The 72,089-nt window shown below is 36.7% G+C and overlaps 1 long non-coding RNA gene across 1 annotated transcript; it reads right to left on the bottom strand.

The window, feature by feature from the left end:
• Positions 1-34,353: 34,353 nt before the first annotated feature.
• Positions 34,354-41,459, bottom strand: LOC129047544 (uncharacterized). Its single transcript, XR_008509299.2, has 3 exons — positions 41,303-41,459; positions 35,014-35,076; positions 34,354-34,710 (listed from the first exon to the last, which is right to left on the bottom strand). It is a non-coding gene; the product is annotated as an uncharacterized LOC129047544 (long non-coding RNA).
• Positions 41,460-72,089: the final 30,630 nt, after the last annotated feature.

A 72,089-nucleotide genomic window follows, 5' to 3' on the forward strand; every position in this document is an offset into this window, starting at 1 on the left:
GTTATTTGAAAGATTTGACAACTGGTAGTATGCAACCCTCCCTCTCCCTGGACACCTTTCTTGGGTTCAAGATGAAGTTACTACTCTTCCTCTCAGCCATTTCCTAACTTTGGGGGTTGATAGAGGATGAGTCTCAGCATACTCAGACCCTATCTTTAACAGTTGGAGAGAGAAGTTAGAGCCCTTGAATCTTAGACACACATACACACACACACACTAAACAAAATCAGACACATATTTCATTTTTAAAAATTTTCTGAAAGCACAGAAACTATTAAAAAATAAAACCCATGATCTGTAATTCCAGCACTTTGGGAGGCTGAGGCGGACAGATCACTTGAGGTCAGGAGTTTGAGACCTGCCTGGCCAACATAGCAAAACCCCATCTCTACAAAAAACACAAAAATTAGCCAGGTGTGGTCATACTTGCCTGTAATCCCAGCTACTTGGGAGGCTGAGGCAGGAGATCGCTTGAACCCAGGAGGCAGAGGCTGCAGTGAGCTGAGATCGTGCCACTGCACTCCAGTCTGGGTGACAGAGTGAGACTATCTTAAAAAAAATTAAAAATAAAAATAGATAAACAAATAAAACCCATGCCCCTAACTAATGTAAATCACAAATAATATTTTGTTAAATTTGCTGTAAAATTTGACTTATTAGGGAACAGAACATGCAAGATAAACTCGAAGCCTCCTTTGTTGTTCCCTCCAATCTCATGGCTCCTCCTCCCTCCCATAATATAACAACTATAATAAATTTGATAACTTTTCTTCCAGGCCTGGCTTTATACATATGCTTCATGTATATGTGCCCATAAATAGTATTATTTATTAAATGTTTATAAATAGCATAGGATTGTATTTAACATTATTCAATTTGATTTTTTTTCTTTTTACTCACGCATATTAAAGAACAACTCATGCTAATACACTTACACTTAACTGATTCATTTTAGTTCATCATAATCTATTACTTACTTTCTTAGATTGTACTATTCATGTCATTGTTCCCCTGCCACTAGATATTTAGATTGCGCCCAACATTTTTTGCTATTATCCATAACATTGCAACAAAGGAACAAATGCTGTATTGGGTATGGATTTCTCTAGGATATAAAACTAGAAATAGACTTGTCAGGTTCTTTGTTATTTTAACTTTTCACAGATACCCCTGCACTTTCCCTGCCTCTTACCATTCACCAGCGCTTCTCTACTGCCACCCAAGTAACAATTCTTTTTTTTTTTTTTTTTTTTTTTTTTTTTTTTTTGAGACGGAGGCTCGCTATCGCCCAGGCTGGAGTGCAGTGGCGCGATCTCAGCTCACTGCAGGCTCCGCCCCCTGGGGTTCACGCCATTCTCCTGCCTCAGCCTCCCGAGTAGCTGGGACTACAGGCGCCCGCCACCTCGCCAGGCTAATTTTTTGTATTTTTAGTAGAGACGGGGTTTCACCGTGTTAGCCAGGATGGTCTCGATCTCCTGACCTCGTGATCCGCCCGCCTCGGCCTCCCAAAGTGCTGGGATTACAGGCGTGAGCCACCGCGCCCGGCCCCAAGTAACAATTCTAAAATGCAAATTGGTCCTATCCTGAAATATTAAAATCTATTAGTGACTTCTTAGAATCAGTAAGATTTGGTATAAGCTTTTAAGCCTGACATTCATGACCCTTCATGACACAGACTACCTGCTCCTCCAGGTGTACCTCATTCACACTGTATCCCCCAGCAGTATTGATTCAGTGCCATTTTAGGATGTCACAATGGAGTGTAGTGCCCTTGTCCCTTGCACAAACGCCTCCGCCTGCCTGGAATTTTCTGTCTTTTCCTTGCTAGTATCATTATACCACTCAAAACTTATCATAGGTCCACCTTCTTCAATAATAATAATAGGCAACATTTACTGAGTATTTGTCATGTGCTTGAAATCACTCTTTGCCAATTTTTCTTCCTGACAAATACTTTTGCCTCCTCTTATTTGAAGATATTTACAAGTCTTCCCAAGTAGAGTTAAATACTTCCTCCCCACAACCTCCATTATTTTGTCTCTCTATATATTTATTATTGAATCTATACAAGGAACAATGATAGTAATCATGATGTTTTTCTTTTATTAATTGCCTGCTTTTAATTGTACCACTCACTTCACTTGTATTTTCAGGGACTCACTGCAATATTCATATTTGTAACCCTAGTACTCAGTGTAGGGTGAGGATGTTAAATAAATGTTAAGTGTACTGTAATAAAGTGTCTTTTCCTTTCCTGGAAGATCTCACATAGGGAAGAATTTGTAATAAGTTCTAACCACTGAGCACTTCTATTACCACTAACATTGGTGGCATAGGCACTTTGCCAAATGTGAGTTAAAAGTAACCTTTTGATGTTGAAACTACCCCTTAATAACCAAATAATGAAGCCACAAAAGGTTCACACGTTTCATGCTTCTAGTTTCACTTACAGATCACATCCTTCCTTTCCCAGAGTTGAATACTTCCTCAAACTCATTTTGACTTGGATAGGTTCCAGTTTCCAAAATTCATTGGTAACAAAAAGAGGGGATTAAAAATGTTCTGCTAGATTCCTTTAACTAAAACATTAAATGAAGTTAAAAGAAAATAAATTACTATCTATCTCTGGAGTCTAGCCTGATGCCTCACACAAAGAAATACCGACAAGCTTGTTTAGGAGAGACTCATTTCATCTTGGTAAAACAGAACTGTATACTCAACTGTGGGCAAGAGAAGGAAAGAAGAGAGTCAGAAATAAGCAGAACATTTAGAGCAGGCATACTTAGAAAGGTCTAGTGGGTCAGAGTATGCCTGATGAAATATCAGGACTCTAAATACTCCGAACATTCCCTAGCATCACACCCAGAATCCCTGGCAGGAAGCTAACAATTCAGGAATAGGCAAAAGAGACCTAGCAACAAACAGTAGGAACAATCCCTAGAGAAAATTATATAATCTTTGACCTTTTGGTTCCTTCCTATGTATGACTTCCTTTTAGGGAAGCTATCATACTTTGTGATCTACAGCCAATTGGAATCCATAAGTAGATACATCTGTTTTGTGTACATTGTGGAAATGCCTTGTGAATTAATTATTATTGTTTTATGAATAAAGATCCCTAATGGTATCTTTCCAAAAGCTCATACTCAAAGAGCACTTGTCAAACAGAAATATTTCATTATTAAATATTTTTTCTAAAACATCACATTATAATCCATAAATAGGTATAATTATTATTTGTCAACTAAGAATTTAAAAAAGAAAATAAAATTTTCTCAAATTGGGAAAGAATTAATGCCCAGCATGTCAATGACTCAAGCACATTGACAGTGGACTAAATGTCACATTAAAAATCTACTGAGCTCTTGTCCTATAAGTTAGCAATTTTGGTTCTTCTGCACACGAAAACAGATAAAATAACTACCATTTTTTGAATACCTACTTGATATCAGGCACTTAACCGAGACATAGTCCTACTATATACCAGACACTTAAACAAGTCATCTCTAATTCTTACAAGACAGCTATAAAATATGCATCACCTGCTCACCCCATCGTCTATTTTAGAGATGAGAAAACGGAGAGTAAACAGTTTGTGAAAGTTGCTAAGCTGGTGGTTATGATGCAGTGCCAGAACCAGAATTTAGGTCTAGGGAAATCTCAAAATCATATTACTTTTTACAAAAATCTCCAACATCAAAGCTGGACTCTATGCCAACTGTGAATGAATGACACTTTGAAAGAGTCAGCAGGAACTGTTCGCATGACACAGAGTGACAGTTTCCTCTTCAGCCCAGACCCCTGGTGGTGATTTCTCTTTCTCTTGAGAGATAGGACAGTCTACTCTGTGATCAAGATACACACGATGTTATAAGCTGCTTTTAGAGAGTGATGTAAATGCATGAGTATTTATTAGTAACTGATAGTTAAAAAAAAAAAAAAGAAAAAGAAAAAAATAGGCAATAGGAAGCACAAATCTGCAACTAGTTAAAGTGGGATTCCAGCCAGATTGTAAAACGATAAGGCTGGAGATATGACTTTCAGTTGCAGAAAGTAAGGCAAACTCTATTATGTGCTCAGTGTCTTCCATTATAAAAATAAAATATTCAGAGAGGGAGAGAGAGAGAGAGCAAGAAAATAGGATAAAGTGTGCTAAGTAAAAGCATAATGGTCAAATGTTGGGCTTCAACTGTTTTTGTTCTGATACTAGCTATGCGAAAACAATACTGGAGCAATTTACTTAAATTATGGTGGTGGAAAACGTACCTCATCTCTCTGGCATCCAGTTCTCTCATATGTAAATTAGAAAAAAAGTAACTATTCTTAACTCGTAGATCTAAGTGAGAATTAAATGAGGTAATACAGGAAAAAGGCTTAGAACAGCCTCTGGCAATACACTAAGCACTCAGTAAATGTTAGTTAGAATCTTAGTCTAGACTAGCATGTTGAAATTAATGTTGTTTTGTGGGTCAGAAGATGAGAGTTCAAACGTGAGCATAGAGCCATTACCCAGAGACATCTACATTTTTTTCATTTGTAAAATAAAAATATAGGTGCAAAAAATCCTTTAAGCTTTAATCAGTTATAATTCTCTGCTTTTACTGTATTTAGACACTTTAATTCCTTTCTAGAAATATATATGGTCATTTCTAGGTATCAATGGGGGACTGGTTTCAGGACCTCCCATGGATGCCCAAATTCGTGGATGCTCAAGTCCCTTATTCTTAATTGCCTAGTATTTGCATATGAGCTCTCCACACTCTCTGTAGACTTTAAATCATCTCCTGATTACTTAAAATACCTAATGCGATGTAAATGCTATGTGAATAGCTGTTACACTGTACTGTTAAGGGAATGCTGACCAAAAGAAAAAAAAAATTCTGTACATATTTGGTACAGACACAAACATTCACTTTTTTCCAAGTATTTTCCATCCATGGCTAGTTGAATCATCCACAGATGCCAAACCCATGAATACAGAGGGCCAACTGCATTGCAAACTGAAAACCAGAACAAACCAAAACATGAAAGCATCCAAAAATATATTAAGCTGGTAGATAGAAAGATAGCTTAATGGGAACATGCTCATAGTATAAAGATTTTTTTTTTTAAGTGCAACTCAAGGTTTTCTCAGGATTAAAAGAAATAAAAACCTGAAACCAGCCCAAAGTTTGCATTTCTCATTCTGAGAAAAGAATTTCCCGATATTGAACTGTATGACATTTAATGACACATGGTGAAAATTTTATAGTAGGCCATACACCTATGAGTGACTCATAGTGTATTTTCTAGAAGAAAAAACAGTGCCCTATAAACCAAGGTAGGCCTTCTGAGAAAATGAGGGGACTAAGAGTTGGTACTGCTTCTGGAGATTTGGAAAGCCGGTTTGATGACTGTTTTCCAAGTTGTAGTCACCATTTTTGGCCTCTGTATAGTCACTGTGGTTTAATATCACATTAATTAGGAAACAATTATGTCATACATAAAGTGGAGCTCAGGAAGTTTTATGGTAACCGCGTAAGTATACCCACTTACAATAAAAACTACTTATGCTCGAATGTAGTGACTCGCGCCTGTAATCCCAGCTCCAGGGAGGCTGAGGTGGGAGGATTCCTGAGGCCAAGAGTTCAAAGACCAGCCTAAGCAATGTTGCGAGACCCTGTCTCTACAAAAATTAAAAAAGAAAAAAAAAAATTTGGGCGTAGTGGTGCATGCTTGTAGTCCCAGCCACTTGGGAGACTGAAACAGGAAGATTGCTTGAGCCCAGGGGTTCAAGGCTGCAATGATTCATTGTCACACTACTGCACTCCAGCAGCTTGGGTGACAGAGTGAAACCCTGTCTCTAAAAAACAACCTAAAAAAACTACTACTTAGCATATATTTACTTCTCTGCTTTCTTGCTTTTAGAACTAGAATTTTAGAGATACAGTTGAAATCACAGTGGCATTTATCTTATTTTCATCGTCTTTCCATTCAGTCTGGGACAATTATTATGCTAAACTCAGTGTCTCTCCTACAATACAGCAGCAGATATAACTCCTTGGTCAGTCAGAATAGAAAGAGTATGGTTTCATTTTAAATATTTGCATACATTGGTTTTTCATCAACAAAAGTTTAAATTTCAATGTTACATTTCTGAGATCTATTTATGTTGATACAAATGTTAGGTTTAACCTTATAAAATTGCCAACAATCCACTAGTTCCGACTTGTACAAACTTTCATGCGCGTCCATGTGAAGAGACCACCAAACAGGCTTTGTGTGAGCAACATGGCTGTTTATTTCACCTGGGTGCAGGCAGGCTGAGTCCGAAAAGAGAGTCAGTGAAGGGAGATAGGGGTGGAGCCGTTTTATAGGAATTGGGAAGGTAATGGAAAATTACAGTCAAAGGGGGTTGTTCTCTGGTGGGCAGGGCTGGATCTCACAAAGTACATTCTCAAGGGTGGGGAGAGTTACAAACAAACTTCTTAAGGGTGGGGGAGACTACAAAGTACCTTCTTAAGGGTGGGGGAGATTACAAAGTACATTGATCAGTTAGGGTGGGGCAGGAACAAATCACAATGGTGGAATGTCATCAGTTAAGGCTGTTTTTACCTCTTTTGTGGATCTTCAGTTACTTTAGGCCACCTGGATGTATATGTGAAAGTCACAGGGGATGCGATGGCCTGGCCTAGGCTCAGAGGCCTGACATTCCTGCCTTCTTATATTAATAAGACAAATAAAACAAAATAGTGTTGAAGTGCTGGGGCGGCGAAAATTTTGGGAGGTAGTATGGAGAGAGAATGGGCGATGTTTCTCAGGGCTGCTTCAAGTGGGATTAGGTGCGGCATGGAAACCTAGAGTGGGAGAGATTAAGCTGAAGGGAGGTCTTGTGGTAAGGGGTGATATTGTGGGGATGTCAGAAGAAACATTTGTCGTATAGAATGATTGGTGATGGCCTGGATACGGTTTTGGATGAATTGAGAAACTAAACGGAAGATACAAGGTCCGAATAAAAGGAGGAGAAAAATGGATATTAAAGGACTAAGAATTGGGAGGACCCAGGACATCCAATTAAAGAGTACCCAAGGGGGTTCAGCGTAATTACTTGCTTGGTTGGCAAGTTTTTGGGCTCTATCCTTGAGTTTTTTTATGTTGTCATACACCAGGCCAGATTGATTTAGGTAAAAACAACAATCCTCATTTAAGAATATGCAGAATCTTCCTTTTTCAGCAGTGAGTGAGTCAAGGCCTCGGCGGTTTTGGAGGACAACTGCAGCTAAAGAGTCAACTTGGGCCTGGAGGACAGATAAAGTTTGTGATATGTCTGTGATGCTAGCAGAGAAGTCATTAGACAGGCTACAGAAGGTCGTGACAGAGGTTGAAATGCATGCTATTCCAGTACTGAGAGCAATAGTGGAGGCAGAAAGTCCTAAACTGACCATCAAGGGAATTAGTGGAATAACTCTTTTTTTGTCGTGTCGGTGTCATGAGGGGAATAGGAAGCTCTTTGGTCCCATTTGCAAATTGAATTTTGGGGGTAAGGAAGACTAGTGTGCATGTGCCTGTCCAATTAGCAGGTAGACACATGTAGGTAGAGGATCCACAGAGGAAGGAGAGACCTTGTGCGAGGCAAAACTGGAGATGTAAAGTAAAAAGATCAGAAGGAGTGCTGAAAGGGGTGTCTTGTATCCAGACTCCTAGGGATCCAGCTAGGGTGGCAGCTGTCAGAGGTTGTAATGGGGACTGATGGGGTAACTGCGTAGAGGGTGAGGTTCGATTTTCATGGCGTATGAGAAAACGTTGAGTGTCTACGAGTAAACTTTCACTGTTATTTTCGGGGCTGGGTATAGGTAAACAAGAAAAGGGCCTGGGAGGAGAGTCTGATGAGCAAGGGGAAGGTAGCCAAGGATGGAGTGAAATACAGGGCAAGTGTCTTCCAAAGCAATAATTACTGCTAATGTTTTTAAGTTTGTCAGTATTGATAGAGGGCTTGTCTGTAATATGGAGCTGGAAGGCTCCAATTGTTTCAGTGATGTGTATAGTTGGACTTCGGAGATGAAGAGTAAAGGAACATCGGGAACGTGAAAGATTACCTAGGGGAATTCCAGTGGGTCTTTGCCGAGAGATACATAAAGGAGCTGCCACAGGAATAGTAGTTTGTGTTGTGAGAGGTCCAAATATGGGGGGAGTAGAGTTAATATAAAGAGAAAGGTTTTTTAAATAAGTGCGAAGGAGGGCAGCAGCTTGCTGATGTGAAATGTCTGGGGAAGTCTTGCTGGACCTGTCTAGAAAGTAAATGAGTTCTTCAGGAGGGTAAAGGTGAGGGCTGTTAAAGGAAGTCCGGAGGTGTAGGGAGACAGGAGATGTTGCCCAGTCTGTCTGTAAGGCGGGGACAGCTATGTAGGCACTGGAAGAAAGGGAAATGTGAAGCCAGCAGTTGTTCGCTAAGGAGGGATTAGAAGCAGCTAGGAGAGAATGGGTAAGGTTGATAGTGTGGTGGAGATAGCTGGGGAGAGGTAGAGGGTGGCATAAGAATGGGAATGAGAAGAAGAGTGAGTATAAAAGCAAAGAATAGAACTTCATCAGGGTGGAAGTACTGGAGGGTGCCCTGCCAGCAAAGATCATCTATCCACTCTAAGAGGGAGTTAAGAGTGGCAGTTTGGGGATAGCACCAAGAGATATCAGCTGTGATGGCTTGAAGAAACAGTGTAAACCGGCAGTGTAAACAAGAGCAGGGCATGTATGAGTAGCTGAGAACGGAGAATAGGAGTATGACTAGACAGAAGATAGTAGGGATGACAAGTTATTTGGGGGCACAGTCTAAGTTGGTCTCGTGTCTGGAATGAGACTGGGGCCTAATAAAAAGGAGCGTCTATACAGGAGCTTAAATGGGCTGTACCCTGCAGCATTCTGAGGACAGGCCTGAATTCTGAGAAGGGAAAGTGGTCAGACATGAGGGCTAGGCTAAAACAGTAAGGTCAAGTTGTTTGGACAGAAAGGCTACAGGATGTGGTCCTGGCTCTTGTGTAAGAATTCTGACCGCACTAACCATGCCTAGGAAGGAAAGGAGTTGTTGTTTTGTAGAAGGTGCTTGGGTTTGAGAGACCAGTCGGACACGATTGGCAGGGAGAGCATGTGTGTTTTTATGAGAATTACGCCAAGATAGGTAACAGATGAGGAAGAAATTTGGGCTTGATTGAAGTAATGGGGGCTGTCTGTGAAGCTTTGCGGCAGTACAGCCTAGGTAATTTGCTGAGCTTGATGGGTGTCAGGGTCAGTCCAAGTGAAAGCGGAGAGGCTGGGATTAAGGGTGCAAAGGAATAGTAAAGAAAGCATGTTTGAGATCTAGAACAGAATAATGGGTTGTAGAGGCAGGTATTGAGGATAGGAGAGTATATGGGTTTGGCACCACGGGATGGATAGGCAAAACAATTTGGTTGATAAGGTGCAGATCCTGAACTAACTTGTAAGGCTTGTCTGGTTTTAGGACAGGTAAAATGAGGGAATTGTAAGGAGAGTTTATAGGCTTTAAAAGGCCATGCTGTAGCAGGCGAATGATAGCAGGCTTTAATCTTTTTAAAGCGTGCTGCAGGATGGGATATTGGCATTGAGTGGGGTAAGGGTGATTAGGTTTTAATGAGATGGTAAGGGGTGCATGATCGGTCGCCAAGGAGGGAGTAGAGGTATCTTATACTTGTGGGTTAAGGTGGAGGAGGGTTAAGGTGGAGGTATCTTATACTTGTGGGTTAAGAGGAGGACGCAAAGGAGGCTTTGGATTGAGAAGAAAGGCAGCAATGAGATATAGCTGTAGTCCAGGAATAGTCAGGGAAGCAGATAATTTAGTTAAAGTGTCTCAGCCTAATAAGGGAACTGGGCAGGTGGGGATAACTAAAAAGGAGTGCTTAAAAGAGTATTGTCTAAGTCGGCACCAGAGTTGGGGAGTTTTAAGAGGTTTAGAAGCCTGGCCGTCAATACCTACAACAGTTATGGAGGCAAGGGAAACAGGCCCCTGAAAAGAAGGTAATGTGGAGTGGGTAGCCTCCATATTGATTAAGAAGGGGACGGGCTTACCTTCCACTGTGAGAGTTACCCGAAGCTCGGCGTCTGTGAATGGTCTACGGGGCTTCCGAGGCGATCGGGCAGCATCAGTCTTCAGCCGCTAAGCCAAAAAGGAGTCAGTCAGAGAGCCTTGGGCCAGAGTTCCAGGGGCTCTGGAAGTGGCTGCCAGGTGAGTTGAACAGTCTAATTTCCAGTGGGGTCCCGCACAGATGGGACACAGCTTAGGAGGAATCCTGGGCTGCAGGCATTCCTTGGCCTGGTGGTCAGATTTCTGGCACTTGTAGCAAGCTCCTGAGGGAGGAGGTTCTGGAGGAACGCCTGGCCACTGCGGTTCAGGCGTTTGGAAGTTCTTGTGTGCTGGAGATGTGGCTGGGGTTTGTCTCACAGTGGAGGCAAGGAATTGCAACTTTTTTCTATTATTGTACACCTTGATGGCGAGGTTAATTAAATCCTGTTGTGGGGTTTGAGGGCCGGAATTTAATTTTTGGAGTTTTATTTAATGTCGGGAGCAGATTGGGTAATAAAATGTATATTGAGAATAAGACGGCCTTTTGACGTTTTAGGGTCTAGGGCTGTAAAGTGTCTCAGGGTTGCTGCCGAATGAGCCGTGAACTGGGCTGGGTTTTTATATTTATATTAAGAGTAAATTGCTGGGCAGGTGGGGGAGGGCTAGTCACAGAACGAAACTGTAAGCCGGACCAGGTATGAGGAGGGAAGGTGATAAAAAGATTATAGGGTGGAGGAGCGGAGGCTGAGGAAGAATTGGGACCTAGCTCGGTCTGGCGAGGAGGGGAGAGGTCAGATGGGTCTGTAGAAAAGGAAGATTAGAAAGACTCAGCGACGCTTGGGGTTGGGACTGAGGGCACAGGCGGGAGGGAAAGAAGGAAGATTTGGGATGAGTTGCACTGGGCACAGAGACTAGGAAGGGACTGATGTGTAAAAGAATGCCTGGACGTCAGGCACCTCAGACCATTTGCCTATTTTACGACAAGAATTATTTAGATCTTGTAGGATGGAAAAATTGAAAGTGCCGTTTTCCGGCTATTTGGAACTACTGCTGAGTTTGTATTGGGGTCAAGCGGCATTGAAGAAGAAAATAAGATGCTTAGATTTTAGGTCAGTTGAGAGTTGAAGAGGTTTTAAGTTCCTAAGAATACCACAGGGGATGCGATGGCCTGGCCTGGGCTCAGAGGCCTGACACAAACAGCAGTACATCTTTTTTTTCTGTTTAATTGCTGTATTATGCTCTGCAACTTTTAAAATATACCTCCTTGTTGAGTCTAATATATATATATATATTTAATTTCAGCTTTTATTTCAGATACAAGGTTATGTATATGTGTAGGATTTGTAACATTCATATATTCCACCCACATAGCATAATATCCAGTAGGTAGTTTTTCAATCCATAACCCCCACCTGCCCCTTCTTGTAGTCCACAGTGTCTATTGTTCCCATGTTTATGACCATGTATGCTCAGTGTTTAGTTCTCACTTATAAGTGACAACATACAGTTTTTGGTTTTCTGTTTCTGCATTCTCTTAGGATTATGGCTTCCAGCTCCACCTATGTTGCTGCAAAGAACACAATTTCATTCTTTTTATGGTTGTGCAGTGTCCCGTGGTGTTTAAGCACAACATTTTCTTTAATCCACCACTGATTGGCACATAGGTTGAATCCAAGTCTTTGCTATTGTGAATAGCATTGTAATTACCATACAAGTGCATGTGTCATTTTGGAATAATGATCTATTTTCCTTTGGGTATATACTGGGTACGCTGGGTAGAATGGTAGCTCCTTTTTAATTGCTTTAAGAAATCTCCAAATTGCTTTCCAGAGCGGCTGAACTCTGGAAGTGTATATACATTCTCTCTCCTCCTCAGCCTCTCCAGCATCTGTTGTTTTTTGACTTTTTAATGATTGCCATCCTGACTGGTATGAGATGATGTCTCATTGTGGTTTTGATTTGTGTTTCTCTGATTAGTGATGATGAGCGTTGTTCAAATGTTTGTTGGCCACTTTTATGTCTTCTTTTGAGAAGCGTCTGTTTATGTTCTTTACTCATTTTTAAATGAGGTTATTTGATTTTTGTTTGGTGAATTAAGTTCTTTTTAGATGCTATATATTACATCTTTGTTTTATGCATAGTTTGTGAATATTTTCTCCCATTCTGTAGGTTGTCTGTTTACTCTGTCTATAATTTATTTTGCTGTGCAGTAGCTCTAGTTTAATTTGGTCCCATTCGTCAACTTTTGTTATTGCCATTGCTTTTAGGGACTTAGCTAAACATTCTTCACCAAGGCCAATGTTGAGAAGGGGATTTCCTAGATTTTCTTTTAGTATTTTCATAGTTTGAGGTGTTAAGCCTCAAAGATATTAAATCTTTCATCCACTTTGAGTTAATTTTTGTATATGGTAAAAGGTAAGGATCCAGTTTCATTATTCTGCCTGTGGCAGGCCAGTTATCCCAGCACTGTTTATTGAATAGAGAGTGTTTTTCCTCATTACTTGTTTCTGTTGGCCTTGTCAAAGATCACAAGGTTGTAAGCGTGTGCCTTCATTCGTGAGTTTTCTATTCTGTTCTATTCTTCTATATTTGTAATATTTTATGATTATAAACTGTGCTGCAATCCATTTGCACAAGTCTATATTAAGAACAATTAAAAGTCTGGGATTTTGCCCTGTTTGTAAGCTAAATTAGCCTGCCACAGTTTTATAAATTCTGAGAAAAGATACAAGGCTCCTGGGTCAGAGGCAAAGGATTTTATTACTCATAGTACAACAAGCAGCATGAGAATTAGCACATTTTCACCCATTTCTCTTTTGTGCCCAGTTTCCATGGGAGCAACCTGTAGAGACCCAGGTGGATTCTATATACACAGTGGATTTGCATTAGAACTGAAGAACTCTGAGTTTATAGAGCCTAAATTTTTTGTAAAGCACTGTAAACAAATATACCTGAAGTTTGTTCCAAAGGGAGACATTACTTTAATTGTACTAAATAGCAAGTAAACCTGCCCTCTACAGACATGATCTCTTTATTCCAAGTCTGTTTACCTTACAAACATCCTTGAAAAGATAATTTGGAACAGAACAACAATTTGTATCTTTGCTTGCAAATATGTAGAAACTTGAGAGACCCATGAATAATTGCCTCCCAGTAATTAACTGGTCCATATAAAAGAATTTGATGGGGACAGGTATCTAAACATAGAATGACTAAGTATATCAGACATGTGCATCAACATTGTTTTTCAAATATTGGGAAATTACTCTCCAAAGTTGTTATATCAATTTATACTCCCATTATTGTCATAAAAACTTTGCCTCTGTTTGTCTCAGTACTTGTTTTAATCTTTTCCTAACTGATCGTGAATATCTCATTGTTGTAATATTCATTTATCCAGTTGCTAGAAATATCAAACTTATTTTCACATTTCTTAGTCTTTAATATGGTTAGGCTTTGTGTCTCCACCCAAATCTCACCTTGAATTGTAATCCCATAATCCCCATGTGTTGAGGGAGAGACCTGGTAGGAGGTGATTGGATCATGGGGCTTTTTCCCCCATGCTCTTCTTATGATAGTGAGTGAGTTCTCATGAGATCTGATGGTTTTATAAGTGTCTGACAGTTCCTCCTCCTCCATATTCACTCTCTCTTGCCGGCCGCCATGTAAGACATGCCTCTTCCCCTTCCGCCATGATTGTAAGTTTCCTGAGACCGCCCCAGCCATGCAGAACTGTGAGTCAATTAAATCTCTTTTCTTTATAAATTACCCAGTCTAGGGCAGTTCTTTATAGCAGTGTGAGAATTAGCTAATACAGTCATTCAGGTTTCCTCACCTGTAAAGTTCCTTTTTTCATACTATATCATCCTTTTCCTATACTGACATGTCGCCCTGCTGCTTAAAACACTGGCAAGAGCATGCAGACAAACAGGTGCAGAGGCTGCAGGGAGTGCTTTTGGGCTCCAGCCCCACAGCAGCATCAAGGGGTGAGTGTCTGCGACTCCCAAAGCCCAAATGGGCATGTGTTACAGTGTGCTCTTTCAGCTTTGCTGTCTGCAGATGGCTTGTGTTAATCAGCTCAATAGACCCTCTGCCTTAAGACAAGGGCAGAGGGGCAGTGTGACAGCTTTCTGTATCCTGAACTCTTGCCCAGTGTACCAGAAAAATCGGATCACACGTGGGCTCAAAGGATGAGTGCAAGGTTTGATTGAGTGGTGAAGGTGGCTCTCAGCAAGATGGACAGGGAGCCAGAAGGAGGAAATGGAGTGGGAAGCTGGTCTTCCCCTGGAATTGGGCCACCTAGTGGCCAGACTCTTCTCTGACTGCCCCTGGCAGAATTCCCCTCAGTGTCCAGATGTCCCGCCTCTTTCTTTCTCTGCCGCAACATTCCGCCATTGCTGATCTGCAGGTCTGCTGGTGTCTGCTTCTCTGTTCTTCTGCTTCTCTGCCTGCTATGGTCTCAAGTTTATCTGGGGGCAAGATGAAGGGCGTGGCAGGTCAGAGTGGTCTTGGAAAATGCAACGTTTGGGTGCAAAAACAGGAGTGCCTGTTCTCACTTAGGTCTGTGGACACAGGCCCGAGGGTGGATCTCTCACCAGGGACCCCTTCCTTCTCTACCCAGCATTTCCCTGCCCACCTCCCATATCATCTGTGATTTAAATTTCAAAGAACTTGAAGCCCAAAAGTTATTCTTACCCAATTCTAATTCCACTCGTTGTGAACTAGAGACATTCTTGGCACTCAGTAGAATTTGAAGCAGCTAAAGCTACAGGAAGGTAAGTAGTTTTTTCAAGGCCTCCAAAGTAGAAATAATTCAGTACCACGTTTCTAATGTACTTGGTTTTTTAAATTACATTTTTAATTTTAAGATAAAAAATAGATTCGCATGCAATTGCAAGAAATCAGGGAAACTGGATCTTTTGCTCAGTTTTCCCCAACATAGCATCTTGCAAATTGCAACACAATATCACACAAAAATATTTACATAGCTAGACTCAAGACACAGAACATTCTACAAATATTTCTCATGTCTTTTTATAGCCACACTCACTTCCCACTCACAGCCCTCCTTATTCCCTGGCAATTACTACTGTCCTTCATTTCTATGATTTTGTCATTTCAAGAATGTTATAGAAATGGAATCATACTGTATGTTACCTGCTACGTTTCAGAATTGGCTTTTTTTTTTTTTTACTCAGCATAATTAGAGATTTATTCACATTGTTGTGTGTATCAACAGTTCCTTTCTATTGCTGTGTAATATTGAATACTATGGATGTACCACAGTTTGTTTAATCATTCATCATACATTAAAGGATATCAAAGTCCTTTTGGGTTATTATGAATAAAGGTAATAAGGATTTTACATAAGTACATAAATACATAAGCATTTATGTATAGGTTTTTGTGTGAACATAAAAGTATGTCTCTAAGATGATCATTCAGAAACACAGTTTCTAGGTCATATAAGATTAGAATGTTTTCAATTTTTTTTAAAGTAAAATAGTAAAGTGTTTTCCAGTTGGCTGAGCCATTTTACATTCCTACAATGTATGAGTAATCTAGTTTCTTGCATCCTTGCCAGCATCTGATGTTGTCACTATTTGTATTTTTACCATTTTGACAGGTGTAGAGAGAGATAATTGTGATGTTAATTTCCACTCCCCTAATGACTAATTATGTTGAACATCTTTTCATATGCTTATTTGCCATCTGTATCTTCACTGCAGTGAAATGTTTCCTGACGTAATCTTTTTCATTTTCTAATAATGCTGTTTTTTTACTGTTTAATTTTGAGAATATATATGTAATACATATTAAGACCTAGATTTTGTCAAATACTATATGTGGTTTTCAAACATTTTTTCTCCCATTCTATTATAGCTTCTCTCTTCATCCTCTTAATGTAGTCTTTTGCAAAAGAGAAGCATTAAATTTTGATGAAGTCTAATTTATTCATTTTTCAAATAAATATTGTTTGGAGTTTTTATCTAGGGTCCCCTTGCCTAGCACTAGATCCTGAAGACTGAAGATTTTCTCCTATGTTTTCTTCTTAGAAGTCTTATAGTAATGTTTTATATTTAAATATGTGGTCTATTTTGAGTTAAATTTTTTATAAGTTGTGAGAATCTGGTTGCAGTTTGATTTTTGCCTATGGATATCCAATTTCTCCTGTACCATTTGTTGAAATGGCAATCTTTTTTTCCACTAAATTGCTTTAGTACTTTTGTCAAAACTGTTGGGCATATTTGTCTTGCTCTATCTCTGGGTTCTCTGTTCTCATTTCTTAATCTATATGTCTCCCCTCTGCCAATACCATGCATCCTTGACTATTGTAATTATATAAGAAGTTGAGATAAGACTGATTTCTTCTACATTATTAGTCATTTTTAAAGACTGTTTTAGCTATTCTGGTTCCTTTCCCTTTTCATATAAATTATTGAATACTCTTATCTTATCTATAAAAACTCTCACTGAGATTTTGATAAAAATTGCCTGACACATGAATATCAATTTGGGGAAGACTGGCATCTTGCTATGTTGAGTCTTCCAATCCAGGAGATAGTATATTTCTCCATGTGTTTAGATCTTTTACTTCTTTTGTCAATATTTTGTAATTTTCAGCATACAAGTTCTTTATGTGTTTCGTTAGATTTATACCAAAGTATTTCATCTTTTTTTTTTAAGTATTTTTAATTTGTGTCTACATGTTCAGAGGTAGTATATAGAAATACAATTGATTTTCATATTTTTATCTTATATCATGAGATCTTGCTGAACTCATTTAGTCATTTATAAGTTCTGCTCATTATATTTGTCTGAGTTTTTTAAATAGTTTTTAAAAATTTTTCTACGTTGATAATCTTGTCTTCTGCAAGAAATAACAGTTCTGTTTTTCCACTTGTTCTGTTTTTATTTTATCTCCACTTGCCTTTTGCACTGGGTAGAATGTCCGGCACTATTTTGAATCAGAGTGGTGACAGTGGGCATCCTTACTTTGTTCCTGATCTTAAGGCTTTTGTCATTATAATGTTAGCTATAGTGGTTTTTTGTATAAGCTCTTTAACAGTTGATGAAGTTTTCCTCTATTTTATTTTTCCTAAAGTTTTTATTGTGAGTGGGTATTGAATATGATTAAATGTTTTTATGCATTAATATAATCATGTGTTCTTTCTTTTTTAGCTTTAATAAGGTGGATTACATTGATAAATTTTCAAATATCAAACCAACATTACATTCCTGAAATAAAACCCACTTGGTTGTGGTGTATAATAATTTTTACATATTGCTAAATTCTATTTGCTAATACTTTGCTAAGGATTTTTTACATCTAAATTCATGAGGAATATTGATTTGTCAGTAGTTTTTTTTTGTTTCATCTTTGTCTGGTTTTGATATCAGAGCAATACTAGCTACAGAAAATTAATTGAGAAGTGCTCACTACCATTTTCAGGAAAATCATGTAGAATTGGTGTTAATCTTTTCTGAGTATTTGGTAGAATTTTCTAGTAAACCATTTATGTCCAGAGATATTAAAGGAGGGAGTTTAATTATGAATTTAAATTATTTAGTAGTTATAGAACTATTCTGATGATCTGTTTTATCATTATTGAGTTGTGGTAGCTCTCATTTTTCAAGAAATTAGTCTTTTTCATCTAAGTTTTTAAATTTATAAATGTAAAATCACTAATATTTCCTTATTTTCTTTTTAGATTTGCAGAGAATGTACTGCTATCACCTGATTTTCTTTTTGGTGTTGGTAATTTGCATCTCCTTTCTGTTTTATTTGTTAGTCTTGATAGAGGTTTGTTAATCTATCTTATTTTTTCAAAGAATTAGCTTTAATTCATTATGTTTTTCTATCTTTTTATTGTTTCAGTTTCATTAATTTCTGCCCTTATATTCATTATTTTTATTATTCTGCTTGATTTGGACTTATTTTGATTTGCTCGTTTTCTAAGTTCTTAAAGTGGAGGCTTAGAGTTTTTATTTGAGACTTTTCTTTTTTCATAACTTACGCATTTAGAGCTATAAACATCTCTGTTATCACTGCTTTATCTGTCCTACAAATTTTGATATATTGTATTGCCATTTTCATTTCAGGTCAATGTATTTTCTTATTTCCTTTGAAAATTTATCTTTGACCCATGGATTATTTAGAAGTCTGTTCTTTAGTTTTTAAGTGTTTGGCAATTTTGCTGTTATCTTTTGGTTATTGATTTCTGATTTCCATTGTAGTAGAGAATATACTCTATATGATTTCCATTTTATAAAAATTTGTTGAGGGTTGTTTTATGACCAAGGGTATGGCCTATTTTGTTATATAATTTGTGGAGCCTCAAAAAAATACTATTCACCTCTTGCTAGGTGGACAGCTATATAAATATTCATTAAATCCTATTGATTGCTGGTGGCATTGAGTTTTTCTATATCCCTGCTGATTTTCTGTCTAGTTGTTCCATCAGTAGAAAGAGAATATTGAAGTCTATATCTAAAACTCTAAATTTGTCTGTTTCTCTTTTGAGTTCTATCAGTTTTGTTTCATGTATTTTGCAGCTCTGTTGTTTGGTACATGCATATTTCAGATTGCTATGTCTTCTTGACTTATATATTTTTTTCTCAATCTATAGTGTTCTTCTCTGTCTGCGATCATTGTTTTTGCTCTACAGTATGCTTTTTATAATATTAATATAGCCCCTTCTGTTTCCTTAGATTAATATTTGCATGATATATTATTTTTCACTATTTTACTTTTAATTTGTCTATGTTGTTATATGTGAAGTGAGTGTCTTGTAGACAGCATATAGTTTGGTCATAATTTTTAATCCCCTCAGCCAAACACTCCCTTTTCATTGGTATGTTTAAGCAGTTTACATTTAATGTACTTATTGGTATGTTAGGACTTAAGTCTGCATTTTATATTTCTGTTTTCTGGTTTTCTTTTTTGTTTCTTTTCTCCTGCTCTTCTTTTTCTTACTTGAACACTTTATAGATCTCATTTTGATTTATTTATAGTATTTTTCAGTATAATTCTTTATATGGCCTTTATAGTGGTTGTTCTGAGTATTAAGTTTATATGACATAACTTATCATAGTCTACTGGTATCATCATTTTAGGGGTTTTAGTGAAATATAGAAAGCCTATCTCCTTTTATGTCCCTTTACCTTTTCACATTTATATTACAGTCATCTTAAATATTTACCTACACAAATTGAGAATCAATTTAGACAGTGCTATACCTTCTACTTCAACTATCAAACATAATTTAGAAGACTCAAGAAAAGAAGGAAAACCTGTTGAACTCGCCCATGTGTTTCCTTACTGTGTTCTTCCTTCCTGCTGTTTCAAGATTTCTTCTTTTATTATTCCCTTTCTGTTTAGAAAATTTCCTTTAGTCATGCTTACAGCGTAGGTCTCCAGGTGACAAATTCTTTTAGTTTTCATGGAATCTCTTGGTTTATGTTTCCTACCAAATTTAAAATGTTCTCAGCCATTATTTACTTAAGAGCTTTTTCAGCTTCTACTCTTTTTCTTCTACAACTCTGCTGATGCAAATGTCACATCTTCTGCTTTCTTTCCACAGGTCTCCTGAGGTTCTTTTTTTTTTTTTTCTATATTTTAATCTACTTTCTCTCCCATCAGACTGGTTAGTTTCCATTGTTCAGTTTTCCAGTTTGCTTACTGATTTCTAATTTCCATTGTAGTAGACAATGTATGCTATATATAATATAATATTCATTTTAAAAATTGTCAAGGTTTGCTTATGGCCAAGGCTATAGTCTTATCTTGTTGTATATTTTGGGGTTCCTTGAAAAAAATTGTATTCCACTCTTGCTGTGTAGTCTGCTATATAAATGTTAATTAAATCCTATTGATTTATGCCACCTGTATTCTGCTGTTGTGGTCATCCACTGAACTTTGTATGTGTTATTGTATTTTTGAGTACTAAATTTTTAATCTGGTTCTTATTTGCATCTTCTTTCTTTGCTAAGACTTTCTAATTCTTTTCTGAGGTTTTCTATTTTATAAAATTTGTTTCTAGTGTGTTTGTAGTTACTTGTTGAAACAATTTTATTATGGCTGCTTTAAAATATTTGTCAAATATTTCTAATATATCTGACATCTCTGTGTTGGAATCTATTTACTGCCTTTTTAATTTATATCTTTATGGTTCTTGGTAAAATGACTGATTTTCAATGGAAAGCTTCGCATATTTTAATTGTGCTATAAGATTATGGATCTCTTATTTAAATCTTCTGTCTTAACTGGCTTTTTTCTGATCTCACTCTGGCATTAGAAGAAGGAGACAATTCCTCATTACTGTCAGGTAAAGGCAGAAAACCAAATTTCCCACTTGGCCTCTGTTGATACCTAGGAGGGAGGCTTCTTGTAACTGTTGAGCTGTGGTGAGAGTTTTGGCTCTGAAAAGAGTCTCCACTGACACTGTAATGAGGACGGTCCCATTACTGCTGAAAGATTATAAACATCTTGACTCTTCACAAAGCCTTTTCTGACACCATCTCAGTAAGGAAATAAGGGGTACCTTATTGCTGCCAGACAGAGGTAAAAGTCAAGCTTTCCACATGGTCTACAGGTAAAGGGTGGCCTTGTTATTGTCTTGCTTGAATAAAAGTCCAATTTCTCTACTTGACTTTCTTGACATCACCCCAGCTGGGGTATTGAGGCATTTTGTTACATCTTTTTGAGGCTCACCCCTCAGCCTTTGCTAAGTCTAGGCTCACCACTCAGCCTTTGCTTTCATGACTTGGAATAAGGCTAGGTCATCTGCAGTATTGTGCTTGAGTAGGGTTGTTATTGTCTAAAAGTTTTCTATCTCACTAACTGGCCCCTTTCCTCATCCTTGGCTAGAGAGATCAGGCTTTTATTGAAGCTCTTGTAAAAAAAAATCTGTGCCCATTGGTATTTCTAGTTTGATGGCTTCTTTAGTCCTAAGTGTGGTATATATGAGGCAAAAACAAAACCTAGCTAACTTACCACCTTGTCATTCCTCAGGATCCGAGGTTTCTAGCTGGTCTGCTCAGGGTCTTCTTATGCTTGCTTTATGTACAATATCCAGAGTTCTAGTTTTACTTAGCACAAGTAATAGAGAAAAAATATTTACATTCAATTTTCCTGAAAATGAAAGTCTACTGACACTGTAGATTTCTAAGAGCCTGAAGAGTTAATAGAACATACAAGTTTTTTTAGTCAGCAAAATATTGGAGATAACCTTCTGCTTCATATGTACAGATGTTCCCTGGGCCACACACAGAAAATTTGAAAAACAATCTAATCTTCAGCCCCCTAAAGCAATTATCACTGGCAAAATTATGTTCCCAGAACACAGTATTTACCATTGCCAAAAAGCATAGCAGAAACTCAGTGATATGTGAGTGAAAGGGAAAAACCTGGTATGGTCTTACCATAATGCTAGGTAGTTTGTGCCATATTTCTTGAATTAATGACTTATGAGTTTAAACTCAATTGAGAGAAATCTTCCAGCAATATTTTGGCATTATGCATTCACCTATTTTAGAAGAAAATCAACCTGTACATAATTTATTTCTAGTTGATACTCTGGTGTTTAACCTAGATCCCTTGTAGTGCCAACAAAGTCATATCTTCGGTTGCTGGTGACTGACAGCTGAGTCCTCACTGGGACTATTTCTTGGCTAACGGGATCTACTTCACTAAAGCCCACAGCCCTTCCAGGAGGCTGTGGCTCAGACAATGACTGACTCATGTAGGGATACAAAGTCCTGTTTTCTTGCTGCAATTTGAGACAACTCTGAAAGGCCATTCTAGTTTCAGAGATTTTTGTAGAACCCTGCTAAGAACTCAGTTGCCACCATATCATGACTCGTTTTCAACCAATGCTCTCTTCTATCTTCCACACTTCCTTATAATTGTATCTTCTGATAAATTTCCTGCATGCATTCTCCATATTAAATTACTTTTTCTCAGAAAAAAATTTAAGTTCTTAATGTCCATTTCTTACTTGAACCTTGTATTTCTCACTTTATGATCCCAAAATGAGTACAAAACAGCATCAGAATTAACCTATAGACAGAAAATTTTGGTCTTGTGCCTCATTAACTCTTTCTATAATCATTTGAAATGGAATTGCTTTGGCTTAAGATATCTGATCCCCAGGAAATTTTCTCCCTCATATGTCCTTAATAAACTAGAGTTAACTAGAAGCCTCATAATGAAGAGAGAACATTTGTTGAGTATGTAGACACTACTCAGGGATCCAAGGGTTTCACCTCCAAAGAGCTTTCCTTGGCCATGATTCCAACATGGCACTAGAGGCAGTGCACACAGGGCTATGCACTTTGTCCTGACACTGACAATTGAAGGCCAGGATTTCACTAGTGCTCTGGAGTGCACATTGAGCTTAGCTTCCTTGCACTTGAACAGTTTTAAATATATTTTTGACCACCATTGCCCATGAAGCTTTAAAAAAGTCTTTCTCATATTTTTGAATCTTTGCCTTACCATTCCTTTTTAAGAAGAGATATGCCTGCATATTCAGCTACAATGGCCTGCACCCCGAGGCTGTTGCCTTGGCAGAGGCCTGCAGATACGGACCTTTTACAAAGTCAGCATGGGTTGACAAAATGAATGCTTGCTGCCTATAGTCTAATATTTGCCACAGCTGTATCTCTACTTTTCCACACATGAATTTGCCAGGGTCACTCATAGACTTTCCCAGATTTTGAGAACCTTTGCTTAAGTCTTGACTTTTGCTTAGATTATTGTCTCTCTATAAGAATCCTCTTGCCTCAGGAAGAAAAATCACAAATTACAGTCACCCTCCAAACTATAAATAAAGCATGCCGGCTTAAACCTTCTTGCCCAGCTGCAGCATTTAAAAGCTTGGACTGATAAAAGCTCCCCAATTAAACAGTCAGGCCCCAAATGCTCTGCCATCACAAAGCCCAAGGTTTGCAGCCAACACTGCCTAGACACTCCAAAAGCTTCTCTTTGTGAAATTGTGTTCACTCAATTTCTACTGTTTTACTTATTCATTCCTCAATGTTCTCAATGTGCAAGATGTGCCTCTTGGAGGAGGCATATTAAGCACCTCTCTTTTTCATCTGGTATCTGAATAATTTTGGCAAATGGAGGCCACCTTTTTGCTTGGTATGAAAACCAAATGGGCCTGTTTAAGGGACTCCAGAATTGGGTAGATTTATCTACCTGGACTTTGGTAGTCCTCAGCATGGGCAATGTAAGACGTTAGGCACCAAAGCAAGCCCAAGTGTTTCTCAATTTCACAATCAGATGAGTTACTCCAACTACCCAGGACAGAGTAAACACAAGAATGGGAAAAAGCCAGAAATATCTCTGGAGAAAATGTTATTTTCTGAAACCATATGATTGGGGAAACGTGTCCCCTCTGATTCATTATTCAGAAACCTTTTAATATATTAATTCAAGCTTTTCTCTATGTACACACACTTTTTAACTAATCAATGATACATGTATGTTTTCATTTTACAAAACAAAATTGTAGTTATGAACTTCTCATAAAAATGGTATCAAACTGGGGCCAGGCATGGTGGCTCATGCCTGTAATCCCAGCACTTTGGGAGGCCAAGGCAGGCGGATCATGAGGTCAGGAGATTGAGACCATCCTGGCTAACATGGTGAAATTCCATCTCTACTAAAAATACAAAAAATTAGCCAGGCGTGGTGGTGGGCACCTGTAGTCCCAGCTACTTGGGAGGCTGAGGCAGGAGAATGGTGGGAACCTAGGGGGCAGAACTTGCAGTGAGCTGAGATCACGCCACTGCACTCCAGCCTGGGCGAAAGAGCGAGACTCCATCTCAAAAAAAAAAAAAAAAAATGGCATCAAACCATGCATGTTGTTCTATAACTTACTGCGAATAAAAATTAGAAGCATATTATAGACTTTATTCCATGTCATTCCATAGAGATCTACAACCTTCTTTTTAATATTTACTTTATAGTATATGATATAGGGAAACTATAACTTATTTCAGCATTTTCCCAAGTAAGTTCTTTTAGTTGTCTTCAAGTTTCTGCTATTAAATGTACACTTAATTCACATATGCACATATACATATTTTGGAAATATAGATACATAAATTGGAAATATTATATTAATCTATGTAAACTTATACATACTTTCACCTTCCAGAATTTTTGTTCTAATTAGTACGTACTCAAAGCCTGTGTGAGATTCCCCTTCTCCCATACCATCAGTGATACTGAATATCTTCAAGTACTTGGAATTTAAATAGAATTTAACTGGTGAAAGTCTTTAAAAAATGTTTTTGTAAATTTCATAATTATCATTAACTTGTAGGCAACACTCGGAATTCATGTTAATTATTCTTTCATACCTACTTTACAAAATATACACAATAGCTTTTATCTTTCCTGTACTAATTTTGGCTTCCTTATGTAATATTTTCTGCCACAATGTTTAAAGCCCAATTTGCATCAAATAGCAAATGCAATAAAATAAAAGAAAACATTATCATCTGTTTTACTGTGAAGTTCCCAAAGTCTACCAGCAATAAATAGAGACATCAAGATATTAAAGTGCTTTTTTTCTTTGTCTATAAGTTGGGTCTAAAATGTTTAAGTCAATAAAATTAATTATAATAATATAGTTATGCAAATATCGTGCAGAGCCAAAGGGGGTGATTGACCTAAAGAGAAATAAATGTTACCATATGCTGCTAAATAAACCATGTGTTTCTCAAATGAGTGTTACAACTCTTAAGAATTTGTTAAATTTCTATAATTGTATTTTAGCTTCCTTTATTGTTCTCCTAATATCAGCTGCCACAACCAGCTGCCACAATTTGTTTTTTTGAGACGGAGTCTTGCTTTGTCACTGAGGCTGGAGTGCAGTGGTGCTATCTCGGCTCACTGCAGCCTTGGCCACCTGGGTTCAAGCGATTCTCCTGCTTCAGCCTCCCAAGTAACTGGGATTACAGCCACCCACACCCATGCCCAACTAATTTTTGTATTTTTAGTAGACATGGGGTTTCACCATGTTGGTCAGGCTGGTCTCAAACTCATGACCTCAAGTGATCCGCCCGCCTAGGCCTCCCAGAGTGCTGGTATTACAGGCATGAGCTACCGTGCCCGGCCACAATTTCTTATCTCATCTCATGTCATCTTTTTCATTGTTGTTTTGTTCAAATACATCCTTAGATAATTTTTTCAGATTCAGTACATGGGTGTTATTGTTTCTGAGTTCATGCGTTTCTGAATATATCTTTAATGCAGTAAGGGGTTTGCTTCTAATAGCCAGTATTATTGCTGAGATATGATATCAGTCTGATTTAGTGAAAGTTTTTTATTTTCTCCTTTCAGGAAAAACAGATTTTTCTATTTTTCTGCAGTGTTCTGAAAAATGAGTAGCATGTGTTTAGGCATTTCTTTTCTTTCTTTATTTTCTTTTTCCTATTTTTAGTTTTCTTGCCAATCAGGGGAAGTAAGTCTTTATTCAATTCAGGAAAATGTTCTAATAATTTGCTGATTATCTTCTCCCTCCATTGTATCTATTTATTTACTTGATTTTTGGTTTTTGGGATAGAATCTCACTCTATTGCCCAGGCTGGAGTACAGTGGCGTGATTATTGCTCACTGCAGCCTCGAACTCCTGGGCTTAAGCAATCTTCCTGTCTCAGCCTCTGGAGTAGCTGGGACTACAACAAGCACATACCATCACACCTGACTACATTTTAAAAAATTTTTTGTAGAGATGGGGCCTTGCTATGTTGTCAGCTGACCTCAAAAGATCCTATGACCTTGGTATTTTATTTTTAAAGTTTCGTTTAGGTAGATTTTGATTCTCTCAGGTATACCCCCTATGACTTTACATTTTTTGCTCTTATTTTATATTTCTTTGGGTTTTTGCCCTAGTTTCTGCAACATTTTCTTGATTTTTGCTGCCTTTTTGCTAATATGTTTTTTGTCATGCATATTTTGTGGATAAAATTTTAAGCTAAATTAAACTTTTGGCAATCAAATATCTAATTTTCAAGAAATAGTTATCCCTACTATTACGTGACTACATTATTGACTTAAGTCTTTTTACTCTAATAACCTTATCATTATTATTATTTTCATTTTTCTTTCTCCCTGAGTTATCCATATCTTTCCCAGGGTCAGTTTTATGTTGGTCCTTTACTTTCATGCTATTGGGGTTTCTTTTAACGTTTCTAGTAAAAATGGCTAGCCAACCCCCCCACCCCCGCTGCCCCACCGTCCCACAACGCAACTTTTTTTAAGTATAATATGCTGGAATTTCTTTTACAGTTGCAAAGGTCTCTTTCCCTTACAGATTCCTTCTTTGATTGAAAGATCCAATTTGAAACTCTAAGTGGATGGAATTTGTCCATAGACATATTTAATTTTAGGGAAATCAGGTAGGCAAGCAGGTAAAGGAATAATTTGGTAAAATAATAGGCTTTTCTCTGGGAATGGAACATTTTAATGAAATTCTCTTTGGATGAGATCTACCTTCATATTTTTTCTCCACATCTTTGTCATTTGTTAAGAGTTAAACTTTTTACATTCTTTCCTGCTTCTGTTCTAGACCTCCATACCCATTCTGGAAGTCTTCCCCATTCAAATTGTTCATTTTCTATGGAGAGCAATTTCTTTGGAAGCGTTATTGTGGAAAACCAACTTTCTTCTTATACTGAATACTTTAAATAGCGTTAGGAAAACAACATGCTCAAGTGCTCTAAGACAAAATTCCCTCACTATTTACTCTGTGTATTAGTCAGGGTTCTCTAGAGGGACAGAACTAATAGGATGGATGGATGGATGGATAGATAGATAGATAGATAGATAGATAGAGGAGTTTATTAAGAATTAACCTTCACGATCAGAAGGTCTCAAAATAGGCTGTCTGCAAGCTGAGGAGCAAGGAGAGCCAGTCGGAGTCCCAAAACTGAAGAACTTGAAGTCCAATATTTGAGGGCAAGAAGCATCCAGCACAGGAGAAAGATGTAGGCTGGGAGGATAGGCCAGTCTCGCCTTGTCACGTTTTTCTGCCTGCTTTATTTACATTCACTGGCAGCTGATTAGATTGTGGCCACCAGATTAAGGGTTGACCTACCTTCCCCAGCCCACTAACTCAAATGTTAATCTCTTTTGGCAACACCCTCACAGACACACCCAGGATCAATACTTTGTATCCCTCAATCCAATCAAGTTGACACTCAATATTAACTGTCACACTCTGGTAACTGTCTGACCCTCCTCCACATTCTTTTTACTGGTCACATCTGGTCATTGGTAGAAAAAATACAAAAACAAAGCTAGTTCTCATCTTAGGTGCTTTGGGTTCAGATTATTTCTGTTCTGTTTTTTAAAAATTTTATTCATTCTTCAACTGCTGGGTCCAAAGCCTTAACTTTTTTCTCTCAATATATATTTGATCAAGTAGTAAATTCTATGGGCTCTACCTTCAAAATATATTCAGAATCTACCTACATTCATTGTTATTCATTTGTACCCCTGGTGTTCGGCCAGTATCACCTTTTCCCAATCTATTTCAGCCAGTGACAATGAGGACATGCCTCAAAACTTTAATATCTAAGAATACCTCAGGATTAAGGTTTTCCAAGTTACAAATTACCCAGTTGAGACTAAGGATTCTTACTGTTTCAATTTGATTTTATCTTCTTGGTTGACAGGTGAGTACTTAGAGAAAAATATGGCAATGTTTTTTGCTAAAGCTTTCATTAAAAATAGTATAATGACATTATGTGTAAAAGGACTGTCAGTAAATCCTTCCAAAAATACAGGAGTATAAACCCACTGGAACTTCTATTCACTATTTTAAAGAGAGTAAAGACCAGGAATCATGACACTAAAAATTTTATAAATGTTATATGTCCTAACATTTTTAACTTGTAAACGGTTGTCTTTTCCAACTGGTTTCCCACACAATATCAGAGAGATAAAACTCAAAGTATAATAAATATGTAATTAATGATTGTTTAAAATGTCTGTTCCATATGATATTACTCTGCTTCCAAGCCAAGGGAAGAAACTCCAGATCAATCACAAAAGGTTTTTTCACTGAACTTGGCCTAAGAATACCATTCTTACACAGCACATCAGACTGTAAATAATAGTTTGAGCCAATGTAGGTGAAGATACCTGCTGTCTACTCCTGACTTAAAGGCTTGCCATAAGTATTTATTGCTGCATAAAGCAGCAATAAAGAGGTGTCTTAGTCTGTTTTTTGCTGCTATAACAGAATACCACAGATGGGGTAATTTATTTCTTATGGTTCTGGGGACTGGAAAGTCCAAGAGCATGGCAATGGCATCTGGTAAGTGTTATTCCATGGCAGAAAGTGAGAGACAGAAGCAAGCATGCAAGACAGAGAAAGGAAATTGGGCTGAACCCACTTTTATAACAAACCCAGTCTCATAATAGTTATCCACTTCCATGATAACATCATTAATCAATTTATGAGGGCAGTACCCTCATTACCTACCCACCTCTTAAAGGTCCCATGTCAATTAAATCTCAACATAAGTTTCAGAGGGGACAACAATTCAAACCATAGCAGGAGGCATTGATGAGGTTGGGGAAGGAATTTGTAGTGGCAGTGTGCTATTACTCAGCAAGACATAAACATGGAGAGAAAATTCCTAAGGTATAGAATTCATGATAGCAGCTGCTAGAAGGAAAGGAAATCAGGCTGAGTGTCTGGAGTCTATGACAAAGAAAGTGAGAAAGATTATCATAAGGAGCTGAGTATCTGGGTCTGAACATGGGTAGAAGACATGGGCAGGAGAAAGTCATTTAGGACTGTATATTGTACTCAGTTTATGCCCCAACCTAAATCCATGCAATTATGCCTTTCCTCCCCACCCACCCTGACTGTAGCCAAGGCCGCTTATCTTGCTTTCAGACTGAGGAAAACTAACAAAGGTGGTGGATCCAAGTTGCTGCTGCTGCTGCAGTGAGTGTCCTCATGCACAGCTCTGGCTTGTAAAGATTGCTGTGCCTACACATTGAACAAAAAAATCCCACGGGACTCTGGTTTTCATAATGCCTGCCAGGAGTGATTGAGAAGTGTGGTTAAGGCCCCATGAAGTAGTCTTTGACCAATGGGAGATGAGAGACAGAAAGCAATCAGAAGATATATTATTCTTTCTTCCTCGCTGTATGCACAGCTATTCTGAAACAGTAATTTCTATAGCTTCTTAGAAAACATCTCACAAGACCAAGGAATCAGCTGCACTTGTCGCAAAGCAGTCACTAGCTTGGTGTCACTCTCCTTGACTGTGTTCTTTTTCCTTCCCCACCCAAATTTTCCTTTCTTCTCTTTTTGCTTTCCTCCTACTTCTGCATGATCACAGCTCCCAGAAACTTTTTGTTTTGGATTGTTTTCTACATAAATCTGGCTGAGGCAGGCTGAAATGCATCTTGTTTATTTATGCAACAAGCATGTTTTAAGCAGTCACTAGTTATAGACACAAAGTACCACCTCTGTAATCTACCGTGTAGGGTGTTGTGGAATTAAATGTGTCAACCTATGCAATATGCCAGGCATGATGTCTGATACCAAGCATTATTTCAAAGAATGTAGAGCTAGCCATTTAGTTTGCTTTCTCCCCATTTTGTCTGTGACTACAGAAAAAATAATAATAACTGGCACTATTATTTGGCGGTTGCGATCCTTGACCACCATTGGAAAAGAAAGGCCAAAAAGTGCCTATCAAAGTAAGCACCATCTATGCTTGGCCTTTAGGCCAGACTGTCCTGATCATCAGTTTCTGGCCAGGCTGTTCATTACCACAGATGAGCGAGTCTATTGTAAAAAAACTGGAGTGGTCATTTCTTTGTGATTTCTCCTGGAAACCCATTTTAAATGTCTCTTCTGAAGGAAATAGAAAAATGCTGTCCAAACAGTTAGCAAATGTCTGAGAGTTGCAGTTTGTGTCGGATACTCTGGTTTCTGGTCCATTTATAGTTGCCTTGTGGAGTTCCGAAACCTCAGAGATAGCTGAGGAACTTTAACATGACCTTAACTCCATTTCAGGACTTGCCTGTGGAAGATCTTTTTATTAGAATAGGCATCAAAAAATATCCAGAGTTCTTGCCTGTGCATGGCAACCTACTTGACTCTGGAAGTGGACAATGACTTGGGGTCGTTCCAAACAAGATAAACTCCAGCATATATTCTGGTTGGGGAGACACATATGGAAGTAGACAATATCAATGCAATGTGTAAGACCTATGGGAACAATAGCAAAAGGAACTATGTTACTACTAAGGAATCAGAAGGAACATAAATGAATCATCTTATTCTGGTCTGACAGAAACCCCAAAAGGTCACAACGATAGGAAGGCAAGCTTGTTTTCTTAGGTGAATCCCAAAGGGCTAATGGTACATTATATATAATGGAAGAGACACAAGCTTTGATTTAGACACATGAGTTTTAATCCCAAATCTACTTTTTAACTGTGTGAATTTCATTATCACTTTATCTTTCTTATTTCTATATCTAAAAAATGGGCAAAGTAGTACCCACTAAATTAATATTTTGTGAGAATTATATAGAGACAAAGGTATACTAAGCATGTGAGAAATAATAGTAGCTCCCCGAGATTAGATGCTTTCTACCATTTTTGAGCTGCCCCAGGTGAAAATGCCCCCTTCCTCTAACACTGCTGTTCTCTATGAACTCTTACTGAATCTTCCATTTAATCCCTTTCCCACCTTATAGGATACCAATGCTACTCCTCTTCAAATAATCAAGTAACTGTTTCTAGATGTTTTGTTTTACCTTACAGAGTGATCTAAATTCATGATTAGATTATGATGAAAGAAGGAACCCTCTCTCTAACGACAGGGCCTCCTGACCCCACCAGGGAAGGGGTTAGGATGAGTGATGGTTCTGCATCTTAAGTAAAAAAAAAAATCTTAATCCCATTAAGATCAATCATCTTTTTCTAAATCTCTGTCTAACCTAAGAATTATTAAAATGTAATTTTGACCCTATTTCAAACGAATGAACAACTCTGGCCTTATTATATGAAGAGAGACAAGTCTCTCTCTGTACTAGCTTATCATGTTATTTTCCTAAGCTAATATGCAATATGTGACATGCCCATATTGTTTTTCTCATATGGAAACAGGTTGTATATTCCTGGCCTGTTTGTTTGCTTGTGGATGTGGTTGAATAAAGAAAAGTTGATTTTACAGTCCCATATACTTGTTTTATACTATACTTGTTTTCAGCAAGTTCTACCTCTTGGGGTAAGGGCATTTGTAATGTTTTAATGATAGTATGATGTGATAGTGTGAGCTAGCATATATAAAGCACCTTCTACTACATAAAGCCCTTTACACACATACATTAACTCATTCATCCTTATAATGTCATCATGGGTTTGAAATGACATTGTTCACATTGTTTATTAATGGTGAAAGAGTTTTAGAACAGATAAATAACTCAAGATTACATAGCTAATAATGTCTAAGCTAGATTTCTGAATTCACCTAATAAGTTTCTGCCACATAATGAAGGACAAATAATTTTAATGCACTTAACTAAATTTAATCAAGTTTGTAATTCCAGTTAAATAATATCTGAGGTTCCTCAGATTTATCAGTTTACGATTTGAACATTATTGCCCTCCTGCCTCACTTAGTAGTTTTTAAATCCATGCAAATATAGATAAAGTTTCGGAAGTATTTTTCATTGTCTTAGTGGAAATTGGAGCTGAAACAGCAACTCTAACTTTGACAAATAGAGTTTGACACACAAATTTGGGAATAAGTGTTTATGGATCAAGTGAAGATCAACTTGGGACACTCTACTTAAATCTTGAACTTATTGCTTCCCAATATGGGGTGGTAGCTAATGGCTCTATATGTCGTCCTGTCAGCTGTCATGAAGTTGAAGGGATCTTCTCTTAACTCTAACAAGAGGTACCTTTTTTATATGTGATCTGAAAATTCATGCACACCAATCCTTTGTGACACACAATTTACCTGTATAATAATCCTGCACATGTACCCCTGAACCAAAACTAAAGTTTTTTTAAAGATATAAATTACAATATTTTAAATAAAGCAATTCTGATTATCTTGGAATAAAAGAGATTGTTAAAAGTGAATCTTGTATTTGATTTTGATGTATCTCTACCTGCCTCTGGAATGGGAACTCTTTCTCTTGGCTGGTGGTGTTAGAGGGGAAATAGTATCTTCTGTCTTGTATCCCCAGGGACTCTACACAGAAGGTTGGCAGTAAATATTTGTTAAATGAGTGACTGATTCCTAAAGCCTCATTCCTCTCAGTGCTTAGCCAAGAACCATCCAGAAAAGAAGGTAGAAGCATTCAATTCTTAATAAACAGCAGTGTCCCATCTTCCAAGGCTTTACTGAGGCACTAAGCTCTTTGCTCTTCTTTTCTAGCCTGATGCGCTTTAGTCTTTTTCTGCTATCTTTTATAATCTTCTATTGCTCAAAAGCAACAAGGGCAAGATGATTAACCAGACTTCAGTTCCTAGTCTTAGGTCTTAAGACTTAAGTATGATTAAATCAGTGTGATATAATAAACATAATTTGGGGATAAAAATATCTAGCCTCAACTCTATTTCTGGTTGGCCAAGTAACCTTGAAAAAGTCACTTCCCTTCTCTGTTTTTCTGTTTCATTTGTAAAATGAAGGGTTTTTTGGCAGAGATAAGTTGTTTCCTGAATAGTAAAAATAAGACAATTTGCAAATGTATTTGGAGAATAATTAGGCCCTCTGCAATGAAATTATCAATAAAAAAACGATAATTCTTGGAAACAATTAACTTCAGTTAAACAGTGATTTCGTCACAACCCTCACATGTTCAGGAAAATGGTGTGTACATTTATACACTCTCTGACATTAATTTATGATGCTATGGAAAAAGAGCATCTGTTGAAGTTTTGGAGAAAATCAAAATTGGTACTAATCTTCTATGGCAGAAAAATACGATCATGGTAATTATTGCATAATTACGATGGCCTGAATCTAATTTTAGCATCTGGGCAGAAGAAAAAATGAAAAACTAATATAAAGGAAGAGCAAAACACAACTTTCCACTTTCCAAAGATAATGGAGCCATAAGAAATAAGTTGATTGGGTTATAAAAGAACAAATCCTTATCCACAAGACTGATTACAACCCCTCACCCCCAATTTTCTTTTGTGAAAAAATGTTAAATTTTCAGACCAAAAAAAAGACGAAGAATAATTATAACAAAAAAAACTTCAACTAAGTTGGTTTGGTTTTGCTGCTGTTGGTGAAAGATGCTTCTGAGCCAAGTTGGACCCAGCAGACATTTTTCTCTCTACTTTCACTGAATGGGGACTGATCTGCATGCTGATGTACAGACATTGTTCGATATAAAAATACATTTATAAACCAAAAAGAAAACACACTGCATATTTGTTCCCATGGAGAAATAATTTCCTGATGCTCAGAATTGAAACGTATTTGAACAAAAGGAGAAAGTTTGGGTGTAGATCAAGATATAGACAGAAGAACATGGGTTTAAATCTTTGATCCTCTTACTAGCTATGAAATATTTCCGGCCTCAATTTCTTATCTGCAATATGGAATAATAATACTTACTCATAAAATCATGAAGAATGATTATAATGTGGGTAAAGCACCTATCAGTGTTTGGCAAGTAGCGGATATTCATTGTTCTTTTCCCCATTAGATAAATATTTCTCAAAGTAGAGCCTTCTAACCAACCGCCTGCATCAATATCACCTGGCGTCCTTCTTGAAAATAGGGATGGCCTTTGAAATAGGAGAGTACCTCGCCTGATTTTTTCTTGTGCTCTGACTTTCACAGGTAGCTGAACTATCTACTCAATAAGATTTTAAAAATATTTTCCTGGAGGAAGACTCAACTAGGACTCAACACTTTCATCACCAAATATTTTCACCAATTTCCTGTCATTCTCATGATCACATTCAAGGTTTATGCAAATCAGGATGACCAGAGACATAAATACCCCACTACACTATATTTAGCATGGGAAGACAGTTTCACATTCACTACCCTGAGTAATGGGATAAAATTAGTTATGAGAATTTAGAATTCTTCAAAGTGATAAAACTAAGTTTAAAGATCAAAAGAACAAAGACTGTGAAGAGTTGTTCATTTTTTCTACTCTATCACTAACCCAGCTTTCTCTATGTTTGAGACTCTTACTATCATATAAATTATAGAACATTTTGTGATTAGAAAACATTTTTAATAAAACCAATAAAAATACACATATAAATTCAATATACATAGATGCATACAAAAAGCAATTGCATTTATTTAAATCAATTTGTAAATAACACTAAGCTCTTGATAATATTTGTAATTTGGGGTTCTTCCTGTTTCATTTTATTTTGCTTTTGTCTTGAGCAAGTGATTCCATTTTGAACAAAAGATGTCTTTTTAAAAATTTCTTCCATTCTTTCCTTCCACCCACCCAAGAGTTTGACTTTGTGGGTTTTCCTTCCTTTCACTCATCATGAGAAGATCCTTCACAGCAGAATCAGAAATTTAATACAGGGCACTCTTTCAAATCTTACAAATTTTTTCCACATCTGCTTTTTCCCCCTTTGGGCTGATGTCTTTATCCTCAAGCATAAGTGACTGTCAACATCAGAAGTTATGAAGAGAAGGCAAAAAATTGATGTTATTTTGGGAAGAAATAGTTTCTGATTCTTAAGAATTTTTTTTTTTTTTTTAGCATACACAAATTTCCCAAAAGAGACAGGAAATGTCACGAGCTTTAAACTCTTCTAAAATTGGCTGATACGATTTCCACTGTGAAATAATATCTTAAGCTTCAGTGGCAAATATTTACTCCTGGAAATGGATGTCAGATTTGGATACAGATGCTGGGATTCTGAACAGGGATACTCTGGTTGCACAGTCCATTCACAATAGACTTACTGAAGGAGAACGTTGGACTCCCTGCTCTCATCTGCTGGAAGGTCAGCTGCTGGCTCGCACTCACTGAAAAAAAACGTGTTTTCTCTTGGTGCCAAAGTATTTAAAAGTTCCTTTAGAAGAATATGATTGCCCCCCCCACCCTTACTCCCACCCATGGCCTCTGACCTTTTCTTGGGCTCCATTAAAGGCAACTTTACATACCACTGTTAGAAAACTACACAAAAAGCAGGACTTCAAAGTCAAGCATTGTTAACTTACCTTTTGTCTTGACCTACTTACTGAAAACAAAATTTCAAGGCCCTGAAAAATACAGCATCTTGCTTTATTACTAGTCTATCTTGTCTTATTCATTTACTCATCCATTTATTCTATCATTCTTTCAATCAGCAAACATTCATTGGTCCACCTTGCAAGACAGTGTTAGGTCTAATGAAGATCATGATTATGGAGTGATTATGATGATGATTATAGTGGTGGTGTCAATCAAATTACTTGGATACCACTTCTCAGTCAATAGTGTACCCTATATACATTTTTGATTCTCATCACTGTCATTCTGTTTGTTCAAGCCTCATTAGCTCCATTACATAGACGAGAAAACATTTATTTATTTATTTATTTATTTATTTATTTATTGTGATGGGTTCTGGCTATGTTGCCCAGGCTGGACTCAAACTCCTGGGCTCAAATGATCCGACTGCCTCAACATTTTAAGTAGCTGGGACTATAGGCATGTGCCACTACACCCAGAAAGAAAACTTTTACAGTCACACAAGAATTGAGTAAAGCAAAGATTTCAACTCACATCTCTTGCTCCAATGACTGTATTTTTTCACTATATGTAAAGGGATATAATAAAGAATGGCAGCCTTTGTCCCAAAAAACTCGCAGTCAAATGGAATAAACAAAAACATGCACAGAAATAGTAATAACTAGAAAAAAATACAGTGATTAAAATCATACTCATTTCAAGTATAAACAAATATTCAATTATATTCTATAATTACATGGTTTTTTTTTTCTTCAATGTATACTCTTTTCATTTTACTCAGGTAACCCTTCTTGGTATTTCAGGAAATAATATTCTTATTCTTGCTCCACAGTCTTCAATTTTTCCTCTTTCTCATGTTTTAATTCATGAATAAAGTCACTGTTCTCCATGAATTCATTTCTTGCCTCATTATCTCAGCCCTCAAAGACTTCCTTTAGTACAGCGCTTACACACTATACTACACAATTCGAACCCTGTGTCATCTTGCTTTTTATTTTTTATTTCTTCACTCAATAGCAATCACAGTGTGATGGGCCAGAAATAATCATAGCATATTACATTTTTAGATTATAGATTGTATTCACATGCATTATGTCATATAAGCTTTGAGTTAACTCTGTAAAGTAGCTTTGGTGACCCATGCCATACACGTAAGGAAGTAAGGCTCAGAGCATTCAGGTAATTTGCCAAGATCATAAAATGATAATAACTTATTGATAAAGCTGCGAATAGTAAATAAGTCAATACACATAAAACTCTAACAATTGTGCAAGAGATGTGGTAAATAACAAATTTTAGGTATACAAGTAGAAATTCAGGAACACGAACCGAAGTTTCCTACAAGTTCTATTTTGCCTACAACACAGCTATGTATAAGTTCCCAACTTGCCCAAAACCTGGTGCTTGTTTTCAAATTCTATTTCCTAGAACCTTAATTGTCTGTTTTTTTCATGATGTAAATGGATTTTATCAGAGAATGCTAACATATGAATATTGTTTGCCATTCTCATGACCGACACACATAATAGGAAAGACTAATCAATCTTGGGATTCTTTGAGTACCATATGTAGCCATAGAACACCTCTCCATACAGCAGTCTAGGAATATACTACCAAACTACTATTATTGTCTTGTTAGTTAAAATCTACCTATATCTAGACTGCAGGACTACAATGTCAATTTAAGCTTTGTGATTTCAATTGTTTAATAAGTTTGGCAGATCTGGATGACTTTAACAATATCTGTAATTACAGGAGTCTGTGATTTAAGTATATGAATTATTTGAAGGCAAAAACTATACCTTATATTTCTTTGTACCTCCAAAGTTCTCAAGTTATAATTGGGTGCATAATAACTGTTCAAAGTGTTCTTAATGAGGAACAAAATAAAGTAAAATAAAATAGAGTTTTTTCATTCAATAACAATCAACAGATATTTATTGAATGCCAGGGTATGGCAAATCCTGGTTAGAATTTAGAAATACAAGATGTTCTCTACCTGTATACAGCTTACGTGGAAGCAAATATTGACTAAATAATCTCAGAAGTTCATAATTTAATAGCAGAACAAAGAGGAGTTGCTGCTATCACAGAATAGATTGTTTCAAGAAAACATTCATGTCAATATATGAGTATGAATGGTGGGTGCTTTGTGAAAACATGATTGTGATTCTTGTGAAAAAATGACTATAAAGAAATGTTTTGACAAATGGGGATGTTTGAAGTCATTCACAAAGCAACCAAGAAATTCAGCACTGGAAGGGGCAAGATTCCATAAAGACACTCCCCTCAAGGCAGTTTTCAATTTCTAAATTATGCTGGGCCAAGAAGCCAAACAAAAGGTGGTCAGGTCCTTTCCACTCGGAGACACCATCCTCTATGGAAGAAGCTGTTTCTCTTTCTCTTCTCTCCTACCTATTAAATATTAAAAACCTCTGCTCCAAAAAAAAAAAAAAAGAAAAAAAAACCAAACAGTAAGGGTGGCCCAGAGCTCTCAGCAGTCTTATAAGACAAGGGAGAATTAAATTTGTGTTCAGAAGTGAATTGGACTTTCTCTAGTGTTTTTACATGAAGGGACTTGACAATTCCTAGGATGCGTGAAGGCAAAGATCAAGTAGAAAGGGGCAACTAAGACACTAAAACAGAAAAAAACGTAAGTTAAATCATGGTGCTTGGAAGACAAAAACTGCAGTTCCATTTTTAGTAAAGAGAAAGAAGCTTAGTAAACACTAGATTTTCAGTTAAGATTCCTGAAAGACTGCATCCTATGAATGAGGACAAACTGGAAATAGATCAGCCTTTACTATGACTGAAAACCAGCCTTAAACTGTTCAATTCCTGATTGTTACAAGGTACTTCTCTCACTTTCTCAACCAATCAGAGAGAAAATTAAATCTTCCCTGAAAAAAAAAATAACATTTTTCAGAGCAGCTACTATTTTCCATAAACAATATTTGGCATTCAATAAAGAAAATACCAGGAATGCAAATAGTTAGAATCAAAAGCTGAAAACCAAGAGAAAAAAAGGCAATAGAGGCAGATGCAAAGGTGAACCAATTTTTTAAATTATTTAAAGCTCTAAATTATGAAACTATTAAAAAATTTTAAATAACTGAATAGGATGTTTAAGAAAACAGATAATAAGATCAAGAATTTTACATGACTATTAGAAGCCATAAAATAAAATGGAAATCTGGAACTGAAAATTCAAATAAATTTATTATGACAAAAACATTAAATTGGTTAAGCAACAGTGTAGATGCAGTAAAACAAAGTAATTTAAGTAGCAGTTAGGTCTGTTGAAATTTTCGAATTGTACAACAAGAACAAAATGAGAATAAAAATGGAAAATAAAAAGTTATGAAAATAAATTTTTTTAATAAAATTAAAAGTGAAAAGAAATAAAATTACATAACAGACATGAGAGATAGTGAAAAGATCTGCTATATTTATAATTGGAGACCCAGAAAGAGAAAAGAAATAATACATATCAGAAGCAATATGTGTGATCGTATTGGCTGATTTTTTTGAAAGTGATGAAAGTCATCAAACCACAGATTCAACAGCCAACCACAAACCCCAAAAACCTAATAAAGAGTGAAATTGTTAAAAAACAAAAATGAAAGAAAAATCTTAAAAGCAGCAATAAATAAAAATAAACTATCAAAAAAGATTAAACAATAAAACTGAGAACCAAAAACTCATGGGCATTGTTTACCAAAAAAGCAAGTATCCTCATGAACTCCAAAATACAAGCAAGTGAAGGCAAATCAGTAACCTGAATAGAATCAGCAACTAACTAGAAGAATCAGAAGGAAACAATGGGGTGACAGCGAGGAGAATAGAATACTGGATAGCAAGGTAGGGACCAAGGTCTTTGGCCCTTGAAGATTTGCTGAAAAAAAAAATCAACTGGCAAAAGGCTGATTAATTGAAGAAAAAGTATTCAAATTTATTTAATGTTTATACATTGTAGTCTTCACCATGAAGATCCAACTCTCCAGTGGGATACAGAAGCTGGCATACCATCTTGGAGTTAGAGAAAAAAAATGTGGGGTTGGCGCATGACAAAAAGAGTTTATGGTGGTAAATCAAGTTTTAATGGCAAGGCAGACTATGGAAGCAGGAGAGGCTCCATGCAGACCTAGGAGGTCACAGGCAGGCTTGGCCGGGAGGGACAGAGAAGACGTGGCTGGCAAAGGTGGTCTTGTTATATAGATGAAAATTCACTAGTAGCTGCCCTCAGAGAGAATAGATAGTAAAGTATTATTTTAGATCTTAAGGTGACAGACTCAGTTAATCTTTCCTACATCTGGACAAGGGAAGGCCAGACTGCATTAATGTAGATTTTTTACAAATGCATATTTCCCAACAAAAGATGGCTTTGTAGGGCCGTTTCTGTTTGCTGGCCCTCTAACAGGCATCTCAAAATATGTCAAAGAAATATGTCTTGGGCTAAAATGTTTTTATTTCTTTCAGCAAAGTGGGACAATTTGAAAATATCAGCTAAAACTTAAGGTATTCTTTACCACACCAGCAAAGGGTGAGTGTGAAATGCCTGTTTTAAGGAGCTGGATTACTCTAAATTATATGAACTCTCAAAACTCACCAGCCAGAGTTCGTCTTCAGAGCAAGGCTCCACAGAGAGAAATACACAGAAATTGAATCAAAATGGAACTGAAGAACTGGACAGAGAGAGAGAAGAGAAGGTGCAGATAAAAGCAGAGGAAGAGAAAAGAGCCATGAAATCCTTGAAGATAGGCTCCCATATTTTCAAACACTGCTTAAAACAGCAAAAAAGGAGATGAAGTTGAAAGTGTTACCCTGAACTTTAGTATCTTCTAAAAATGTACGTAAATTAACTTTACATAAAACCAACCAATAGAAAAATGTTGAAATCATATCCTATGCAAAGTGATAATAAGAAAAAAGTGGAACAAAAAGCAGATATTAAATCCCTAGAAACAATACAATTATAGCAGAAAGTTGTGCACAATATAAAAATTATAACTTTATATTTCAAAACAAATTAAATATCTTAAAATTATAGAAGACATTAAAGAACTATATAAATCAAAGTTAGAAAAAAACCAAGATGTGTGTTGGGAAATCTGAAGAAAATTTAAAAGAGAAATTTAAAAATATTAATATCAAAAATGAAGACTAAACTGGAAAGATACACTAGAGTGAATAAACAAAATAGAAAATACTCAGATGTTTTGTTTTAACTTCCTATTGTATGAGTTTTGGAGACCAACATAAGATAATGACTTACCTCTGGATATGAAGGTAAAAAAACAGACACCGGCCTATGTAGTGATTTCTTACAGAACAACACAGCAGAAAGCAAATCCCTGACAAACCATGTGGACGTGGCTTTTACAGATGGTTGTCCAATCCCTGCACACTATTGCTTGCTTATGGATGAGTGAAAGGAATAAAAATTTTAAGTTATAGCTACAGTTTCTCTACCTGTACATTCCAATACTGACCTTGCATAGTTGCTTTGAGGTCTAAGTATATGACAAAAGGACGCAGTGATTTGGAACTTAGATTTGAAAAAACAAATATGACTCTTTTGAACTGTGTGAACGTAGGCACATTGCTGGATCTGAGTAATTTCATGTGCTAAGAGGGAATAATAGCATCAGCCTTAATGCTGCATTATTGCATTTAGCATTATTTCTTTCTGAAGATGAAAGAAGACAGACATCATTATATTTAACAAAGTGCCTGGCACATATAAAATTGTCAATAAATGTTATCTATCATTGTTATTATTACCTAATACTGCACATAGTAAGCCCTGAACCGGTTCCTGGCATGTGGAGCTATGTACTATGTTCATGGCATTCTGATAGAGGCAAACAAAGTAGTAGCTATTATAATGAATATATAAATGTGACTTTTATTATTACGTCCCTGTAGTTTTGGCAAGTAGTTTACTAAAAGAAATTTCCAATTTTGACTTAGCATGGAGTTTGTTTTTATCCTGGGCATGTTATCTACCCAGCTTACCTTATTCTTTCTTTCTTCGAAACAAGAATCATGCTTGTTAATTGACTAGGATGTTGCGAGGCCTTACATCTGAGAAGTATATCATCAAGGAATAGAGAAGATGAGGCTTAGAGAGAAAATGGAAGCCTCTGTCAATTAGGAGAGGCAAAGGCTCTATGACACAGCATAGCCTAAGAATTTTGTTGGCATAGAATTCTAAGTGTGAAAAGAATGAATGGAGTGACCGCTCCTCCCTACCAAAGAATCTTGTAAACACTAGTTTTAAAAGCACAAACATATTATATCATATACCTATGTATAATGTAATTTTGCTACTTTTCTCTTCCAACTTCTCAAATCTTTGAATGCAGGGGTTTTTGGAGTTATTCCTTGTGTATTATTTCGACTGATATGTAATAGCTGCTCAGCGAATGTGTGTTGCTAAATAAGAGATGGAGCACAGACAAGCTGAAATTGCACATTTATGTTGCCATTGTGCTGCTCAAAAAAAAAAAAAAATTAGAATTAGGGTTGAAGAGAGTGCTCAGGCCCTAGACTAGGATTTATTTGCTGTATAATAAACTTTACACAAACAATTAACCTCCCTGCTTCTCAATTTTCTCCTCTATAAAATTGGGTTATTACAAAATTCTTTGTAACATATTATGGAGTTCAATTAGGATAAGTTAAATATTGGAAATCTGAAGCATTATGCAAATATGAGGCATTATTATAATAATTATAACAATATTGTTTTTATTCTTAATTGCTACTCTTGAGTACTCTATTGCTCCGCAGATATCTCTCCCCCTGCCTTCCCCAGGGTGTTGGCATACCAGGATGCCTCCTTAGAAAAGAAATTATATGATTGACCTAAGGAAACAGAATTTTCCATCCTGGCATTTGCATAAAGGCCACACATGCATAGCCATATGCTGATTTAACCAATAGCTTTCACACTTACAATCGAGTTTGCTACTTGTTCTCTGATATCTATTCTCCCTCTATTTCTTATTAATAGAACAAAATTTTAGCTGGGAATATGGCTACTCAGAATAAAGATTACCTTTCTCAGCTTCTTTGCGGCTAACTATGATTACGTGTCTAAACTTTGGTGCATATTTTGGTAAATGGAAATTCTTAAAGGGAGATTCTCTACTTTCTTCCTGCTTGCTGGAATGCAAACATGATTGTTGGATTTGAGCAGCCATCTTATGCCAGGAGTTGGAAACCATGCAGGCAGATCCTGGTCCTTAGCACTATAGAGCTCTATACCAAACTGGATTTCTGTGAGACTCCAGAAGAAAGTAAGCAACACAGAGAGTTTCTTCATGTATTCTTCATTTCCCACACCCCATTATAAGTGCTTTTGCCATAATCTGGAATCAGTTGTACTAATCTACTGCACATACCTAGATTCTATTGATAGTCTATTCCAGGATTGATAACTTTGAGCCCAGATAACTTGCAGTAAGATTTATAACAAGATTTCAAAAACAGTCTTTTCCATACACCAAATAGTTTTCGTTAGAGAAAACAAAACCTTTGGCATAGCAACTTCATTTGTAGGAAGTTACCTTCTTAAAATTGTTTATCTGTAGACAGCTATGCTGCTATTAGTAGGGAATGGTTTCAAGAAAAAGGTTACAGAAGGGTGGAGAGGGCCTGGGCTTTTGGGTTCCAGGGGTATGGAAGTCAGCAGAGCTGAGAGTAGTTCCCAACAGCCAGAGTGTCCATGGATCAAGCCCTTTTATGAAGCTGGAGGTACCAACACTGGTCCAGGATGCGCAGCTGTAAAGTTGTGAATATATGTATTTGGTCTTTTTCCTTGTTTGCTGGCATACAACTCTTAAAATCCTTGGAATCTTCAAAGTGATAAGTGTCTTTTTGTATGCTAACGAGTTGACTAATGGCTGGCAGCCTCTAGGTGGCTTCTGGATAAGAACTGGTCGCCAGGAGGACCAAGGCCAAATTAGAGGGTTGGGACATTCAGTCCTACTCCGCAGCTACCATGCAGACAGGCTGAAGGTTAAGTTGATCACCAATGGCCAATGATTTCATCAATCATGCCGGTGTAACGAAGCCAGCATAAAAACTCAAAAGGATAGGGCTCAGAGAGTTCCATTAGCTAAACATTGGAGGTTCCCACAAGTGGCATGCCCAGAGGGGATTACGGAAGCTTCACACTCTTTCCCCATACCTCACCCTATGCATCTCTCCATCTGTGTCCTCTGTAATGTCTTTTATAATAAGCCATTAAATATAAGGAAGTATTTCTCTGAGTTCTGTGAGCCACTCTACCACATTAATAGAACCCCACCGGGAAGCTGAGTAAAATTTCAAGTGGAGTAAAATTGCTGATACCGTGACCATCAGGTCAATGTTGTTGGAAGCACAGGTAAAACAACCTAGGGCTTGTGATAGCCATTGAAAGTGAGGCTCAGTTTTGTGGGACTGTGTCCTTAGCCTGTGTGATCTGATACTATCTCCAGGTAAGTAAAGTCAAAATTGAATTGAATTAGAGGGCACCCAGCTGGTATCCACTGCAGAAGTGATTGCTTGTTTGTTGATTGGGAGAAATTCCCACACATCTGGTGTCAAAAGTGTGTTGTGAGAGTATGGTGGGAGAGACAACAGTTTATTTTTTTCTCCACAGAACAGCTCATTCTACTTGGCCACACAAAGTAGAAAAGAGATTGTGTCTGTGGGAGAGGAGGTCCAAATTGAGAGGAAGCTGGGGCAGGAGCACCCCTGATTTCTTTCTATTTCTGACTCCCAGTAAAAGGTACTAACAAGATGACTGCTAAGTAACAATTGCTTTTAATGGAATAACATAATTGTAGGCCCTGTTCTGTTGCTGACTTGGGCAAGTCATTTTACTTTTCTGGGGCTCAGTCTTCCAATCCCTATAATGGAAATGAAAATAACATTTACTTCTAGGATGGTATTAGGAATGAAATAAGATAATGCATTAAAATATACTTTAAACCTCTAAAATCCTGTATATGCTTACATGGTTTAAAGAAAGAGAATTTGTCTATATATTTCTGTGTTTAAAATATGCAAAGGTACTAACATTTTTGTGTCTATGGAGCAGTATTCATTTTTTTCACTGTGTAATGGTTATAATTCATTTCATTTCCAGAGACAGGAAACCTAGTAATTTAAGTTAAAGAGACAATGTCTTACAATGATGTAGAGCAATTAAGCGAAAGCTCAGAGAAGTATCTGGAACCAGAGACAAGTCTGTCCTTAAGACCTCCTTTTTATCCTCATGCTTCTCTTTGTATCTCTGTCTTATTCTCTTTCACTTTTTTTTTTTTTTTTTTCAAATTTCTTTCCTTTCCTTCTCTGGTCCACATGGTGAAAAATATAGCTAATCCAGTGGTTTCCAATTTTATATTTTATCTCTTACAATCCACAATATATACATTTCAATTTTAAAGCTGAATTGAATAAAGATTTGATGACTGAATTTGGAACAAGTTCCTACTCTTAAACAAATCAACTCTGGGATCAAGTAACATTGCTGATACCATGACCATCACGTCAATATTGTCAGTGAATGGGTCATTCCCAGAAGAAGAGGGACCCTGCTACTGTGTTGACAAAATAATAGGAACGCACGAAATATTTAATTTTTTGTGCACTAAAATGGTTAAATTTGGTGGTATAATTATATGTGTATTCCCTGGGACTCAATATACTTAAAAAATTACTACCAGCTAAATTTAATTACAATGTGAGTCCTCGAAACAATGTTCAAATCCAGATTAAAAAATCATTGTTAAATTAAGATTTAATTCGCATGACAAAAAATTAGCCCTTTTAAAGTGAACAGTTCAGTGACATTTAGTACATTCACAATGTTGTGTAACCATAACCTCTATCTAATTCCAAAACATAAAACCCTATACCCATTACCAAGTTAATTGCCATTTCTTCCTACTTTGTTTTTATGGATATTTTATTTAAATAGAATCATGTAATATATGACCTTGTGTCTGACTTTTTAAATTTACCATTATATTTTCAAGATTCACCCATTTTGTAGCATGCATAAATACTTTATGACTTTTTCTTGAATGAATAATATTTCATTATGCGTGTGTGTGTGTGTATTGTTTCTCATTGTGTGTGTGTGTGTGTGTATTGTTTCTTCATTTCATTCACTGACGGACATTTGGGTTGATTCGAACTTTTGGCTATTGTAAATAATGCTACTATAAATATGCATGTGCAAGTATTTTGTGAGTATCTGTTTTCAATTTTTTGGCTATATATCTAGAAATGAAATTGTTAGAACACATGATAATTCTCTCTTTCCCTTTTTGAGAAACTAGTAAAGTGTTTTACAGAGTGGTTGAATGATTTTACATTCCCCACAGCAATGTATGAAAGTTTTAATCTCTCTACATCCTTGCTAACACTTGTTGATTTTTGTGTTTCTGATTATAGACACTTTAGTGGGTGAGAAGTATTACTGCATTGTGGCTTGGGTTTGCATTTCCATAGTAACTAATGATGTTGAAAATATTTTCGTGTGGTTCTTGGCCATTTGTATATCTTTTTTAGAGAAATGTATATTAAGTTCTTTGTCTATTTTTTAATTGGCTATTTTTTTATTGTTGTGTTTTAAGAGTTCTTTATATATTCTGTATAGTAGACCCTTATGAGATACAAGATTTGCAAATAATTTTCCACATTCTGTAGGTTCTTTTCTTTTTTTTTTTAATTTTATTAATTTAATTTTTTATTGTTTTTACCCCCTGAATTTTTTTTAAAATTATTATTATTATTATTATTATTATTATTATTATTATTATTATTATACTTTAGGCTCTATGGTACATGTGCGCAACGTGCAGGTAAGTTACATATGTATACATGTGCCATGCTGGTGCGCTGCACCCACCAACTCGTCATCTAGCATTAGGTATATCTCCCAATGCTATCCCTCCCTCCTCCCCCCACCCCACAAGAGTCCCCGAAGTGTGATGTTCCCCTTCCTGTGTCCATGTGTTCTCATTGTTCAATTCCCACCTATGAGTGAGAATATGCGGTGTTTGGTTTTTTGTTCTTGCGATAGTTTACTGAGAATGATGATTTCCAATTTCATCCATGTCCCTACAAAGGACATGAACTCATCATTTTTTATGGCTGCATAGTATTCCATGGTGTATATGTGCCACATTTTCTTAATCCAGTCTATCATTGTTGGACATTTGGGTTGGTTCCAAGTCTTTGCTATTGTGAATAATGCCGCAATAAACATACGTGTGCATGTGTCTTTATAGCAGCATGATTTATACTCCTTTGGGTATATACCCAGTAATGGGATGGCTGGGTCAAATGGAATTTCTAGTTCTAGATCCCTGAGGAATTGCCACACTGACTTCCACAAGGGTTGAACTAGTTTACAGTCCCACCAACAGTGTAAAAGTGTTCCTATTTCTCCACATCCTCTCCAGCACCTGTTGTTTCCTGACTTTTTAATGATTGCCATTCTAACTGGTGTGAGATGGTATCTCATTGTGGTTTTGATTTGCATTTCTCTGATGGCCAGTGATGGTGAGCATTTTTTCATGTGTCTTTTGGCTGCATAAATGTCTTCTTTTGAGAAGTGTCTGTTCATGTCCTTCGCCCACTTTTTGATGGGGTTGTTTGTTTTTTTCTTGTAAATTTGTTGGAGTTCATTGTAGATTCTAGATATTAGCCCTTTGTCAGATGAGTAGGTTGCGAAAATTTTCTCCCATTTTGTAGGTTGCCTGTTCACTCTGATGGTAGTTTCCTTTGCTGTGCAGAAGCTCTTTAGTTTAATTAGATCCCATTTGTCAATTTTGGCTTTTGTTGCCATTGCTTTTGGTGTTTTAGACATGAAGTCCTTGCCCATGCCTATGTCCTGAATGGTATTGCCTAGGTTTTCTTCTAGGGTTTTTATGGTTTTAGGTCTAACATTTAAGTCTTTAATCCATCTTGAATTAATTTTTGTATAAGGTGTAAGGAAGGGATCCAGTTTCAGCTTTCTACATATGGCTAGCCAGTTTTCCCAGCACCATTTATTAAATAGGGAATCCTTTCCCCATTTCTTGTTTTTGTCAGGTTTGTCAAAGATCAGATAGTTGTAGATATGTGGCATTATTTCTGATGGCTCTGTTCTGTTCCATTGATCTATATCTCTGTTTTGGTACCAGTACCATGCTGTTTTGGTTACTGTAGCCTTGTAGTATAGTTTGAAGTCAGGTAGCGTGATGCCTCCAGCTTTGTTCTTTTGGCTTAGGATTGACTTGGCGATGTGGGCTCTTTTTTGGTTCCATATGAACTTTAAAGTAATGTTCTTTGATGCATAAAAGTTTTTAATTTTGAAGTCCAATTTATTAATTTTTCCTTTTGTTATTCATGTTTTTGGTGTGGTATCTAAGGAATCATCATCAAATCTAAGCTGATGCAGAATTACCCTATGTTTTCTTCTAAGAGTTTTATAGTTTTAGTTCATATATTCAGGTTGTTGACACATTTTACCTTAATTTATGTATGTGGTGTGAAATGAGTCCAATTTCATTCTCTTGCAGTTGTCATAGCATCATTTGTTAAAAAGTCTGTTTTTTCTCCATTGAATGATCTGGAAACAATTGTCAAAAATCAATTGGCCGTAGATATATGGGTTTATATCTGGAGTCACATCTCTATTCCATTAGTCCATATATCTACTCTTATGCCAGTTACACACTGTTTTGATTGTTGTATGTTTTTAGTATTTTTGAAATCAGAAAGTATGCGTCTTCCAACTTTGTTCTTATTGTTCAAGATTGTTTTGATTATTTGGGATGTTTCACAAATAAATTTGAGAATCAACTTTTCCATTTTACAAAAAAACATTGTTAGAATAGCAGTAGAGATTGCACTGAATCTGCAAATAGCTTTTTGGTGGTATTGCCATCTTATCAATATTAAGTCTTTCAATCCATAAACATGGAATGTCTTTTCATTCATTTAGGAATTCTTTAATTTCTTTCAGTAATACTTTAGAGTTTCTGGTGTACAAATCTTTCACTTCCTTAGTTAAATTTATTTTATTTTTGGATGATATTAAAAGTGGAATTTTTAAAACTTATCTTTTTCTTGGATTGTTCATTGTTGGTTTTTAGAAACAGGACTGACTTTTCTGTTGATCAGCTTTGCTAGATTTTTTTGATAGCTCTAATTGTGTGTGTGTGTGTGTGCAGACTTTGAGATTTTATATATATTGCTCTATCATGTCATCTTCAAATAGAGATAATTTTACTTTTTTATTTCAAATTTGGATAGCTTTTATTTATTTTTCTTGACCAATTGTTCTGGCTAGAATTTTCAGTACAATGCTGAATTGCAGTGGCAAAAGTGGTCATCTTTGTTTTGGACCTACTGTTAGAAAGTTTTCAGGTTTTCACTATTAAGTATGATGTTAGCTGTGACTTGACTTTTTCATAAGTCCCCTTCTTCATGTTAAGAAAATATTCTAAGTGATTTTTTGTTATCATGAAAGGATGTTGGATTTTACAAAATGTGTTTTTTTGTGTCAAGTTAGGTGATCATATGCATTTTTTTCTCTGTTCTATTAATATGGTGTATTACATTGATTAATTTTTTTATATTGAAAAACTCTTACGTTACTGGGACAAATCCCATCTGCTTATGGCATTTAATTATTTTAATATGCTATTATATTTGGCTTGCTAGAATTTTCCTGAGAATTTTTGCATTTATATTCAAAAGATATATTAATCTCTAGTTTTATTTCCTTGTGATATCTTTGGTTTTGGTATAAGGATAATGCTGGCCTTATACAATGAATTGAGAAGAGCTCCTTCATCATCTTATATATTTATTTGCCAGAGTTTGAGAAGGATTGGTGTTAATTCCTTCTTAAATATTTAGTAGAATTCATAAGTGAAGCCATCTGGTCCTAGACTTTTCTCTGTTGGGAGGTTTTTGATCATTTATTCAATTTCTTTACTTGTTATATGTCTGTTTAGATTTTTTATTTCTTAAACCAGTTTCCATAATTTGTTTATTTCTAGGAATTTGCCCATTTCACTAGGTTATCTAAATTATTACTATATGGTTGCATTGTGTTTTCTTATAATTCTTCTATTTCTGTAAGGATGATAGTAATGTCTCATTTTGGTTTTTGATTTTAGTTATTTCTGTCTTCTCTCTTCTGTTCTCAGTCTAGCTAAAGGTTTGTCAATGTTGTTGAAAATTTCAAATAACCAACTTTTAGGTTTGTGGATTCTGTTGTTTTTCTACTTTATTGTGCTTATATTTGCTGTACCCATTATTATTCCTCTCCTTCTAGCTTAAGTTTAGTTTACTTTTATTTTCTAGGTTTTTGAGGTGTAAAGTTAGGTTTTTGATTTGAGATCCTTCTCCATTAATACATGTATTTACAGTTATACATTTCCTTCTGAGCACTGCTTCACTGCATACCATCAGTTCTTGTAGGCTGTGTATTAATGTCCATTTTTCTTGAAATATTTTGCATTTTCTTTTTGATTTCTTTTTTTCTCTTTTTTTTCAACTTGTATTTTAAACACAGTTGGTACATATGCAGGTTTGTTGTATTGGAATATTGCATGATGCTGAGGTTTGGAGTATGGTGTTATGAGCATAGCACCCAGTAGGTAGTTTTCCAACCCATGTTCCTCCCTTTCTCATCCTTCTAGTAGTCTGCAGTGTTTATTATTCTCATATTTATGTCAATGTGTGATCAATGTTCAGCTCCCACTCAAACGATTTATGTAATGAACCACTGTCAAATAGTGGCTATTTAAGAGTGTGTTGTTTAATTTCCATGTATTTGTAAATTTTCCACTTTTCCCTCTATTAGTGATTTCTAGCTACATTATATTGTAGTTAAAGAAGATGCTTGGTAGGATTTGAGTCTTTTTTTTTCTTTTTTTTATTGTTATTATACTTTAAGTTTTAGTATACATGTGCACAATGTGCAGGTTAGTTACATATGTATACATGTGCCATGCTGGTGTGCTGTACCCATTAACTTGCCATTTAGCATTAGGTATATCTCCTAATGCTATCCCTCCCCCCACCCCACAAGAGTCCCCAGAGTGTGATGTTCCCCTTCCTGTGTCCATGTGTTCTCATTGTTCAATTCCCATCTATGAGTGAGAACATGCGGTGTTCAGTTTTTTGTCCTTGTGATAGTTTGCTGAGAATGATGATTTCCAATTTTATCCATGTCCCTACAAAGGACATGAACTCATCATTTTTTATGGCTGCATAGTACTCCATGGTGTATATGTGCCACATTTTCTTAATCTAGTCTATCATTGTTGGACATTTGGGTTGGTTCCGTCTTTGCTATTGTGAATAGTGCCGCAATAAACATACGTGTGCATGTGTCTTTATGGCAGCATGATTTATAGTCCTTTGGGTATATACCCAGTAATGGGAGGCTGGGTCAAATGGTATTTCTAGTTCTAGATCCCTGAGGAATTGCCACACTGACTTCCACAATGGTTGAACTAGTTTACAGTCCCACCAACAGTGTCAAAGTGTTCCTATTTCTCCACATCCTCTCCAGCACCTGTTGTTTCCTGACTTTTTAATGATTGCCATTCTAACTGGTGTGAGATGGTATCTCATTGTGGTTTTGATTTGCATTTCTCTGATGGCCAGTGATGATGAGCATTTTTTCATGTGTCTTTTGGCTGCATAAATGTCTTCTTTTGAGAAGTGTCTGTTCATATCCTTTGCCCACTTTTTGATGGGGTTGTTTGTTTTTTTTCTTGTAAATTTGTTTGAGTTCATTGTAGATTCTGGATATTAGCCCTTTGTCAGATGAGTAGGTTGCGAAAATTTTTGCCCATTTTGTAGGTTGCCTGTTCACTCTGATGGTAGTTTCTTTTGCTGTGCAGAAGCTCTTTAGTTTAATGAGATCCCATTTGTCAATTTTGGCTTTTGTTGCCATTGCTTTTGGTGTTTTAGACATGAAGTCCTTGCCCATGCCTATGTCCTGAATGGTAATGCCTAGGTTTTCTTCTAGGGTTTTTATGGTTTTAGGTCTAACGTTTAAGTCTTTAATCCATCTTGAATTAATTTGTGTATAAGGTGTAAGGAAGGGATCCAGTTTCAGCTTTCTACATATGGCTAGCCAGTTTTTCCAGCACCATTTATTAAATAGGGAAGCCTTTCCCCATTGCTTTTTTTCTCAGGTTTGTCAAAGATCAGATAGTTGTAGATATGCGGTGTTATTTGTGAGGGCTCTGTTCTGTTCCATTGGTCTATATCTCTGTTTTGGTACCAGTACCATGCTGTTTTGGTTACTGTAGACTTGTAGTATAGTTTGAAGTCAGGTAGCATGATGCCTCCAGCTTTGTTCTTTTGGCTTAGGATTGACTTGGTGATGCGGGCTCTTTTTTGGCTCCATATGTACTTTAAAGTAGTTTTTTCCAATTCTGTGAAGAAAGTCATTGGTAGCTTGATGGGGATGGCATTGAATCTATAAATTACCTTGGGCAGTATGGCCATTTTCACGATATTGATTCTTCCTACCCATGAGCATGGAATGTTCTTCCATTTGTTTGCATCCTCTTTTATTTCCTTGAGCAGTGGTTTATAGTTCTCCTTGAAGAGGTCCTTCACGTCCCTTATAAGTGGGATTCCTAAGTATTTTATTCTCTTTGAAGCAATTGTGAATGGGAGTTCACTCATGATTTGGCTCTCTGTTTGTCTGTTATTGGTGTATAAGAATGCTTGTGATTTTTGTACATTGATTTTGTATCCTGAGACTTTGCTGAAGTTGCTTATCAGCTTAAGGAGATTTTGGGCTGAGACAATGGGGTTTTCTAGACATACAATCATGTCGTCTGCAAACAGGGACAATTTGATTTCCTTGTTTCCTAATTAAATACCCTTTATTTCCTTCTCCTGCCTAATTGCCCTGGCCAGAACTTCCAACACTATGTTGAATAGGAGTGGTGAGAGGGGGCATCCCTGTCTTGTGCCAGTTTTCAAAGGGAATGCTTCCAGTATTTGCCCATTCAATATGATATTGGCTGTGGGTTTGTGATAGATAGCTCTTATTATTTTGAGATACGTCCCATCAATACCTAATTTATTGAGAGTTTTTATCATGAAGCGTTGTTGAATTTTGTCAAAGGCCTTTTCTGCTTCTATTGAGATAATCATGTGGTTTTTGTCTTTGGTTCTGTTTATATGCTGGATTACATTTATTGATTTGTATATATTGAACCAGCCTTGCATCCCAGGGATGAAGCCCACTTGATCATGGTGGATAAGCTCTTTGATGTGCTGCTGGATTTGGTTTGCCAGTATTTTATTGAGGATTTTTACATCAATGTTCATCAAGGATATTGGTCTAAAATTCTCTGTTTTGGTTGTGTCTCTGCCCAGCTTTCGTATCAGGATGATGCTGGCCTCATAAAATGAGTTAGGGAGGATTCCCTCTTTTTCTATTGATTGGAATAGTTTCAGAAGGAATGGTACCAGTTCCTCCTTGTACCTCTAGTAGAATTCGGCTATGAATCCATCTGGTCCTGGACTCTTTTTGGTTAGTAAGCTATTGATTATTGCCACAATTTCAGGTCCTGTTATTGGTCTATTCAGAGATTCAACTTCTTCCTGGTTTAGTCTTGGGAGAGTGTATGTGTCGAGGAATTTATCCATTTCTTTTAGATTTTCTAGTTTATTTGCACAGAGGTGTTTCTAGTATTCTCTGATGGTAGTTTTTATTTCTGTGGGATCGGTGGTGATATCCCCTTTATCATTTTTTATTGTATCTATTTGATTCTTCTCTCTTTTTTTCTTTATTAGTCTTGCTAGTGGTCTATCAATTTTGTTGATCTTTTCAAAAAATCAGCTCCCGGATTCATTAATTTTTTGAAGGGTTTTTTGTGTCTCTATTTCCTTCAGTTCTGCTCTGATTTTAGTTATTTCTTGCCTTCTGCTAGCTTTTGAATGTGTTTGCTCTTGCTTCTCTAGTTCTTTTAATTGTGATGTTAGGATTTCAATTTTAGATCTTTCCTGCTTTCTCTTGTGGGCATTTAGTGCTATAAATTTCCCTCTACACACTGCTTTGAATGTGTCCCAGAGATTCTGGTATGTTGTGTCTTTGTTCTCGTTGGTTTCAAAGAACATCTTTATTTCTGCCTTCATTTCATTATGTACCCAGTAGTCATTCAGGAGCAGATTGTTCAGTTTCCATGTAGTTGAGCGGTTTTGAGTGAGTTTCTTAATCCTGAGTTCTAGTTTGATTGCACTGTGGTCTGAGAGACAGTTTGTTATAATTTCTGTTCTTTTACATTTGCTAAGGAGAGCTTTACTTCCAAGTATGTGGTCAATTTTGGAATAGGCATGGTGTGGTGCTGAAAAAAATGTATATTCTGTTGATTTGGGGTGGAGAGTTCTGTAGATGTCTATTAGGTCCTCTTGGTGCAGAGCTGAGTTCAATTCCTGGGTATCCTTGTTAACTTTTTGTCTTGTTGATCTGTCTAATGTTGACAGTGGGGTGTTAAAGTCTCCCATTATTCTTGTGTGGGAGTCTATGTCTCTTTGTAGGTCACTCAGGACTTGCTTTATGAATCTGGGTGCTCCTGTATTGGGTGCATATATATTTAGGATAGTTAGCTGTTCTTGTTGAATTGATCCCTTTACCATTATGTAATGGCCTTCTTTGTCTCTTTTGATCTTTGTTGGTTTAAAGTCTGTTTTATCAGAGACTAGGATTGCAACCCCTGCTTTTTTTTGTTTTCCATTTGCTTGGTAGATCTTCCTCCATCCTTTTATTTTGAGCCTATGTGTGTCTCTGCATGTGAGATGGGTTTCCTGAATACAGCACACTGATGGGTCTTGACTCTTTATCCAATTTGCCAGTCTGTGTCTTTTAATTGGAGCATTTAGTCCATTTCCATTTGAAGTTAATATTGTTATGTGTGAATTTCATCCTGTCATTATGATGTTAGCTGGTTATTTTGCTCATTAGTTGATGCAGTTTCTTCCTAGTCTCGATGGTCTTTACATTTTGGCATGATTTTACAGTGGCTGGTACCGGTTGTTCCTTTCCATGTTTAGCGCTTCCTTCAGGAGCTCTTTTAGGGCAGGCCTGGTGGTGACAAAAATCCCTCAGCATTTGCTTGTCTGTAAAGTATTTTATTTCTCCTTCACTTATGAAGCTTAGTTTGGCTGGATATGAAATTCTGGGTTGAACATTCTTTTCTTTAAAAATGTTGAATATTGGCCCCCACTCTCTTCTGGCTTGTAGAGTTTCTGCCGAGAGATCCGCTGTTAGTCTGATGGGCTTCCCTTTGTGGGTAACCCGACCTTTCTCTCTGGCTGCCCTTAACATTTTTTCCTTCATTTCAACTTTGGTGAATCTGACAATTATGTGTCTTGGAGTTGCTCTTCTCCAGGAGTATCTTTGTGGTGTTCTCTGTATTTCCTGAATCTGAATGTTGGCCTGCCTTGCTAGATTGGGGAAGTTCTCCTGGATAATATCCTGCAGAGTGTTTTCCAACTTGGTTCCATTCTCCCTGTCACTTTCAGGTACATCAATCAGACACAGATTTGGTCTTTTCACATAGTCCCATATTTCTTGGAGGCTTTGTTCATTTCTTTTTATTCTTTTTTCTCTAAACTTCCCTTCTCGCTTCATTTCATTCATTTCATCTTCCATCACTGATACCCTTTCTTCCAGTTGATCGCATCGGCTCCTGAGGCTTCTGCATTCTTCATGTAGTTCTTGAGCATTGGCTTTCAGCTCCATCAGCTCCTTTAAGCACTTCTCTGTATTGGTTATTCTAGTTATACATTCCTCTAAAGTTTTTTCAAAGTTTTCAACTTCTTTGCCTTTGGTTTGAATTTCCTCCTGTAGCTCGGTGTAGTTTGATCATCTGAAGCCTTCTTCTCTCAACTCGTTAAAGTCATTCTCCGTCCAGCTTTGTTCTGTTGCTGGTGAGGAACTGAGTTCCTTTGGAGGAGGAGAGGCGCTCTGCTTTTTAGAGTTTCCAGTTTTTCTGCTCTGTTTTTTCCCCATCTTTGTGGTTTTAACTACTTTTGGTCTTTGATGATGGTGTTGTACAGATGGGTTTTTGGTGTGGATGTCCTTTCTGTTTGTTAGTTTTCCTTCTAACAGACAGGACCCTCAGCTGCAGGTCTGTAGGAGTTTGCTAGAGGTCCACTCCAGACCCTGTTTGCCTGGGTATCAGCAGTGGTGTCTGCAGAACCGCGGATTTTCGTGATCTGCGAATGCTGCTGTCTGATGGTTCCTCTGGAAGTTTTGTCTCAGAGGAGTACGTGGCCGTGTGAGGTGTCAGTCTGCCCCTACTGGGGGGTGCCTCCCAGTTAGGCTGCTCGGGGGTCAGGGGTCAGGGACCCACTTGAGGAGGCAGTCTGCCCATTCTCAGATCTCCAGCTACGTGCTGGGAGAACCACTGCTCTCCTCAAAGCTGTCAGACAGGGACATTTAAGTCTGCAGAGGTTACTGCTGTCTTTTTGTTTGTCCGTGCCCTGCTCCCAGAGGTGGAGCCTACAGAGGCAGGCAGGCCTCCTTGAGCTGTGGTGGGCTCCACCCAGTTCGAGCTTCCGGCTGCTTTGTTTACCTAAGCGAGCCTGGGCAATGGTGGGCGCCCCTCCCCCAGCCTGGCTGCCACCTTGCAGTTTGATCTCAGACTGCTGTGCTAGCAATCAGGGAGACTCTGTGGGTGTAGGACCCTCTGAGCCAGGTGTGGGATATGATCTCCTGGTGCGCCGTTTCCGAAGCCCGTCAGAAAAGCGCAGTATTCGGGTGGGAGTGGCCCAATTTTCCAGGTGCCATCTGCCACCCCTTTCCTTGACCAGGAAAGGGAACTCCCTGACCCCTTGCGCTTCCCAAGGGAGGCAATGCCTTGCCCTGCTTCGGCTGGTGCACGGTGTGCTGTACCCACTGTCCTGCGCCCACTGTCTGGCACTCCCTAGTGAGATGAACCCAGTACCTCAGATGGAAATGCAGAAATCACCCGTCTTCTGCATCGCTCACGCTGGGAGCTGTAGACCAGAGCTGTTCCTATTCGGCCATCTTGGCTCCTCCCCCCGGATTTGAGTCTTTTTAAATTTCTTGAGACTTACTTTTTGGACCTAATGTATGGTCCACCCTGGAGAAAGTTCCACATGCACTTGAGAATAATGTGTATTCTGTTGTTCTTGTGTGCAGTATTATATTTGTCTTTTACATCTCGTTGGCTTATAGGGCTTTTCAAGTCTTCTATTTCTTTATTGAGCTTCTGTCTAAATGATCTATCATCTACCTAGATAATTTTTTACTTAGATGATACATCTATTATTAGGGTTGGAGTATTATAGAACTGCCTATTACTTTCTGCAGCTCTTTCAGTTCTTTTCAAACTTTTGATTTTTTTTTTTCAGTAAAGAGACCAGTTCTTTTTTTTTTTTAACCCAGCCTAGGACAAAGCTGAAAACAGACCAATTATTTGTGGACCTTGCCCCCATATTTCTCATTATATCACTCTAATATATTTAACATTGATTTTTTTAAAAATGTGGCAATAGTTGTTTTTGTTTTTAATTTACCCTTATATTAAGCAAGTAGTTGTTCTTCACTGGTCGAGCTACATAACACAGAATAGCCTTTCCAGCCTTCCAGGTGGATGTATTTCTGCTCTAAGTGCAGTAACATGGTCCCACTTTTAAGCGAGCCAATTCTTAATTTACAGCTTTTCTCACAAGAAAATTCTTGCTCATGATGACTCAAAAGTAGGTCCTCAATAAGTTGGTGTTTTAGTCCTAGCTTTAGGTTCTGGCATCACATAAAATAATCACCTTTTAAAAAAAATTCCTTCTAAATTCTGAACTAGGTATTATGGTATAAGCATAGCCGTTCAGGGACACAGGTGAAGAAAGTTATTGAACTGGCATGAGAAGGAACACAACAATGTCTTTTGTCATTAATAATCAAAAATATTCTACCTTTATCAATGAATTCAGTTAAATACAAGATAAACCAGGTTTAGCAATAGCATTTTTCTAGGTAGTAGTAAATTAAAAATAAATGAGAAAGGTATATGCTCTGACCTTGATAAACTCTCATTCTATTGCAGGAAACAGATAAATGACAGAGAAAAACAACACTATGTGATAAACTCTGTAATAAACTCAATATTTAACATGTTGCCTTGGAGATAAGGATCCAACAGCAATTTTTCCAAGAGAAAGATAGAGAGAGATTTAAAGAAGAGGTCATAGTCAAGTTGGGTGATCTCAAGTTAGACAAGGAAGGAAAGGGAATTTGGGCAGAGAAATCAGCCTGCAAGAAGATATAAAAGTGGGAAAATGCTCAGTGTTCTTTAGGTGCAATAGGCAGAATAAAGACCACTGTTCCTCAAAGATGCTCATGACCTATTCCACAAAGCCTCTGAATATGTTACCTTATAATGACAAAAGGACTGTACAGATAAAATTATGAAAAAAATCTTAAAACGATAAGATTATCCTGGATTTTTTGTGGACTCCATGTATTTACAAGCATCCTTATAAAATAAGAGAAAAACAGCAAGATAGGATCAGAATTGGAGAAAGATTTAAAAATGCCATGCTGCTGTCTTTGAAGAGGGGGAAGTGGGGCCATGAGCCAAAGAATTCAGACAGTCTCCAGAGTCTAGAAAAGGAAATTAAACATACTCTCCCTTAAGGTCTCAAAAAGAAACCCAGCCCTCCCTGCACCTTGGTGTTTTTAGTCCAGTGAGACTGATGATGGACTTCTGACCTGTGGCTTAATGAAATAATTAATGTGTGTTGTTTTAAGTCACTACATGTGTGGCGATTTGCTATAGCAGCGTTAGGAAACTAAAATAGTGGGAATAAGAGGATGACTGCAGTGTAGAATGTGCACGTGTGTGTTTATGTGTTGGAGTACAGAGGAAAGGAAGGTGAGAGATGATGGCAGGGCAAAGGAAGACTGGAATCTATTGCAAAGGAATTTGATAATGTGTATGGAATTAAGCAGTCTGAAATTTTATCCTTAGAGAAAGTGATCCTGAGATATGATCCCATGTATAGAAGCTACCATTTCATTGGCTCATTGGCCTGGTTTTGCCTGAGTTTCATATTTGGAAACTATAAATCTTATCTTTCTACCTAGATTAAACTCCAGGTACAAATCTTGGGTTGTCTTTTCACTTTGGCATTCACTATTATTCCAACACACACACGCATCCCTCATTATAGTCTCCTGAATACCATTCTTTTAGGGCTTATTGAGCATTTTAGGGATGATAAGTGGTAATCTGTTATAAAAATAAAGCCTCAATCTTTCATAAATGCTATAAAACAAAAAAAGTGTGATTCTGTGAAAGAGATTAATGAGGAGCTCTTCATTAGATTCACTAGATAAAGGAGTCTTTAAGGTCTCTTTTCCTCTCTTCCACCTCTAGCTTCCTGAGTCACTCACATCCTCTATTTCCTCCTTCATCATTTTGGTTGGAGGAAGTGGTCGGAACTATGACAGAGGGGTCAAGAAGGTGCATTAACATTCTATCTTTATCTTCTTAACCCTAATCCAGCTCATGTACTCATAATTCCGTTGTAAAACAGAAGCCTGGGTATATGCATGGCTAAATTCACCAATCATGTTAGTTGTTAAAGAAACTCTCAAAATAGGAAACAGCCCACCAAAAATTAGGCCTGGGAGAAGAAGGAGAATATGCAGTACTAGAAGTTCTTGGAAACATAAAAAAGCCTTTTTGGATGTCAGCAGGATTTCTCTGGACTTGGAATCATCCCTCTGCTGTGTATGACATTGCAAAATGCAGTAAGAGTTTCACAATCACCGTGTGGTTTGCTGTGAAGTCACTGGTGGCCTCTACTCCCGAAATCATTTCCCAGGGAACACTTTGATCCTCTATGATATCAGTCTCTTGAGCCACTAATTGCTTCCAAGTGGATTTTGGCTTGCCAAGAGTCTGGGTGGTGTCTCCCATCTGATACAGTTCTTTGCACTTACATATTTGTTTGCTTCCAAATTCCTCTGAACAGTTTATGAACAGAAATCCTCCCAACACACCCTAGCTGAAAGATATGCAATTGTCTTGAAAATGGAGTATCAGGGTTCTTTCTTCCTATAGCAGCCAACTTCTGGGAAATATACTACAGACACAAGTTCCTAAAATTTCGTTTTTCATCTCAAGGGAAATACTTATCTACCTCTATAAATTTCAAGGTAATTGTATTAGAAAAAATGTGAGAGATGTAAAAATCACTGGAGGAAGGTGGTTGTATAAGTCCCAAAACTTTCAACACTCTAGAGATTTGGAATTCGTTACTTAACTATCACTATCTTTCTTCCTCATGCCTACCTTCAACCAATGATTCTGGTAATTATGCTTCCTGAATTCTGAGTTCTCCAATATGCTGTGTTTCTTCCCACTTTTCCCTTCCTGCCCTTCTTTCTTCAATACCCCTCCTCTAGGATACATCACTTTTGATCTCCCCTAGAATTGTGAATAGTTTCTCGATTTCTAAACCTTCTTCTGTTCATAATTTCAAGTGTCATATTTGTATCTGTTAAGTGAACATACTAATGCTTATTTCTGGTGGTGGCTGTAAAGATTACATAAAGCAAACTTCAGTGTATCCATGAAAACCCCTAAAGTATATCCTGGTATATAAACTTAGCTCAGTAAATGTTTTCTTCCCTCCTAATTCCTGAGGATCGTCTTCCCCAACTCAGCCAGAGTTGCCTTTCTAAGACAGAAATTTGACTATCTCACTACACTTTAAAAAAATCAATGGCTTATTATTGCTCAAGTGGTGTTCAAACTGGCATGGCAGGGTCTTTACTGACTACAGTCTATCTTGCTGCTCCTCTCTGCTCTGACTCTCCATTTGATATCCCCATTATAATCACTGCAAGTTATTTTTAAACGTCAAACTTGCTCATTTCTCTGTGCCCTTTGCATGTGCTGTTCCCTCTGCCTCTAATGAGGGAAATGTCTCATTGCCTTATTTAATGAAATGCCTCTATTTCACCACTGGTTTGCCATGTCATCCTTCTGTCTATCTTTGTAACTTCTTCGCTTAGCAAATTCACTCATCCTTTAGATCTTCAAGTTTATCTCTCTTCCTATGTCTTCTCAAAACTCTTAAACCCTGCCAATTAATTGCCCATTATGTTTGCAGTGTTTATTATTGCCAAAATACTTAGCACATTGAGTTATCCTTGCTGGTTTGCATTCTGAGTTTTCAACCAGACTGAGAGCTCCTGGTGCACCAGGAGCTGTTTTGTTCAACCTTGTTTTATTATAATGTTGATCAGAAAAAAAAAAAATTGATTACTGGCTAGGACCACTGTCCGTGTGGAGTTTACACGTTCTCCCGTTGTCTACATGGGTTTTCCCTGGATATTCTGGTTTCTTCTCACATCCCAAAGTTGTGCCATTAGGTTAATTGGCATGTCTACATGGTCCCAGTCTGAGTGAATATGGGTGTGTGTGTGAGTACGCCTTGAGGTGGATTAACGTTCTAGCCAGGGATGGCTCCTGCCTTGCACACTTAGTTGCCAGGGATAGGTTCCAGCCGCCCACATGACCCTGAACTGGAATAGTGGCTTAGAAAATGAATGAATGAATACAAATTATTGTAAGATAAAGATTCCTAAGGTATGTAATAGTCATACAAATGCACAACAATAAACAATGAAGGACAAAAAGCACTCTGAGGGCTGTCAGAATTACTGTTTTTGAATTTTGTGGTGGTAGGAGGGAATCCTTAAAATTTTTGTTTTGCAAACACTTATTCCTTGACTTGACCAACGTCCACTAAAACCACTGTTACTCACTGATTCACCAAAAATGAGGTAAATAATTATCTTTCTTGTTTTTGTTAATCCTTTACAAATGTATGTGTATGTGTAGCTCACATTTATTTCAATGTTTAATATCAAAAGTGTTTTTGGCCTTTATTTAGAAGCTTGGTTATATTTTTGTGACCAGAAATACATCATTGGAACTTAGCTCTTGTTTATGTCAATTGGCCTACAGTAAATTGGTTTCATTATACATTGTTTTGCTAAAAGTTGCAGTTTCTAAGAACTTATTGAAGCCATTAAATGAGGACTTACTCACTTAATGAATGAATGTTCATTCATTCATTCATCCAATATATATTGAGTATCTGTCATTTATCAAAAAGTATGCTAGGCTCTGTGGAAGACGCATAGATAAATAAAAATAGATCCTGCTGTCAGGAAATTTACAGTTTAGTTGGGAACATAGCGAATGTTTCACATACCTAGAACAGAAATTGAAAGTGTCAAACAACTTTCAGAAAGAGAAACATAAAGCTCTCCAACTGTTAAAAGAGACACATTGAGTGATTCTTATCAACCAGCAAGTGGTCCTGAGTCCCAACACAGTTTCCATTCCATCTATTATTGTGCCAGAAACTGATATTCTACTGGCTTAGAGGATATCAGCCTATACATGGGATATCTTGGCAATAATCTACAGGAAAGTGACAGGAGAGATTTGTTTCAATACTAGAGAAAGGACGATATATTATTCATCTTGTTTACCTTTTGGACTCAGTAAAGTCTGGACCATTGTGAATACTTAAATGTGTTTTTGTTGAAATGGCTTAAAGTGTTTATTTAATGAGATCAATGTGTAGTTCTAACGCAAATAATTTAAAGATTTAACTTGCTTTGAATTAGTGACGTTGTCAAATTTTAAAAGCACAGCATTAATGCTCCAGTCTTCGTTTGTTCTTTCGTGCAATTATTTTCATTCATTCATTTAATTATGTATGTGTTTGTTTATGCAGTCAGACAATAAATACTCATTAAACTAGCTCTTTTTACTCTCTGCCTTTAATTGCCCTCTCTTTCTCATGGATTCATTTTTATTCCCAAATAAATTTTAAGCTCTCTTAGGGCAGGGACCTAGCCTCTCTCTAACATTGAGCTAAGTAAATATTCAACACTAAAAATTTACTTGATAATTTCTGCTCTCCTCTTAACTGTGACAAGCAGCTCACACCACAAACATATATTAAATGCATTCTTATTTATAACAATTAGAATTGATCAGATGGACTCATTTCTGTTTCGTCTCCATGGAAACTTTTATTTTGCCTGGCTGTGGATGAGGGAGGTGCATAGTGGCGATGACCTAACCTTGGAACAACTCTCATTTCAGGTTGGAGCACTTACTCAGAAGCTTTGGCATATGGGAAGTTCTCAGCACAGGGAACTTTAGAAAACTCATAAATGCAGGTCTCGAGATGCCAGAAGATTAAACAAATGCCAGCTTCACAAGGCCATGCTTTTCCAGCAGAAGAGAGATGCAATGTAAACAAAAAAATTTGTAGGTAAAAATAAAATTTTGGAACAGAAAGAGGACACAAAATAAGGATTTAAGGCTGACAGAATGGAAGGAGATAAAAACAAGAATTCAATATACCAACCAAGCAAAAAGGCTGCAGAGAAAGAAGTGAGTCCTTTGCTTCCTGATTCAAGGGGTCCAGTGACAGAGGATTCAATCCAATCTAACAAATATTTATTAATGGTGAGGTGGAACTGAGAAAGTGGGTGGGAGAGGAAGGTGGAATTGGGAGTGGATTTTGACTGTGGGAATGGGAGGTTGCAGAAAGAAACATTATTTACATTGTGCCAATTTTTCTATATATTTAATGCTAATGAGTACTTACAGCAAAACTTTGAGACAGGCAATGTTATCCTTCATTTAGTAGGTAAGAAAGCCAAGACTTGGGGGTCAAGTAACTTCTCCAATCACATCTACACTGTTAATAAATGCCAGAACCTATTTCCAAATTTATGTGCATCTGATTCCAAAAATCTATATCCTACCCCCTACATTGTTTTATCCCTATGCCTCATTCAGAGCAGTGTGATGGAGTCTGAGGATGGGAATATAACAAAGGAAGCAATGTAGGCCTTACATTTTAAAGTGTTCTGAACTAATAAGGGAAGAAAGGCATGTAGACAATGAGCCATATCACGTGATAGAATAAAATATGGGCTTGGCTAGATATAAACAGTGTACTGAGGATGACAGATAAAAGAGCATTTCATTGATATTTCCGTAAGGGATAGTACGTACTCTCTAGTACTTACTAGATATGATGTTATTGGACCTGAATGCAAAGATATTGAATCAAGCTTAATAGGTTAAGAATTAAGGGACAACCATCATGCACAAAGAAGCGGAAGGGATTATAATGCATGGACAGAAATAAAGTTGAAAAAAAGGCTTGCAGTTAGTTAGATCATGGAAACTCTTGAATACAGCCACAGGCAGTTTGGACTCAGTACTTTGCACAATGGAGGTCAACAGGAGATATTAATATTTGGAGAAGGAAGATAAGTGGTCTGTTGTATTGATATCTAGGGAAAAGCATTATATAAAAAATAACCATAGCTTACTTTGAATAGGTGCTATAGAGTTTGTGGAATTATACAAATATCTTTTCCTTCAAATTCCCATATTGTCTCTTAGCTAGATGGCCTGGAATTTTCTTCCTTTGTATTTAAAATTTGTAATAAGTAATCTAAGAATACAAACTAGAGGTTTTATTAATGTGTCTTCTCATGCATCACAAATCCAGAAGAAACGTCATAAACCTCCACATCTTCTCTACCTACCTGGGAAGAGCAATATTTTAATCATGAGTAGTATGGAAAAAGGTGGAGAAGAGGGCCTAGCTACAATGGCGTAGGTTCAGAATCATGACTATGGTCTTTGGAAACCCTAAAAGGAATAAAGGCAGGCATCCCAGGCCTAGAGAAACTGGAATATCAGGCAGGTGGTTAGGTGTGGTTAGGTATGAGATATTTACAAAATTCATACCTTGGAGCCACAGTCTAGAACTTAGGGCGAAATTTGGAATAGAATCCAGAGCTTGACTTCCCTGGTAATGGATGGCCAGGCCATGAGATTATTTTTCTTCTCACAGGGAAAAACTGGTTACAAAGAATGAGATGAGGTTAAGTCTGCTAGCAAAGCAGAAGAGTTCCAGTTTTAGAGTCAGATAGCCAAGGGATCAGAAAATGTGGCTAATTTGTGCAATACAGAAAGACATCACAGGTTGTGTTTGGGGAAGTCAAAGGTCTATTGGAGTATTTAAATTTGAGACAAGGCAATGAGTATCAGTTTTTCTAATAGGAATTTCTAGTGAAACAACAACAACAACAAATCAATATTAGGTTGTAAAGTAGGAGGTCAAGCAAAGCTCTCAGTAGCAAATAGATGCAGCCTTGATTACTGTCTTTCCCTTTGACTTGATGTGTTATGTTGATCTAGACAGAAAAGCTGTCTGAACCTTTATTCATTAATATATGAAATGGTAATAAAAATGACTACTTCATAAACAGACTATGAGGATTTCAATAAAATAGTTTACCTGAAATGAAGATAAGCTGTCTGTGACAAGCAGGCTCTAATATGATACCCACCTGCTAGTGTTTATGCCTGTATGTGATCCTCTTCCCTTGGTTGTGAGCTGGCTTGACAATTTGCTTTTAATTAATTGAATGTGGTGAAGTGGCAGGATATATCACTTCCCTGATTAGGTTACATACATATGATTATGGCTTCTCTCTTGCTAACGAATTCTTCCTCAATTGTTTGTTGAAGTTAACTATTGCATGAAGAGGCCCATGTAGCAAAGAACCAAGAACAACCTTCTGTCAGCAGCCAATGAGGAACTTAGACCCCCAATATAACAGCATGCAAGGAATGGAATTCAGCCAATAACTAGATGAGTTTAGAAAGCAAATCCTTCCCTGGTCGAGCCTTCTGATGAGACACCGGTCCTAGCTAACACGTTGATTACATCCTGTGGTGGTTAATGTTGTGTCAACTTGGCTAGACTGTGGTTCTCAATGGATTGGCTAAACATCAGTCCAGATGTTGCTGTGAAGGGTTTTTTTTAAATGTGATTAAGATTTAAGTCAGTAGATTGAATAATTGTCAACATTCATATAAGTAGACTTTGAGTAAAGCAGATTCTACCCATAATGTGGGTGGGCTTCATGCAATCAGTTAAAGGCCTTAAGAGCAAAGACTGAGGTTGACCCCAAAAGAAAGAATTTTCCTTCAAGATAGCTACATAAAATCCCTGCTGAGTTTCTAGCCTGTTCCTCTTTGGTATGTGGACTAAGATTGCCACATCAACCCTTGCCAGAACTTCCAGACTGTGAGCCTGCCCTACAGAGTTCAGATTTGCTAGTCCCCAAAATCACATGAGAAAATTTCTTAAAATAAATTTATCTCTTTTTCTCTTTAAATATAAAAGACCTTAAAGCAGAAAATCTCACTAAATTATGCCTGTATTTCTGATCCACAAAAATAATAAAACAATATTTATGGGCTATTTTGCCTCTATATATGCGGTAATTTGTTATACCGCAGCTGTCCAATGAGAGATTTTAAACAACTTGGTTCACATTACATATCCCTTGACTGTTGGGAAGTTCCATGCCCTGTCTAAGCTTTCTGTAACTTCTTGGTGGTGACATATTTACATTCTGCTACTTACTATTTGCTCCGAGTTCTGGCCTTTAACAAACTACTCTCATTTTCATCTTGGCTCCTTTTGATTTGTGATATTCTGTCTGTTTCAAACTAACTAAATATAAAACACACACCCTTCCCTGGGCATAATCTCAGAGTCATTCGTACCAGTTATTAGCGTGTCTTTATGGTGCTCTGCCATCTGATTGATTTCCCATTGGCCACTTCCGTCTGTGGGCTCCAAGTTTCCATAAGGTTATTTAGGACTTCTGTCTCCCTTTCTGCTCACTTCAACACAAATTTCCCTCTCACTTCTCTTGCAGAGTTTTATCTGTTTTGAGTCCCCAGCTAAGGTGGTCTATCAAGGCATTTTTCTAGACAAAGAGTTTCATTCCTAAAGGAGGCCTTCATGTAAATAGTTAAAATATTTTCTTTACTTTTCTATGTATGTAAAACACCCAGAAGATTGCTGGAATGAGAGCAAATACTTGACAGGTACAGAGTTCCCTTCTTTTTCCTCCTCTCTCACTTTTAATCTGCTATCTCCCAGATAATTATGATGTTTATAAGGCCAGACCAATGAGGTTAGGAGACTGGTATCACACAAGGTTTTAGTTTTTTCAACATGAAAAATATTTTCTCAAGTAGAGTTTTCCAAACTGTTTGTGATGAAGGATGAGATTTGCTTTTCCTTTAAAAAAATTTCAATACATTGCAGATGAACACTTCAGTAATACATAATAAAAATGAATGCCAGACTAAGGATCTCAAGCTTTGTTTTCTCTGAATTTTGAAGCACTGTTGAAAAGTTTTTGCTATAAAAGACACATGGTTAGATCTGCGGTTTAGAGGAATCCTTCTAGCACCAGAGTGGGGGATATACTATGTATCCTGAGGTCTCTGTAAGAGTTAGATGATAGTCCAGGATGATGAGAGAAAAGAAGGTATATTGGGGGAATTTTAGAAGGTAAAATTGGCAGGATTTTATTCTCATTGAAGAAAGACAGATGAAAGAAAGCCACTAAAAGTAAAAATAAATTAAAAGACTGATGCCTGAACTTTCCAAACGACTGAACATTCCCATTAATCTCTGCTGTTTCTTCAAACCCCACTTAAAAGAACAGTGAAGAGATTTCTCTCAAAGGCATACATTCATGAAGTCAAAAAGAGAAGAAACAATTTCAACAATATTTTGCAAAGAGTTCTTGAAAACTAAACGTATAAGGGTCAAATGAAAAAATGAATAGGAGATTTGGAAGATAAATTGAAAGAAAACTCCCCCGAAAACAGTACGAAGAAATGGAAGATAATACAGACATTTTAGAAGATAATCCAGAAAGTAGAATAGAGACAGATAGGGAAAAATCGAAGAGTAAGATTTAAAAAAAAAAAACTAAAACATCAATATGAGAGGTGAAGGCCTGAATTCTGAGAGTTTCAGAAAATGAAAAATCAAGGCAGTTATGATTGCCTTCACTGCTGTCAGACTTGACTTCACACGATTAACAATTAGAAAATGGAACAAAATTTATAAGAGCTGTTTTTATAGATTGTACAATAGGTAACACAGGACTGTAATCTTTGAAGAAAGAGAAACAAATAAGATAAACCCTATGATACTCCAGGCTTTCTATCTAGCATTGCATTCCAGGCTGCCTACAAGAAGGCTGTGTTGCTTTGCCAGGGCTATTGTAACAAAATACCACAGACTGGGTGGCTTAAATAACAAAAATCTATTTTTTCACAGTTCTGGAGTTTGGAAGTCCAAGATCAGGTTTGGTTTCTTCTGAGGCTTCTCTGCTTGGCTTGTAGATGCCCACTCTCTCGCTGTATTCTCATCTGGTCTTTTTTTCTTGCATGTGCATTCCTGGAATCTCCTGTATGTCCAAACTTCCTCTTATAAAGACACTAGTCCAATTGGATAAGGTCCAATTGGTCTTTGAGGCCTATTGGCCTCATTTTAACTTAATTACCTTTCTTTTTTTTTGAGAAGGAGTTTCATTCTTGTCACCCAAGCTGGAGTACAGTAGTGTGATCTTGCCTTACTGCAACCTCTGCCTCCCAGATTCAAGTGATTCTCCTGCCTCAGCCACCTGAGTAGCTGGGATTACAGTTACCTGCCACCACACCTGGCTAATTTTTTTTTTTTTTTTTTTTTTTTTTAGTAGAGATGGGGTTTCATCATGTTAGCCAGGCTGATCTCAAACTCGTGACCTCAGATAATCTGCCCACTTTGGCCTTCCAAAGTGCTGAGATTACAGGCATAAGCCACCATCCCTGACCTTTAATAATTACCTATTAAAGGCCCTACATTCAAATCCAGTTAGATTCTGAGGTACTGGGGATTAGAGCTTTAATATATAAATTTACAGGGGACACAATTCATTCCATAACAAAGGCCAAATCTAATACTAGCTCAACAATCTTACTAAGTTAAAGAGGCAAAGATAAAAGTTTAAGACATTGAGTCCTACAGATTTTGTGGGACAGAGTACCCAGAAAGAGGATATACATAAAGCAAAATATATCCTTAAATCTGCCTAGGTATCCTGTTCCTGCCCAGGTGTGAAGTAAGAGTCTAAAAGTCTAGCCAAAACTCAGTTATTCAAAGAAGAAAATAACTACTAAAAAGCTGTAAAATAAACAATTCCCAGAGCTGACAAAGGTTATAAAGTGTTGGACTTCTAAACAGGACCATCAGTAGGGACCTCAAAAAGGCCATATCATAGTAGTAGTACAAAACTAGTTCTATAGTAAAGGAAACACGAGATCCACCTGGAGAAAATTTAAAAACAAGCTTCAAAATGGCCAGGACTATGTGCAAAGAACAAAAATGTTTGACAAAACGAAACTCAACATTTGTTAAATATAGTCAACAAAATCATACACTACACAATGTAACATTCAATGTGTTAAGCATCTAGTCTAAAATTACTAGACATGTAAAGAAGCAGTAAAATGTAATTCATTATCAGGAGAACAATTAATAAAAACAAACTCAGAAATGACAGCACTGTTGGAATTAGCAGGCAAATAAGAGCTTTATAACTTTATGTTCAATAATTTCAAGGAAAGCATGGACAAGATGATGAGTGAAATGGAAGCCATAAAAAAGAACCCAACAGAACATCTAGAAATGAAAATGAAATTTTGGAAATTAAGAAGAATATATATTTGATGGACTTAGCAAATTAAACACTACGGGATTAAGTAAAAGTGAACTCATTGTCATTAACAATTAGTATCCAAAATGAAGCACAGAGAAAAAAAATAACAGTTTAAAAAAAAACCGAATCTGTAACACAATATTATGCTGTCTAACATACGTGTAATTGGAATATCAAAGAGGAAAAGAAGAGAAGTTGCAGGAAGAGTGTTTAAGAATATACTGGCCCAAACTTAAAAAATATATAATGAAGTGTATAAACACATGGATCAAAGAAACTCAGCATTCACCAAGAAGGATAATTGAAAGAAAACAAAACCAAAGTCTATCATTATCAAATTGCTAAAGACAGAAATCATGAAAATCTTAAAAGTAGCCAGAGTAAAAACCATACATTATATATGAGATAAAGTCAAGACTAATCTCTGAATTCTCATCAGAATAAATCCAAGCCAGAAGACAACAGAATCACATTAATGTTTGAAAAAAATAAAATATCGTCGATACTATTTTATGAGAAAATATTCTTCATAAGTGAAAATTAAAACATGACATTTTTCAGGCAAACAAAAAACAGAAAATTTATCATCAGTAAAACTGCACTACCAAAAAATATTAAAGAAATTATTCAAGTTGAAGCGATATAATACCACATGTAAGTCTGGATCTATTCAAAGAAATGAAGGATACTAGAAATAGCAAACATGAGGATAAAGATTTTTTTTAATGTTTTATATTATAGTTGTAAAAATGTATAACAATAGCACAAACTATATGATGGAGAAATGGAAATGTATTGTGTAATATTCTTATATTTCTTGAAATGGCAAATAGCCTTTGAAGATAGTAAAGATTATTGTAAAGCCCAGAGCAACCACTAAAACTTAAAGATATAGCTAGTAAATCAATAGAGGACACGAAATGAAATATTAAATATTAGTCAACACAAATAAGGCAGCAAAAGAGAAAAACGAGAAAAACTACAGATAAAACAAATATAAAGTAAATACTAATTTAATAGCTTTAAATCCAACCATACTGATAAATATATGCCAATGATCTAAAGAAAGACTCCCAACTAAACGCAAAGGCACAACCCAATCATATTCTGTCAACAAGAAACACTCTTGAAATACAGAAACATAGATAATTTAAAAATGATGAAAAACTTATTCAATGCAAACACTAGTCATAAGGAATACTAAGTGGCTGTGTTATTATAAATTAGACTTCAGATCAAATAATATTACTTGCAATTCATTTAGATAATGGCATTTTATAAAGACAAAATAGTTTATCAAGGCACATTCTTATGTATGTGTGCACTTAGATCAATGGTTCAAAATTTTTGAAGCAAAAACTGACCAAACTGAAAAAAGATGCATCCAAAATGGTGGTTATACACATGAACTCTTTTCTTGATAGGGACAGAAAAGTAGAAAGAAAATAAGGACAGATGTAGAAGATGTGGGCAATGTTATTATGTAGAAGATGTGGGCAATGTTATTAACCAACCTGACATAACTGATATTTTTAGAGCTCTTCAAGTGTCCACTAACATTCACTAACAAACATTCACCAAGATAGGTCATGTGCTGGGTCATAAAACTGAAATGAATTAATTTAAAGAGGTCAAAAATATACAGAGTATTACTTCTAGCCACAATAGTATAAAATTAGAAATATGAGAAAAACATATAAACATTTTTAGAAGACCACAAATATTTGGAAATTCTAAAAAAAATCTAAGTAATAATTCTAAATTAGTTCATAACACTAAATGTTTTTGGTAGAAAACAAAGATAGATTTAAAGACAATAATCTAAGCTTTCACATTAAGAAGCTATAAAAAAGGAAATTCAACCCCAAATAAGTAGAAGATAAATAATAATTATAAAAATCAATGAAATACAAAATGTTAAACAATAGAGAATATAAATAAAACAAAAATCTGTCTTTTTAAAAAGATTGGCAGTTGATATTTTTCTTAGGAAACTAAAAAGAGAGAGAGGGAGAGGACAAATAGCAATATTCAGAGTGAAATGAATATATAACTACAGATACTATGAATATTAAGTGGTACCTGATGAATATTATGAACAATTCTATGTCAATAAATCTAACAATACAGATAAAATGCACATATTCCCTAAATGACATAAGTTATCAAAATGGATACAGGAAGAATAGAAAATATTAATATGTCTATTTTTAAAATACAATTTGTGAACATGAGCCTTTCCACAAAGAAAATTTCAGTCCTGAGTATTTTCATTTGTCAATTTTATTAAACACTTTAAAAAGAAATTAAAGAAATGAAAAAAAAAACTATAAAAAAATTCCCAGCAAAATGCATCTAAAAAACCCTACAGCTATCATTATATATTATGGTTTGTGATTTAATGTTTTCTCTAGAAGAAGAGAAATAAGAAAACGTCCACTATCACTACTTCTATTCAACTACAAATTAGAGGTCCTGGCCATTGTAGTAGTGCGTGTAAGACGAAATAAAAGTTATATAGATTGGAAATAAATAATAAATAAAATTATCCTTCTTATGGACAACATTATCACATACATAAAAAATTCCAAGGAATGTAAAAAAAGTTTTGTGAATTAAGTAAGGTTATACAACACAATGTCATTATACAAACATCATTTGCCTATTTACGTACTAGTAAAAAATTATAGAAAAATGAAGTTTAAAATTAAATTTTATAATAGTTTAATAAAACATAAAATATTTAGGGACAAGTTTGACAAAATATAAATAATACCTGCACACTGAAAGCTATAAAACAGTATTGGGGGAACAAAAAGGAAGATATAAATAAATGAAGAAACATATCTTGCTCATGAATTGGAATACTTAATATTGTCAAGATGTCAATTTCTTCCAGGTTGATATACAGATTCAATGTGACCCCAATCCAAACCCCGACAGGCTGTCTTTAAATAAGAATTCACATGCTGAGGGTGGAGCAAGATGGCTGAATAGAAGCCTCCACCAATTATTCCCCCTGTAGGAACACCAAATTTTAACACCATCTGCACACTAAAAAGCACCTTCATAAAAGCGCATATCAAGTGAGCACTCATAGTA

The sequence above is a fragment of the Pongo abelii genome, chromosome 7 (assembly GCF_028885655.2).
Source record: "Pongo abelii isolate AG06213 chromosome 7, NHGRI_mPonAbe1-v2.0_pri, whole genome shotgun sequence".
Lineage (NCBI taxonomy): Eukaryota > Metazoa > Chordata > Mammalia > Primates > Hominidae > Pongo > Pongo abelii.